The 72,089-nt window shown below is 41.3% G+C and overlaps 1 protein-coding gene and 1 long non-coding RNA gene across 2 annotated transcripts; one reads left to right on the top strand and one right to left on the bottom strand.

Annotated features, from left to right (window-relative positions):
* Positions 1 to 34,643: 34,643 nt before the first annotated feature.
* On the bottom strand, positions 34,644 to 40,471 carry IRX1 (iroquois homeobox 1). Its single transcript, XM_068936287.1, has 4 exons — positions 39,766 to 40,471; positions 36,034 to 37,042; positions 35,402 to 35,474; positions 34,644 to 35,038 (listed from the first exon to the last, which is right to left on the bottom strand). Exons 1-4 carry the CDS (start codon positions 40,027 to 40,029, stop codon positions 34,981 to 34,983), a joined length of 1,404 nt encoding a protein of 467 aa, XP_068792388.1. The 5' UTR covers positions 40,030 to 40,471; the 3' UTR covers positions 34,644 to 34,980.
* A 1,878-nt stretch (positions 40,472 to 42,349) lies between these two features.
* On the top strand, positions 42,350 to 62,629 carry LOC138066184 (uncharacterized). Its single transcript, XR_011139426.1, has 3 exons — positions 42,350 to 42,517; positions 47,019 to 47,109; positions 61,733 to 62,629. It is a non-coding gene; the product is annotated as an uncharacterized lncRNA (long non-coding RNA).
* Positions 62,630 to 72,089: the final 9,460 nt, after the last annotated feature.

The raw sequence follows: 72,089 nt of genomic DNA, 5'->3' as shown, positions 1-72,089 counted from the left end.
GTGTTTAGTGTTTTCTGCAATAAGCATTTTAAAAGTTGAAGTGTTCGCAGAACATTTTAAATAAGTCACGCTTTCAGTGTTTGGAGGGTTTGGATTTTTTAATTTTTTTCTGTATGTTAAAAAATGTTTGCTCTTGGAAAAAGATTCTATCAATTTCTGTTACTAGTACTTCAAAACAGAACTAAGTACAACAACTATATCACACTAGAAATTTTTTTTTGAATTATATAACCTGTATCTTTCCAATCTGAATTTTTAAGCCAATATGGCTTTAATTTGCTTTAAATGTCATTCATCTCTGTTGTCAAACGTGCCATATCTTTAATTTGAGCTAAAGAAAACGGTCAATCACATGAAGAGCATATTTCATCAAATGTCTCTATAGGCTTTGGCTTTCTCAAATTTAAATTTAAATTCTCAAATTTAATCATTTTATCTTGATGTTTTACAAAAATGTCCAAAAACTTTCAAATATTGGACTGGTTTCGATTCACTGCTACTTAAATTGTCAATATTTTAAAGTTTGTTCTTTGAACATAGCTTTGCAGGAGCATGGAGGAAATTAAGTAACATTACAACATTAGAAAAATGAGGCTCGTGTGATGGGATATGTTAGCAAAGTGAATAAAGGTTCAAGAGCTACATGTTGTGTGTTCTTTTCTTGAGTATCCATCACAAAATAATATTATGTACAGGACTTTCAGTTAGTAATATACGAGAAAATGTAGCATTTTTTTAAAGTAACTATTGCTAAATATGAGATTTCTGTTATGTATGCCATTGTATTAATACAAAATGGTTTATTCTGCCTGTGTATGCCTCCTGTTTGAGTAGCTGTGTGATATGATTTTGCTTTTACTGTTTCTTAAAAGAAGTGATGATTGCTGACATCCAAAAGTCATTGTTGATCTAACCTCCAAATTACCTAGGTTGCTTTAAGTAGGGCTGCCTCAGCAGGCAACCTTCAGCAGTTTACTCCCATCCATAACCAGAACATGGTATTCGCCAACAACCCCAAGCCAGGACAGCCTTGCTGCCAAGCCCATGACATGGCAAAGGCATGTCAGCAATACTCAGAATGCTAGTGAACCAACAAGAGTTAAAGTTGATTACTCTGATCAAGTGGTACTTCAAAGTTTCAGAGAAGTTATATTACCTTTCTTCTTAGAACTTTCTTCTGTGAGTAATACAGTGCCAGTTCAGGAGTTCTTGAAAAATGTGAATTTTCAAGCACAAGGAAGGAACCCTGTGAAAAAATCGTGACTGATCTCACAGTTCATTTCCACAGGGAAGGTGAGTGCTTCCTACAGATAAGCATCCTTTAATGTATCCTAAAAAAAATTTTTACTCTTTTAGAAGAAGACAAAGATAAGAACAGGTAATGTTAGGCACAGCTGCTTTTAACATTACTCCCCCTTTTGTAGAATCTAAGTAGCAGTACACAACTGCACCGACAGTACTAGAAGTATGTGCTACAATGCCTGCTCTACAGAAGCTGCTACTGGAGGCAGTAAAAGGCTGTTGTCCCTGTAAATGGACAAGGGAAGAAAGGAGCGCCACAACTGTAGACAGAAGGAAGAAGAAATTATAAAAAGGGATGGGGCATTGAGGCGTCACCCATCTTATTACTAAGTAGAAAACAAATGAAAAGGGGAGAAAATGGGGAAAACAAAATTTTGGAAAATGTGAGTGTTTTTGAAAAAATGTTTCAAGTAAAATTTCAAATGAAAATATTTCAATTATTTTTATTTCCATGTTCAACGCTGAAAAAAACCCAAAATATTTCAAAACTTTTCACTGAATTCTGTTAACAGCTTGATTTTAAGACCTATAACTTAATGGGTTACCATTCATTTACATAGCTGAAAAATCTGACCAAGGCTTGGTCTTATAAAAAGGATTTTTACTTCATTTGCTGTAAATAATTATATGCATATACCTGCATATATGAAAATATATACGCATATATAAATATATATAATTATATGTATATTATATGCATATATATAAACTTTTGTAGTATGCAATAGCTTCTGATTTAAATGGATGTTTTATTTATTTGCAATATTTATGTTATATTTTAATATTAGGCAAATATATATTTATGAACTATTTCCCCTCAGTTTAGATATTCTTAAAAGAAACTTTAGTGAAGTAACAGGGCACAAAATATGTTTGCACATTATGGCAATTAGAAATGATAAAATGTTGTTGCTTCCTTTATGCAAATAGCAATTGTAGACTCGAGATGATTTAGATATAACCATAAATCAGACAAAACAAACAAAGTAAGTTTTGCTTTGCACAGATGTGACAGCCAGATGTGGCTCTGCTTTTTATTTCACAGCTGTAATCTGTACTGGTTTTTAGTTATTTCCTGAAAAATAAGACATGCACTCAAACCTGAAGCATCACTAGCAGTTTCAGATTAGTACTTGTTTTTAGCAGGGATCATTTCTGTATGTCTGGCCTTTTACTTCTCTGAGGGAGCAATGAAATAGAAATTGTTGGTTTAGGTTTTTTTCTTAAGAATTCTTAAGGTAGGCCAGCACATTTCATAGGATTCAGAAATGCATTCAGACAGTGGGATCATTCTTTTAATTTACGTTTGCTTAAACAGTTCATTGGAATTACCAAATAATTTTTGGCAAGGAGCAAATGTTTTCATTTTTAAAAATGTGTTTCTATATCAGGTTAACTTATAGCTCTTTTAAGGCATAATTAATGCATATTCTAGGATGATTATGTTTTAGTATAGAGAAAATGTGCTATTAACAGGCTCCTTTGATTAGAGGGAGCTTTTATGGGGCGTAGTTTTCATGTTTTCACCCTACGTTGTTGGTAATGCCTTCTTAGAATTAAGATATCAAACTGTCCTTGGCATGCACACGGTTCCAATTAAAGGTAATGGGTGAAATATTGTCCTCAATTATGTGAGCATTTCCTCCAATAACTTTGTATCAGTTTTTATACAAGTGATGCACAAGCACAAAATCTAAAAAAGCATCTGCTATTTCCTATATGAAATGCAGAAAAAGTGCTATCACAGCTCTGTGAACTATACAATCCTTATTCCTGTTCCCTTTTTAATGAATACTCTATATATAATCCCTTCTTAATGGAGAATCTAAATCTAACATCTGCCTGCTTCAGATGAGTAAAAAATCACCTAAATGTTTGAAAGTGGGTACCAAAGACACTGATGCCTTCACATTCAAAGCAGTAGGCAAACATCTTTTATTTGTAGACTGGTAGACTTTGCTGTGTAATCCATGTGAACATTCATGTTGATGAGTTATAACATTATCCAAAGCATTTCTCAGGAATCTTTGCAGCTGGCCTGTGATTAAATGTGCTACTTTTGACCATCTGAAATGACAAAATATGATATTAAAATATTCAGTACTTCAACTTTGCTTAGACTTTAATATTCAGCTGCTTTCTATTGGCTTCCCCTGTCCAGATACTGTTTTTCTTGAATTGCCTGGCACTTACTAGACAGATCTCACCTCTGAACATCCCTGCTCTGTCTTCTGTAAAACTATATTCTCTGAGATGATGGGTAAACAATTGTATAAAACTAGATTCTATTTCTCAGAGGTTAGGCACTCTGGAAATTCTTTGTCTTTTGATAGCACACAACCAACATTATGGAGCTGAGCATGAAAAATATTTGTTCTAGTACTTTTTTCATACATGGCACATTCTAAATGAAAGGTCTGCTTGGTGCTATATTTGTAGATTTTCAAGGCTTATTTTAACTGTAGTTAATACAAGTTATATAGACTAAACCTTCTTGGGGTGGGGGGGAGGGAATTCTGTCTATTTGGTGGGCTCTGCTTGGCCTCTGTAAATGAAAAAGAGTGCATACACAGTTCAGGGTATCACTGTTTTTCGTCCAAATCTGTTGGACGAAACAGAAGCACACCAGGGATATGGCCACTCCATTCTAAGAGCTGAACATTCACCAGATTACAGAATTTGGATTAGAGTAAGTTAATATGCATGTCTGGATAGAGTAAGAATATCTGACCCTTTAGAAGGACATGTTCTTGGGAGGAAGTATAGTAACACATATTGTTATTAGCCAGGCTGAAGGTACAAATATCTGGTTTGATGTCCTTCCATTAGAAAATAAAGTAAGAGTGAAGTGTGATTGTCCAGGTGTCTTGGAGTCCTCCATATCCAGATTATCTGATAGTGATTTGGGAAATGGCCTTGCACTAGAAACAGATAGCTCTGTTGCAGCTTCTCTAGCTGGACAGCAGTATTCAAAATATTAAGCTTACTTTAAGGATCAAGGTCTTTGTAGGATAGACTTATTTCCTTTTTTTTTTTTTTCATTTCATCATTTGATGAACCTTAAGGTTGATCAACTATTTATGTCAGCTGTATTTCATATTTAGTATTTTTAATGTACTCTGATCGTGTGTCGTGGTACAAACTTCTTGCTAATCTGGAGAAGAGACTAAAAAGAGGGAGATGTAATTCACTTATTCAGGCAGGCAGCAGGTTAGTGAGAAAGCAATGTTTGCATGGGTTAGTGCTCTGGTGTGATAACTCAATGTTAATTTAAAAGCAGGCTTGGTGGTCAGATTACAACATATGATAGGTCCAAACAGGTTGGGCTAGAATTCCATATTGCTTTTGCTGTGATCCTCCAAATGGTGATTTACTTTGGAACCTGGTAAAAAAGCAGTCTATGATGGTACCCTGGTAAATAAGTGTCTATTAGGTTGTCATGACAGGGCCTACATGTCATTAGGTTATTACATGTCATTATGTTATTACATTTATGATCTTCAGTTCAGTTTGAAAAGTCTGTTTAGTTCTCACATAAAGAAGTTAGCAGAAATGCAACTGGAGACTTCCTCTTACAATAGCTCTACTTGTACTGCTTTTCACTTCAATCCATTGCGCTTGCATTCATTTCCAATATGCTGACCATTCCTCTTAGTCTGTCATCTCAAAATTCAAACATCAAAACTTTTTATATACTTCAACACCACAAGATTCCAACTTTTTTTTTTTTTTAACAAATGGCAATCCTGGATGCCACTGAATATTTTGTCCTGCTTTTATGCTCAAAATACAGAGTTTCAAAACATTGACTAACAAGAAAGGATCTGACTGTCTAGAAAAAGGTGTACTTTAAATACAAAATGTGGTTGTTTTAAGTCACAGTATTTTTGAGAACAACTACATGAGTCTTCTGTAGACATCTTTATAACGAGCTTCCACATTAATTTTAAGAAATCAGTATGATGTGCTGCTTGCAGATTATAATGTAATTCTGTAATACAAATTAGATCAGCTTTGAATGTCTTTGAAATGTAGTGTGTTAAAAATGGTATGTACAGGTTAAAAGATACAGATTCAGAACACCGGGATTTACATGAAATTATCACACATGCTTTGATAGAGTCCTAGACTGATTCAAAAGAGCAAGTTTCATATGAAGCTGTCTCATTTTCTTTGATAGCCACCTTGATCTTTATGCAGTCATCTATTAATTATATTACAGATAAGGTAAATAAAAGTGTTGAAATATTGAGATCACAGTCTCCTTTTTTCTTGTGAAGACTAAAGGTAAGCTTCTATGAAGTCAGTGAGCAACGGGGGATGATAAAGGTATTCTTTAGCTGTCAGACAGTATTTATTTTGACACGTGACTGAAAGATCTAGAGTTCAATAGCTAAGAGCGTAACTAAAAGGGTAAAACTTATATGTGATCTAGAGTAGAGGCGCTTTAAAACAGTCTATGGATTTTCCAAGGCCAATGCATTGGATCACATTGTGAAGGTTTTCCTTATGGAATTATATTTCATTTAGTTCTCAGCTGACTGTGCTGGGAGCCCAGTCCTGCAATGTGCTGATCACACCATACAACTGCCATTAACATCACTGTGAATTCAAGCTTGTTTCTTCTTAGCATCAGCCTCTCTGATTTCCTCACATGTGTAGCTTTTAGGCTTTAACCCTCTTAGTTCCAGAGGAGCCCATTATGGTTATTACAGACTAAACATAGGAAATTTGCTTATTTTATCAGCATTCAGGATTTAGGAGTGTGGGTTTTGAATGTAGTAATTTTTCAACTTTTTTTTTTAATGCAACAACACCGAACTAATAAGCTGCAGTGTCACAGCTACCCTGTCATAGTTGCAGAGTACTCTCTCAAGAAATTGGCTTACTGGGTTATTCTTTAATTCAGAACTTTCCGAAAGCAAAGTCCTTTGCCTTCAGTAAGCCTAAATAGAAATGTCTAAACTATAAAAGGTATTTATCTCTATAGCGATGGAATTTTCAGCTGAACTAAATGCATTTACTTGCTTTAATATTTAATTTAAGTGTTATTCCCTCTGTTCAGACAGATAACAGAATCTGCCACCAAAAAACAATCCACTCATAGGTATATCTGCTAGAACAATAGCCTTATATAAACAAGCATACAAGTCCCTACATGAAACACCTTTCAGTGCAATAGGTTTAATTCAAATCCTTGCCTACATAGACATTGACCTTGTGAGAAGATAACATCTTCTAACGTCTTTTTTTTTTCTTGAGATGTATTTGTGAGATGTAATTAAATATATCTGATATGTTTAAAATTGAGTCTAACATCAACATTGCTTTATACAGCTCACTGCGAGATCATTAAAAGTTAAACATATATGTCTCCACTGACCTATGTTAAAAATGTGAACCAACAGTCTATTAATAAAACGACCTACATCCTGAAAACAGTGCCCCCAACCATCTTGTTACTGTTAGCTTTAAATGTTCGTTATTTCATCATCAGTGTTCATTAACAGTGTATTTCTCCTTTAAGGGATCCTATTTCTAGTTTCTGTATATTTCAGTCATAGTCTTTAAAGGGTTTATTTTCCAAACATGCATATCATTCCTGCCACCATTGATGATATTTATGCTACAAATGTATGAAGAGGGAAAACAGTCCTTATGCTTTTAAAAGTAGTTTATATAAATATTGTAATAATAAAACTATTCATAACCCTGCCCAGTATTTTTTTTCTGTACTAAAGTTCTTTTGTAAACTCACTTTGTAGTCAAGACAGATGAGTTTTTTCTAAGTTTATTTTTCTCAAACCAAGGAATGCAATTAGGTGACTTTCATCTAAAACATAAATCTGCTGACTTGCTGTTAAAGTATTGGAAAATGAGGAAGTGGACAATAGTTACAGCAGGAATTGCCTAGACCACAGTCATATAGATGCTTATTCCTGATTGTGTCTTTTGCCCTATAGAGTCATTATATTGGAAAACTGTGTAAAATGTACAGTGGCAAAGAGAAGAGAACATGGAGAATGGAACGGAAGAAAGACAGAACTGAATTCCCTGCAGGAAAATATACAGAAAGTTATAAAAACAGTCATCTTATTATAGGACTAGGAAGTAGTACCCTCTGCTATAAAGGTTCTCACTGAAAGCAGTGCAATGATTTGTATGTTAAGATCATCTTTGATGCTTGATAAGGAGTCGTAGCATGTGTGCTTGAAAAAAAGTGTTATAATGCAGGAAAGAAGTATTAATTATAGAAAAGGGAGATTATTGGACACATGCGTATGCATCCATATAACTGGACTGGAGGATTGCCAAATAATGATGGGCAGTTTGCCCTGTGAGATAGTAGAGTCAACATGTTTCCTTTCATAAGGCTGGTTTACTGTAAAATATATCTTCTAGTTAGTATGAGTGTCTATTGCTGTTCTGGACTTTGTGTGATTTCTGTAAAATTGTCAAAACTGCAAAGCGATGTGGGCTTATAAGTCGCGTGGCATGCTTGACATTTCTGAAAACTATACCCTCTACTACTTATCAAATCACACAAGATATGCTTACATGGACAGATAAAAATATCCAGGACCTTGCTACACAGAAATACCCTTTTAGGTTTTTTTTTTAATCTTTCACTGAAAAAAAAAAAGATTGCCATAAATCCTAGAGTATGTCCGCAGAAACACTTTCATGTTCAAACACTCAGATGTAATAGGAAAGTAGCAAACACATCCTGCCTTTCTATTGAGTGTATACATTGAACAATTCCATTAATTGTGAATTTCTTTTCCCTTTTTCCCCATGGATTAATTCATACATATGCTATTTTCCAGAGGTTATTGGAAATAACCCAGTTATTTTTAGTTTTGTTTGGATCTTTGGGTTTTTTTTTTAATGGCAAGAAAAAGTATCGGAAAGTCATCAGCTGAGGTACCAAGCTCAGGTGCAAAAACCTTCCAGATTATCTCCAAATAGATCTGGATTGTGGTCTGAGATAGACCAACAACTCATACTACAACAGCCATGATCCCATCTAGGGAAAACATAATCCACAAACTAGCTAAGGACTGCAGAGTTTACCCATTTCTTTTGATGTTCTAAATTGGTCTTTGACTTCTCTGTGGCTGTGAGGGAGCTGTCACAGGTATGCAACTTGTTGATGTGCACAGATACAAAACTTGTGATACTACTGTAAGAACCATTACAGACAGGCTGACATCAGCATCATTAGAGGATTTCTCATCTCATCCTACCACCAACTTCACGGAAAAAAACAGCAGCAGTCCACAGAGTACAACTGAGTGATAACTCACCTGCAAATCGACAAAGATTTTTAAAATCTGCCAAGGTGTGATAGTTAGTCTAAAATCTCTTATGATGACTGAAGATCTCAAAATCCCCCATTGTCAGCAAATGTAAAACAAACTAAACAGCAGAAATAAGTATTGGGACTTATGGATCCTTCCACTGAAGAAACTCACCATGCCACATAAAATGTGCATTATAGAAAGCTGATTTTGAACTCCACATAACCTCCACCATCACCAACTTTACAATTGAAGGAGAAAATGCAGACTGTAAGCAGCTGTGAGGAAGATACATGTGCTATGTAACACCTCGTGTTCCCTAAAAATGATGTTCTGGAAGAACAGACTTGACTTTCTCAGTAACAAAAGAACTACAAAGTGGGTGAAAAACTTGGATTCAGCTTGTTTTGCTTTTTAAGTTGCCTATGAACAAAGATCTAGAAAAAGAGTTGTTAATATACCTAAACCCAGGCACAACATGTCTCCAGCTGGCAGAAAATTTTTTAAAATTACTTTTGCAATTCAGTGTAGATATGCATGAGATAATTCATATAGGGAACATAGTTTCATGTTCACATGAGAACTGTCCACATGAATGGTTGAACTGACCATTACTACTTGGGAACAAGATGATGAGAGTTCCATAAAACCTCAATTCAGTGCTCCATAGCAATTGAAAAAACAAATTCGATGTTATACATTAGGAAAAAAAGGAGAAATAGAATGAAGAATGTTTTTATGCCATGATATAAATCTATCAATTGCCTGCATTTTGAGTACTGTGTGCAGTCCTCATTCTCCTTTGCAGAAGCAATATAGAGACACTAGAGAAGTGTCAGAAAAGAAAAACAAAAGAAAAACAAGAATGATCAAAGGTATGGAGGGGTTTTCTTCCAGGAGGAATAACTAAGTGACTGGGACTCTTCAGCTAGAAAAGGGATGGTTGAAAAGTGATGTATTAGATGTCTTATAAAACCATATGTGGCAGCTATGGAATTGATTGCTCATTGTTGTGAACAGTTCATGTTGTAAACTCTGTTGTTGATAATAAAAGTTTACAAAGATGCAAGAGAAGACTGGACAAATTCAGGAAAATAAACCCACTGAGGATTACTAAATACATAGGAAGCGCTTTAAGCTCAGGAAATTCCTCTGCTACAGCTGTTGAAAGCTGAGAATGTGTTCATGGGAAGCATCAGTGTATGCTTTCTCTGCTTCTAAATCTCTACCTTGCGTTTCACTTTTCACCACTTTACCATACAAGATGGAATTTTGGTTAGGTTCAGGGCAGCTTATGCTCTTGTTATGATGTGTTCCTACTCACCTAAATTTTATGAAACTCTCATTCAATTTTTTGACAAAGCTGCAGTGTTATTAACAAGGACCGGATAGTATCCTAATGGAACTAGAATGTGTACATATATTTAAATTGTCTATTGCTTAAAATTATTTTATATTGGCAGAATATGTGTCCAGGTTGAAAGCGCCCATAAAACTGTAAAAAAACTATAGAAAATGCCTTATCAAAATACAAGATTTCATCATTTTTCAAAGTCAGTAGGGCAACAGTTAGTCCAAATTGGAACCAATTTTTATGATATGCAATGGTTCATTTTATTCAGAGTTGATAATATCAATACTCAGCAGAGGATGAATCAAATTTCTGTGAGAAACCACAAATGTGGTTCATAAACTAAAGTATGGCAACATTGGAAAAGAACGAACTTTATGGAAAAGAATTAAAAGATAAATACCATTTGGTTTAAAATGTGTTACACTTCTACCCTCATTATAGTTACAATAACATCTCCAAACAATTGATTGAATAATAACTCCCACCAATTTTGGAGTGCATTACTCTGGAAAACTTTGAGGAAGAATTTAACAGTATCTTCCAGGGGTCAGGAAAGATCTCCTTGTAGAACGGGACAGAGCTGAAAGGACCCAATAATTCACAGACACAGGTAAGTTACTTTTGCTGTATGGCAGAAAGCTAAAAAGGTAAGTCTTGTTGCTCTGGGGATTGCAGAACAAGGATAAGGGCCAACAGAACTGATGAATTTATTTGTTATTGTAGAAAAACATGACAGAACCCTTCATCTTTGTAAAAGTGTATATGAAAAAATACATTAAAAAGCCAGCTTCCCCAGAATTTCTGCTGACGTTTTACACTTGCCTTAATCTCTCAGCTGAGCAAACTGAAGCACGCATTTTTGCAAGTGTTCTTCTTTGGGAGATACCATTTCCTTAAACTGCATTTAGATAATGATTTGAACCTGAAGCTTTTCATGGGAAAATATTTGATGCTTTGGATAGAAGGCATTCTGTTTTTCAGAAATAATGTTTGTGAATACCATGCATGAAATTTTGAATAAGTTTGGAAACAGACAGAGATGCCAAATGAGAGTTAAAGAAGCAAAAATTCCATGTATAGAAAAAAAAGAGTATTCCTAAGGAAAAGTTATTATTGCAAGATGTATAAGCAGATCAAAGTAATGATAAGGCTTATGTTGCATTGCATTTTTAATGCGAAGAAAAAGAGGTTCAAAGATTGAATGATATGTGGAGAATCTTATTTCTAATCTAGCTGCTTGAATTTTAATCCAAAAGTGCTACTTTGCAAAGATGTCAAAAGACTCCGGAATGTCAACCTGAATAACATTTTGAGAAACAGAAAGAATTAAACAGTTTCTAGCCCTTAGCCTCTGGCACAGTAAACACAAAGCTAAATTGTCCATTGGTACCTCAAAAGAGGGTACTCATTGGTCTTACTTTACAAAATCAGAAGCTAGATTATCAGCTACAGCTGAATATCAAAATTTTCAGTAACAGAAGAGGCTTTAGTTTTTTGAGCACAAAAATTACATGTCCTTACTTATAGGAGTACAGTCCATAAATCTTTTTCTGGCATTACCAAAAACAGCATGGTCTCCAGAGGTAAAGATTTTATTTTCTCTTTAAAATGTATGATTTTCAAAGGGAATATAAATCTGAGAGACAACTGATGGACGTTTACATATTTTTCACAAGTCCGTATGACAAAAGTGTTACAGAGCACTCTCCAGAGTTAGTTGATGAACATGGAAAAGATTTTAGAAAATATGTAATTTAGTATTAAATGTGAACTGTGATTACCAGAGCTGTTACTAAGTATCGAACGCTGTAGAAAGTAGTGAAGATTAGTAGTGAAGATTACAGAATTCCTCCAAGGTCCTATTATCAACTTGAGGCAAGGGTCTTGGTACTGAAAAGGCTTTTCTTTAAGAGCTTAAAACCAGTGTTTTGTAAAATGTTATACAAAATCATACTGGAGAAGATACATGGGAGTCATTTGGAGACGAAAATTCTAAAAGATTGACCAGAGATGTTTTTATACAGAACTGAATGAAGGGGGATGCTGAAGACACTTTTAAACCATCATATATGATAAAAATGCATGGTCAAAAGGTAAAGTTTAGCAAATGTGACTCACTGCCACAAAAAGAATATGATCTTCTGGAAAATAGTGGGCATATACATGTCTTTATGTCAGTTGAGAAAATGAACAAACTGTAACTGCACTGACTGAGAGACCGGACTCTGGCCGGACTCACTGGGTATGCTCACAGTATGCCTACCAGTTACCCCAGAGGTGTTAAGGTAAAAGAACTCACCTGGAATTCAGGCCTCCAGCCAGGCATGACACACTTTGCTTAAATCAGAATATTTCTGGATCTACTCTGAAGCAGAGGTCTAGATGGGAAAAATGTCTTCAAGAAGGTAGGAGTGATACATAGAAGCATCCACCACAATTATTCCATTTTTACAGTACTTCATTCTTGTCCTAATTTTCCCGCAAGCTAGTCATGGGATGCCCATGCAACTTCCATTGATATATTAACATAAGACCTTTTGAAAGTGTGTCTTTCTCTACAAATATGCTTGAACTAGTTGAACTTCCTGATCTACTTCTTTCCCCAAAACAAACAATGAGTAAGATGTGTTTATATTTGAGAAGCAGCTTGTGAATACATTTTAAGTTCTTTTGTAGAAGGACATTTAACTGCTCAAATTGTTCTAAGTTTCCTAATATGCAATATCCCCAATAAGAAAACTCAAAAGGATTTAACTGCAATATAAAAAGAGCAATATCCTTAATCTGATGTGTTAAGATTTAGTAACCGTATTTAATATTTTAAAATTTATGAAAATCATGAATTACGATAGATTATTTTGGAAAAGGTCCCATGTTATTTGTTCCCTAATAGTCCCAGGGACAGTATATTTTGTCCAAAAGAAATACAAATCTCATAAAAAACTTGAGAAGGTTGGTGTGTATATGTCTAGAGAGAGAGGTTACTTTCCTTTTCATCTTTTTTCATCCAAATTCTGATTTCTTTGCCTCTGTCAACTTAAATTAGGCTTTTAGTGTTATTTTTACGTTTTGTATTTAATATGTACTGAAAACGGTCTGGCCCTAATATTAGTACAGCTGTGAAATTTGATTTTTATCCTCTTTGCTAAAAGACTTGCGGGAGTATAAAGATTTTTATAGCAGTGCTTCCTAAGGAGGTAAAAATAATCAATATAATACCACTTTAAAAAGGTAGATGATTTGCACTGTACTCTTGACCATGGTAGTGATTAAATAAACACTAGGCAGGGTCACCTGCTGTTTGTAAGCTGGTAAGTATGGCTTTGGCATTACCATCCACCTCTGCTTTTTAAGTATCACATTATGGCACTGTGACAAGAGCTCAAATGCATTTCACAGAATGATAGAATAATTCAGCAGAAGGGACCTCTGGAGGTCACTTGGTCCAGCAAGGCCAACTTACATCAGATTGCTCAGGGACTTGTCCAGCTTAGTTTTGAATATCTCCATGAACACAGATTTCCAAAAATCTCTGGACATCTGTTCCATCAGTGTTTGACGACCTTTGTGGAGAAAAAAAAAAAAAACTTAATATCTAAATGTTTCATCTTCTGTCCATCACCTCTTGTCCTGTCACTGTATATCTCTGAGAAAAGCCTGCGTCTGGCTTTCAATGTTCACCAAGGTAGGTGGAGACAGCAGTATCTCCCTTTCACTTTCTCTTCTTACAGCTGAATAAACCCAGTTCTCAGCCTCCGTACCTGTGTCCTGTGCTCCAACCTCCTACTCATCCCAGTGGCCCTCTGATGGGCTCACTCCAACATGTTGCTGCCTGACTTGTACTGACTGGAGGAGCCCAAAATGGATACAGTGCTGCAGGAGCATCTCTTCAATGCCAAGCAGAAGGGAACAATTGCTTCCCTTGACGTGCGCCTCCTCTGGTTGACTCATTGATCCCCTCTGTCTTGAAATTGTCTTCAGTTTTCTTTAGAAATGCTTTCTTTGCAGCATGCAGAGTTGTTCATAGCTGAAAGTATGCTGCCTGCTCCCAAGTAAGCCAGAAATGACTGTGCAGATGCATGCTGGGGCTGCGTTACTGTGATTAGGTTAATTTTTGTTGAGTTTTTTCCCTCTCCTGTGCTGCAGGCTGCAAAAATGGCCCTGTTTGGCCTAGCCAAGACAAGCACTCTGAGCTTTCTGCTTCTCCAAGATGATGGCTACCTTGGGTTAGCCCCTTTTGGAAACAGAAGTCTTCGGCTCAGAAATTAGGTAACTGCCATTGCATGCCAGAGACAAAGGAAAACCTAGGAGTGCTAGCCCATGGCTAAGCTGCTCCTGGATGACCTGCACCCTTTGCACCTTTCTATGGTCCACTTGGTACACAATCTTCTTTCAAGGCACTCTCCTCCATTGTCTTCTGCCTCCCTGCTCTCCAGAGGTTTACATCAAAGTGGACTCTCTCTCTCGCTGCTTTTTCTAACAGTCTGGTCACAGTCTAGTCCCCTGAGAACCAGCCTCAGGGCAGCCTGGAGAGCCTCCTGATCACAGTGTGTTACAATACTTTCATCCTCAGGTCAGGCTTGACTGATACAACCTTACTTGGGTCAAAAGCTCCCTTGACTCTGTCACCCAGATACCCACAGGCAAATGGGCACTAAGCAGGCAGGAGTCCCGCACTTGCTGAAGCCAGAGAAATTTTGCAGTATTGCAAGGAAAGCCAGATCCTCTCCATGCATCTTCTTGCTTGATCAATATAGAAAAAATCCCTCTTCTTCACTCTAAAGAGGTGATCAGAAGCACTGCAGGTCAGCAAAGGGGTTACATGAGGTTTGAATCACCAAATTTTTTGTCACAGGGAGACAATGCCCAGCCTGGAGAGACTGGTGTCTCTGTTTCTTGCCTCCAGGACAGCTCTATCTCCTCTATCCCAGCCACCTGCTGGAAAGTGCTTAAGTCACCTTGGACTTATTCAAGCAGCTGGGCCCAGCCCAGGCTGAGTGGGGTCATGGGCTTCAGATGCTTTCAGTGTCTGCAGGGGACTGGGAGCAAAGTTTCTGGCCCTTCTGGAGGGAGTTTGCTGCCTCTTTCTGGGGGGAATCTCAACCAAGGCCACTACGAGAGCTGCATCTCATGCTTGTCCTTCTCCATCTCTTCTTCTGATGTCACCTCAACCGCCAGCAGGTCCAGGCCCCAGTGACCTTGCAGAGGAAAGCTGTTTTGTTCCATATGCTCTCTACACATGCTCCTTTCTTGCTCCTCCTCTCCATCTCCTTTCTCTTTCTCCAGGCTTTTTCCCTTCAGTTCATCTCAGCTTGACAGGCAGTGGAGCTGGAACCATCTCTCTGGGAAGGAGCAGACGTCTACACCTGCAGCCCAGTGGTGTCTCTCCCACTGATGATGATGTTGGTACGGCCTCTGTTGGAAAGACTTGGTTGTTGGCGTAGACCTGTGCCAATCTTCCTTGAGCTGGGGTGGATGCTGGAGCAGTGCTCTTTCCTGGCCTAGGGGACAACTAGTTACTCGGTGTGGGCCACCAGGTGGCTGATGACAGCAGGAGGCCATTGGGAGATGGTACGCCTCTATTTCCTTCCCCCAGGATTTTTTTTGGTCCTCCATCCCAGCCGCCCACTTACAAATGCATAATGTGCCTTGGACATCTTCAAGCAGAAAGGAGGTGGCTTGTTTTCAATCCACTCCAGAAATGTTTTGAAAATGTTCAGTATGCCAAAATAACTTTCACTGAAGTTCAATGGGAAAGCTTATAAATACATTTCTTGTTTCTCATTCTCTTACACTTGATGAGTGTTTATAAAGAGAAAATAGGAAATAAAGTCAGTAAAGTTAGTAAAGATAAGCTTCTTATTAACATTTAAAATTAATCAGTTACTTGTGCTACATGTATTCCAAGAAACTCAAATCTCTGATTTAGGATGAAAAAGTGACATTTAAGAAAAACATGTTTTACAGCTCTATTGTCAATTAATCTCCTTTTAATTCATCTCACCTTCATTGTAAAAGTGTTAGTGTCTATTTAGCTTGCTTTTTTTTTTTTCAGTAAGACAAAGATTGATCACTTATGATTTCTTTTGTCTTCTTAACTTTCATTTTGAACAGGTCATTTATAAACTTTTTAACAAAACAAAAATACCAAATTTATAAGTCATTTTTCTTATATTACAATGTACTCTAAGCAATATTATTTAAATCACTGAACTGTAATCTGGCACCTAAAAGATTTTGTAACCAATGGCAAAAAAATTCTTGAATGTAAACCTGGATAATATTAGTGTGTTTATCACACATTTAGAGGCAATAATAATCCCAATTAAATTAAAAGAATTTACTTTCTAGATTGGAACACCATCCTGTTTATTTAATTGCTCAAAAGCAGTTTCCCACCAAGGGCTGGACTTCAAAAAAAGATAACTTCATAGAGGTGTATTCTAAATGATGTATAGGAGTGCAACCATGTAATTTCTGTCATTATTAAAAAGCAGAATCTTGAGAAATCAGTTTCATGTAAACCCACAATGAAACTTTGATAATGTATTTGTCATAATAGCAATATAAGAAATATACTGATGCCTTAATTATGGTTGTACACTTGTTTATTGTCATATAATTTAAATAAGATGTTTTTAAGAGAGTTTAAATAAGAGTAATACTACAACTTTCGGCAAATGAAACTGTCATGCTACTATCTGACCTTCTAGTTACTGTAAGCAGGTGGTTGTCAGTAGCATAGCAGCTTTTTTTGACAGAATTAAGATATATTTTTCCTAGAACCACCCTGGGTAAGCTTATACTAAGAAGTACCTCTCTGTTACTGGAAAACCAATGTTTTACCTGTCTATTTCAGTTAGTGGCACATCAGGTATTTGACTAGTAACACTATCAAATGTGTTGCACTGAGCAACCAGTGTTTAAATAGGATGTTTATATTCCTTGTGTTTCATTCTACAGAAAAAGAGATCTCTGCATGTGCATAAACTATTCACTGGTATGTAAAGCAGGTGAAAGAAAGAAATCCTTTTAACCCTTTGTAAGTTATGAATTTTCTCTACTTGGCAAAACCAAAAAAGAAAAAAACCATTCAAAATATTTTAGTCAGTTGTTTTTATGTAATTTAACTGAGGGAGGAAAAACAGCCATCGTTGCAAGTGTTCATCTTCTATGAACTATGGATTTTTATGACTGTGCAGATGCATGGAAAATGAAATTAAAGGAAGAAAGAACAGGAGAGACAACATAAAAAGAAAAAGGATTTGCTGAAAAGGACTTGGTGGAGACCTGAAAAGAAGAACAAATTTAATTCAAGAGGCAACAGGGACTCAGTGGAAGTGTAACAATGCATTTTTACAGTCAAAGAATTCCCAAAGCTCTTCACAAGTACTTCAGCTGATATCATTGTGATTATGGAGGTAAACATATCAGTGTATAATTAACAAAACCAAAATATGCATGGCATTTATTTATCACAGCCAATTTTTACTCTAAGAAAATGCTGACCAATATGCTGGACTTCTTCCTTCTCTGCTTTGAAAAATCGCAGTGTTGTTAGATTCCATCTAAAGAACCACTATAAAAGGACAAAAGAGACACATACTTAACACCCCATTGGGATAACTGGAAGGATTTATTTACTGTATAAAGAAATTCAGTACTCTTTATTATACCACTTCACTATTAGCACTGAACTGTTTCAACTTTGACATTAGAATTTATTACTTTTCAACCTAAAGATGAATGCTATGTTGATATGTAAAGGAAAGACCTGTGCCTTTGTTTCATGTTCTGAGAAATTTCTGATTAGACCACCATAATTTTAAAACCAGGGAATGCCCTTCCTCCTTAGTTGCTGTAATGCCTCATTTTTAACAGCATTGAAAATACAGCAGCTCTTGAGAGTGATACTGAAGTATATGTGTAGAAACAATTTTTTCCTCCATTTAAACAACTTGAAAGTAAGGGGAGAGAAGAGTTCTGGGGCTTACCATCTCAACAAAAGTAAGAAATCTTTAACATTAGGGGCATACCTGAAAAGTGATGGTTACAAATTATGAAATATGTTTATATGATATTGCCATGAACATATATTTTGTCAGATATATGTTGTCGAGATAAAACTTCAGGGAAGGTAAAAACTTCAGGGTATCACAGACTTGTGAAACAATGCTTGAAGCCTTCTAGATTAAAAATGTATGGAGTGTAAGTGCACTGCTCCAGTTTTACATAGATGAAATTTCATTGATTTCTGGCATTAAAATAGAGTATTGTAGTGATAAATCAGACCTGTTCATTTCCTATAGATCTAGAACAATTTCTAAGGCAACTTAGAGGAAAAAAGCAAAAAAGTAAAAAAAAAAAAAACTAAAACCAGAAAAGGCTTCACAAACAAAAAGTATTTATTTCATACTACATACTGATTTTAAAAATACACTCTTGAACACATCATGAACATGGAAAATAAAAGTTGTACTTATTTTGTAGTGACCTGAATTTAGCATCAGATGTTAAAATCAAGACATGAAATTTTGGTAGAGAGATAAAAGTCAGAACAGAGACCTGACCACATGCCGGATGATATTAGTGGCAGATGTGATCGTCAGAAGTGTGATGGCATTTCCTCTGAATAGGCGAATGTACTCTTCAAACTTTGATGTTAACATGATTAGCAATGAAAGTATGCTTTGTTCCTTAGCCTTCACATGGTCTCAATATTGGCAGTTATCGTTTACTTGTATTTTTAAATCAAATATTATCCTGCCCTGTATTCATGTGCAGATGCTTTGCACAATGCTGCTTTTTCTCCTGGACCTAGAAGAAAACTATGAACCAGTTTACTGAGTAGGGGCTAAATATATATTTTATTTTCTTTTTTACTTGATCCAAGATTTTATATTTTCTAGTTTTATACTGGAAGTCCCAATATCATGCTTTCCACCTAGCACAAACATCCCCACTACTTTGTCCATTGCCCCCAGACATTCATTAATTGACTGCAAATACAACTTTATTGCAAAATGACTGAAGCTTTATTAAGCAACAAGATTTACAGGCAATAACATAATCAATATAACATTAATATATCACATAATTAAATAAGATTCTTACAAGACCTGCTGTAGCCTGAAATATATACAAGATCATTGTGACCAGTGATAGCAGTTCCCAAAAAAATACTAATCAGGCTTTCTGAAGTGGGAAAATACATGTCTTCTCTGAATTAAAGGAATGATCCCATACGCACCCCCTTCAGTGGCATATAGAATCTGATTCATCCATTTTAAAATATAACAATTTTGTAAGAATGTATGTTACAATAGCAAGATATGCTCTTGAGTACATAGCAGAATTGATTCTTCTATTCACATTCCTGCGAATACTCCTAGAAGTCAGTGACACTTCCGGTATTTGAAAGGTTACTTGCATGAGTAAAGATGACATGCTTGAACTCAAAGTGACGGTGAGAGACTAGTGAAATATGGAAAGGAATGCCAAATGATTCACTAGACTGCACCAAGAAAACAGACAAAATGCTGTAGCCTTGCACATTAGAACACCACTGAATGTCTTTCAGCTGCTGCAATAAATCTGGGTGTACTTACAAAGTTCTGTGAACCTAAAATAGAGTTTACTATTTCCATGAATTCTATCTGTACTGTAATGAATGACATTTGAGAGGGCAGAATCTGTTCAAATGATATCAATGTTGAAATGCCCTTGAACACATAATTTCCTGAAAAACTTGCACAAATAGGCTCTGATGTTCTTACATGCCTTTTTTTTTAGCCAAAATATTAATTTTTTCTTATTACAGTGGAGGCGTGCCAGCCTGGAAAGTTATGTCCGCGCTGTCCTGTTCGAATTCTGCTCTGTTGGCAGCTTTAAGGCCAAATTTCCTAACCAAATTCTCTGACAGTTTCCATCTAGTTTGGAAATGTTCTCTAGGGCGTAACAGGCATGCTAAAGCTGGAACAGGGAGATATGTTGGGGAGAACCATGGAGGTGTCCAGCAATTCCATCTTATCCCTTCATACAGCCTCTATACCTGCGCTGTGTAGTACCCCCCACAAAGGAGCCTAAGTCTACCCATACCTCTCTCACAAGACTTTGTATTATGATCTGCATTATGAGATCTTCATGACATGTCCCCATTCCTTCTTTCTCCATACAGAGTATATCTCTTCAAAAAAGTCATGGCATACATAGATCTCTTATTTCTAAGTGCTTACACACAAGCAAATAATAGCATGTTACCTGTGGGAAAGCATCAGATCAGGAGAAGATCTGGACAGAGTTAGTCTGAGTATAATCTGGGAAAGTCAGTTGCAACAGTTGTTGCAGTTTTGCAGTTGCAAACTTTGCAAATGCAAAAAGCATTGACAGTTTGGACCAAGCTAACTTAATATAGGGAGGAGAGCAGTGCCACAGGAAGGAACAAAAGGTCAACAAACCAAAGAGGAAGACAGACCTCAAAACTAAAAACTCAAAGCTTAAAGGAGTTAAATGAGACTGAAGATGATTACATCTCCAGAAGAAGGATACTTAGAGAGAAGCAGACAGTATAACATATACCATGCACATAATTTTATGAGCCTCCTCTTGTCATGGCTTCCTACCTTTCACTGATTACCTACTCCACAAACTCCATTTCAGAACTTTCCCAGGAAAGTCCCTCAACAACACTGGGAAGCAAGATCATGAAATCTTTGAGGAAGGGAGAGAGTTACTGTAGAAAATCCTAAGACAATGTTTGCTCCATAGATGAGAAGGCAGAGGCAAGGATGGAGCTCACTTTGAGACTGGGCTTCATACAACTTATTCACCCCTCACAGGGATTCTTGATTTACACACAGCACACTTCCATAACTAGTTCTATCCCTGCTGCCTGAACGTGAAGACGAACATGGATGTAAGCCCAGAATTCCCTCTGGCAGAGCACTGTGCATTATCAAACTCAACAAGAAATAATTAGATCAAGAGCCGTGTCCCAGGAGAATCTCACAATCTAATCCACTCTGGACACTTTCTTATGAACAACTGGGCAAACAGCCCAAAGCCTGATCTGCTTAGAATTGCACATCAGGTTTATACATTTGACAACAATAAAATATTTTTATACTTTCTAACATATGTTTGTTCTCTGGGCTTGAGGTCCTTTAGGACTACCCTTAGCTCTATCACTGTTTTCCCTGTCTTCTCTGTGAGATATGCGTACATATGCCCTGATCCTAGGAGAAGAACTTCTGCACGTTCAGGTATGGACAAATGGTCTCTTACAGAAAACCTGGTAGCCTCAAGTCTCATTCTAAGGAGAGGTCAGAAAGAGACAACAGTCAACTGCAAAAGAAGTTCTTTCTTGGATCAGGGGTATGAGAGAAGATATGCTGCTTCTGACTAGGAGATGCACAGAGAGCATCTTTCTGCCAGGCTTTGGAAATGATGTAAAGAGCAGCTTCTGTCAGCTAAAACAATGGTATTCTTGTATTCCTCTGGCTGGATCAAGAGTAGCAGAAGATTGTCCACGATGACAGGCTGTGATGTTTGTAGTGATGACTTGGGAGCAATATTTCATCCCATTGCTCCCTCTCTCCCAAAAGTTCAGTCAAGTGATACCTATATATCATGAATGGTGAGTTGAGGAGCACGTTTTCTGACGTGAAGGGAAGATAGAGGCTGGCACCCAGTGTGGAAAGAATTTTTTCTTTCTCTTAGTATCACAAGAAGTGTAAAAGCAGCATTTTTTCAAGTAAGGAGGGGGAAAATGTTTTCAGTTTGGAGCAGAGTAGAGGCACGCAGACATGGAGGTCTGGTGTAGCGAACAGCATGCTCAGGGTGTATAACGACAGCAACCTGTTCTTAGAGCAACAAAGGGACCTCCTATTTGCTGAGAGGATGCAGGGGAAGTAAAGAGGACAATATTGTTTGAAAGGATGAAAAGAGAGAACTGTGTTAAAAATCCAGAAGCCAAGGAGAGGCACAGTCACAGATGAGGAAAAGTAATGAAGATGATCAAGGACATTTACACAAACGGTCTTCAACCACAGCTCTTCCTTTCCAGGAGCAATCTGGACTGAGGCCACATCCAAGGTCATCAATGAGCCCAGTATTATGGGTGCTTATTGTCAGAAAAGATCTGAGCAGATTATGTTCCAAAGACACGAGTCAGTGCCAATGATGAAAGTGAGAATCCTTGCACTTGCCGGTGACTGTGCCAGAGACCAAAAGGACCTGCAGTGTGGGTACAGATATCAGGTACTAGCAAAGGGTGCCTTCAGCAGAGAAGAGACCAAACTGAGCCAGTTTCTCAAAGCTGGTAAGAGCTTATCAAATAAATGTAGATAGACTCAAGTACTGTAAACCAAATATGCAGAAAAAATAAAAACATAAAAAGAAGGAAAAGATAATAGCCTCCTAAGGGAGACACACTTAGTGTGATAGATCCATTGAAACACAATTGACATGCATAGGTTTGTTAGGGAGAACACCCTTCCTCTTATGCTTCTCTGATTCTCCATGTAGCTTGCATAGATTTGTAAGAGATGGGCCTGGGCAGATTGTAGTTCCTGTCCTGCCCAAGTGTGGCATGTGTTTGGGCATTCCAAGGTGCTTAACAAGTTCTTTCATACTACTTCGGAGACCACCTCCATACCCAGATAGCAGCCACAAAAAAGGCAAAACAAGATCAGGCTTCGTTAACTTTGTGGTGGATTTACCACAGCTTACAAGAAGTATACAAATTTCCTGTCCTCAGATCATCTCCTCTTACCACTTGACCACATGAAATCGCTTGGTTTCACAGAGTAGCCCTTGTGAGCAGGGCCTGAGAGAATAATTTCTTTGCTCTCTAATGTACACATACACCCACATATGCAATAGTAGAAGGCCATATAAATTTTTAAAAAGTAGTTGGTGACGAGAATTTACATCCGCTTCCTCCTCTGTTCTACTGTTTTCATTTCAGTTAGTAAGATCACTATAGCGAAAGTGTAACCTGAGAAGGGGCTTGTATGTTCCCTTAAGTTATTCCTCTCCAAAAGGAGATGCTGAATTAAAAGCATTACTGTCCGTTAAGGTTCTGGAAAGTAAGGCACAAGAGATGATATACAGAAATGTTAACAGTTTGTACACCTCCACATTTGATTCTCCTCAAAAGATAATAACCTCTCCCATTATCACTGTGGTATATTTTTTAATTCTGCCAGAAGCATCGTCACCACTACTTTCGAAAGAGGGTATACCACTCTTTTTTTCCAGAATGGCATCCTAGTTTGTTCTCTTTCTTCCTAAACTCTCTTTCTGGTGGAAACTTCAGATTTTGTGCTCTATGACATTTATCAATGTTACTTGATTCAATTTTCTCAAGCAGCTTCCAAATTGTTGAAGTTTGGAGAAGTAGTGAAGTATATTCACCACATCCATTCTCATAAGTCTCCTATTCTCTCACGCAACCTAAAACACGTCTGGCTCAAATGAAGAAATCGTCCATTTTGTCTTTTCCTCTGTGTGCATAGGAGAACCACATGTATGGACATATTTACTGTAATCTTACCTTTTAAAATGGTGTTTTTCAAGGTTTAATAACTCTTTCAAAACAAATATTTCATATTTTATTATTTTATTTTACACACTACTGTTTTGCATGTAAAGTTGTAGAGCATATTATTTATATTTTTGTACAGAAACTTGAAGGACTTGTTTGGCGTTTTTTCAAAATGTATTCCTAAAAAGCTGTTTGTAAAGTAATTTTTCTAAATATTACATCATTTTGTGGATTAGATAGTTTCACTAAAGATACATCATGATTGTCAAAAACAAAGATACCAAAATTGGGTTCCTAAATCCATTTTTAACCACTGAAATATATGGAGAAATATTTAAAAGCATCTTTGAAGTTCAAAAAGGAGAAAAACCACCACCAAGCCTAAAAGATATTCCTTACACTTGCAACCCTTTCTGGTACAAGTACTCCTGGTGTCTTCAGTGAGAATAAGCATAATTTCGAAATATCAGATTGCCTTTGCTCACATAACTTTCAGATTTCAGTGTTTAAGTTCAGATATCAAAGTTAAAATGTTTCCAGCCATATCATGGGAGGTGATGACACTGTGGTGAATACATGATGAGGTTGTGGATTCAATTTCAAGGGTACCTGTTCTGCCTCTATCACCAAGCTAAAGTCACTGTATCTTTGAAACATCCTTTATACCTGACTCTCTGTGAACTAAAATCCGTAACTCTTAGGTTTGGTTCTCATTTCTGCCACAAACAAAGTGAGCAACTTGGGGAAATCACTTCTCTACCTCTGCACCTCAGCTCTCTGTCTGTAGAACAGAGACAGCATTTCTTTGTTATATGCTGCGTGGATCTCATCTAGTAGAATTTCACTTGTTCTAGGACACGGACTATCTTTTCTGCTATACAAAGACATCTTTATAAGGAACCCAGGTATTACTATTGCAAAACACAGAAATACTAATCACATTCTCTTGGGCTGTGAGTCTGAGCTGCTCGCTCTTTGATAGCCTAAGAAAAGTAGCATGCAAGTAGTTTGAGCAAAGTATTATCATCATTGTAGATTCCCAGTGGATGCGAATGAAAAAAGCCTTTATTTTAAAAGCAAGTCTTTGTGTGGTTGTCTACAGTTTACCTTGCCCTTTGTTCTGAAATAGATGGTACAGCATCCTAGAAACTGCAGTACAGTAAAACAGAACACTGACCTGCTCTCCTTATGTAACTTACATGTTCCCGCTAGTGCTTGCAGCTAATGCACGGATTTTCTTGAAGCCATGTTTATCCAATACATTTATTAAGACTTGAGAAGTGCTTCCTGCATACAGGTTCAGTGGCCCTGAATATACAAGATTCACTTCCCCTTGAATTCTCCATGTTGCATATACTTAGACAATCCAAGCTGAGATGATCATTAGTGGAACAGCTTTATTACTTCTGCTCTCGCATCATCCTGGCAACAGCCAACATCCCGAATTTGACCAGAGGAGATGCTTACATTTTTTATTTTGTAGCCCCCCTAGAATTAAAAGATACAGTATTTCCCCCTCAGAGTCACATATGAAGAATGTAAATAGTTATTTCCAGCCAAATGCCACAGCTCCCACATTATATTATTCTAAATGTGTGTTTCGTTCTTGTAACTGTTGTGAAGTGTTAAGATTTGATTATTAATAGTGACATCGCTAGGCAAATGCCTAGTATCAGAGGGATGAGCCCAAAGTCAAAACTGAAGTTTACAAGGATTGAGATGAAAGAAATCGATATAAACAGAGGGCAGTGCTACAAGGCTCTGCAGCAGTGGACTTGCTAACCCTAAACCCTTCCACCTGAATTCTAACAAGTAAATCAAAGTGCTCGCATCTGGATCAAGGCACTTTCCAGCTTTGCTTTAGTGACAGGGGAATGGGCATTACCCAGAAGCTGCAGGGTGATATTCAGACGTGGCTAACAAACCACCAGCTCAGCTTTTCTTTTCCACAGGGCAAGCACTCTAAATGCTCCTCCTCCCCTTAACTTGCTGAAACTTGCAGCTGTGATTCACAACCTGACCAACAGTGATAGATAACAAACCACTGACCTTGAGGGCGGCTTTGTGTGTCAGCCTTCTTATTGCGTTGAGTCACCACACTCCTCGTGTGTGTTATTTTAAGTAGCACATTTATCAGCCGCTACCAAACAGAATATGTGGCCATGTGCATTTTATTAGTGGGTTTCACGTATTTTTTTAAAAAAGCAGGAAAAAACACTTTATTTTGAAAAAGGCTTGAAGGCTCTGACACACTTTAAAAATCTCCTTGTTTTCAGCTACACCATAAGGAATCTATATGGATGCTAATGTTTGCATCTGTAGCTTTTCCAGATTCTTTTTTTTCTCTCAGCACACTGCAGTATAGCAATGTCAGAAATATACCATTCCCCATAACAGGACACATCTGTGGTGAATCTGCACAGAAGCAATTAATTTCCTTGTGGTATTTTTACACTGGGGGCTTAATGCAAGTCCCCATTATACAAACAAAAAGCTCTAGACAGCTCCTGCTGCCTGATAAAAAATAAAATAAAATAAATCAGATTGAGAAGGGCTGTTTGGCCTAGGACTGCTACAGGCAACGACTTGTAATGAGGCATCCCAACGCTAATTATGAAGCTTATTAAAGAGAATTGTCTAAGTTGTACTAAAGTGCATGCTATTATCACGTTAAGGAAGACATGCATACTGAATCGGGGTCCTCCAGCTTCTTCTCTTAGACAAGTGGACCCACGACTTAATGAAGCCAATTTGGGTCTCTGTTCATAGCAGCAATATTATTGTGCTTGGCAGACTGGTCAAGATGAATTTGACGAAGAGGCAGGTGAGAATCTCAGCAGCTTGGTGATAATTCACACATCAGAGCCCTCTCAACTAACTAATATCTATGGGTGAGTGGGCCAAGAAATTGTTAAAAACAAATATTTCCAATATAGGATTTTATTATTAAACTTTTCCCAAATCTTCACTAAGGTGAAAAAAGCAATATTTCAGTGTACTGTTGCAGGAAAGGAAAAAAAAAAAAAGATTAATAAAGATGTTAGGAGGCTGAACTGCTGTGAGATTTGTTTAATTATTCCCCACAGTACTGCCCCAGCAATCTGCTGACATTTAGCCCCGACCTTGCAAATCCTCAGTAAATATTAATATATCAACTCAAACAGGGGCCGTTGTTTTATTGGTTCACGGAGCTCAGAGAGATTCGCCACAGCAGTGAAAAATAATGTGCAGAACTGAGGAAGAACGGCTCCTTTGATATCACCTTCTGCTGCACACATGTGCTGGGAGCATCAACAAAATGGAAATTCTGTTACTTTGCCACAGCTGTAGAGTGACACTTCAGATGCCTTTGCTTCCCTTTGTACAGCCTGCTGGAATAATCCCAAAACCACAGTGGCAAGAGATTAGAAAACACACACACACGCACACACACGCACACACACACACGCGCGCACACACACACGCGCGCACACACACACGCGCACACACACACACACACACACACACACACACACACACACAGAGGGAGAAGGTGAGCGAGAGAGAGGGGGAAATCACATTTTATTATCTGTCACAGTGGAAATTTTAGTAAGGGGTAAGCCCCCATCTTAAAACCTAGCAATCTTTGCCCAGGACAATGAGCACGCTAATAAGAGCCAAGGAGAGCAGAGCACCATTCTCAGGAATCTGTTTACTATGGCGACTTTGCTGTTTGCCTCTCCACGTGCCACATAAACTTGTTTTTCTCCTAACAGTTGCCCCTACTGACTGTTTCTTAATATACTTTATGTGCCTACCAGTCCTCACAAATCCTGACAAAGTACCCCTGATTTATTTTTCCCCTTTTATTTGCTTGCCTCAAATGTAAATGTATATTATTAAAATATCTTCTCATAACTACACTACCATTACTAATAGGCAAGTGTTTGATGTGGGTCAATACCGCATCCAAAATTCTTGGGTTTAGGGGAAAGGGCTGCTGTGCAACATTTGGCATTCAGATGTATTGAGCTGCAGAGTTAATGCGTGATTAATTTTATTCATAAAAATGTTAATCACTTCATTGTGAGATCTTTTTAACATTCTGCGCACCGAACACCTTTTAACTTCTTTTTCGCACAAGCTCACAAATGTATTTAATATTTTCAAACATTCTGTTATTACCAGTAACAGCGGTAATTAAACATACATTTAAAACGTAATAAAAAGCTGGCAAATAACGGAAGAGCTCTGAACACAAATGGAAGGAAGCCCGTTGCCCGCTGCCTCTCCCGCCCCCTCCCCCTCGGCTGCAACTGCCCAGTTTCTTTAATGTGCACTTGTTTGCAGGGTCCCCGAGGCATTTTTTTCCTCGAGCATGCTTCAGCCCTCATTGACACAGCCGAATATCATGAAAATAATACAGCCCTCCAGCATGTTACAGACGGTGCTGAAAATACTTCTGTTCTAAGGGCCGGGAAGATCTCAGCGTTATGCGCATCACGGGAGGCTGGGGGGCTTGTTTTCGATTTTGTTTTGGGGCTGGGGTGGGCTTTTTTGAGACAAGTACTCGAGGCTCATCTGAGAGCGGTGTCAGGCAGTGGTGGGTGTGCCGGCTGCACTCACTGACTTCTTGTTTCCAGCTGGGCAAGGCTATTGTGAACGTATTCAGCCAATGCACTCATGAAACTGGATAAATGGATTAGTGGATCAGAGACACCATCGGCATCTTCAAAAGGAAAACAGCAGCCTGCAAAAAGACTGACATTTGTGTACTGGGGCAGAGGGTGTGTGAATGCTCTGCCTCCTCCAAAGGGACAAGACAGTGATAAACTTTCCACACTGACCACCTCACTTTGTGCTACAATTGACCAACAAAATAAATGGATTGCTTCATTGTTTTTGAACCGTAGGCAGCGCAGGGAAGGGGCTACTTGTGCTGCAACAAAGGACAACGTATTGTGTGGGGCCAACAGCTCAAACCTTCAGTTTTCTGTGGGTCAGCCATAAATCTGGCATAAAAATAAATACTATTTTTTAAACTCACCTCTAATTCTGCATGGAGTTTACTCTAGCATTTTCTGTTCTCTCGTGAAAAGCACCGCCAGGACTCAGTTTGTGCCTTGAATTTTCATTGTCTGATTCCACATAAACGTGTTGGGAAACAAGTTTCAGTATCAGACATGAAGGATGCTTGCAATGCAAGTAAAAACAGATAAAAGGTGTTCCACTTTGTACAAACACCATGCATGCATTCTCTTCATGCACACAAAAGAGAAGCCAAAACTAATATTAATAATGGTGAAGGGACTCGAGTAAATTAATTCCTCACAGAAGTACATTGTTTAGTTTTAAGAGCTCATATTTTCTAAGTCTTAAAATTTGAATACCTATTTCTATGGGGTTTTCAGTCTCCTGGTACTTGCAGTGATTCCTGTCCACATGGCTGGTTTTATAGGCAAGCTATGAACGAAACTGCATGGGGGCACCGCACAATTGGGAACACCAACCTAGCCAGGAGTCATTTATGTAACTTTTCGCTGGAAAACATGTCACGCGGGCCACGTTTACTACATGTTCCTATGGTTTACGTGATTTGTTAGTCCCAGGTAAAATTTACTGCAGAAACGTAAAAATTTTGCAGCTTGGCAACCTGAAATCACGCAGCGTCCCTTCGTGCAGCAGAGGCCGAGGGGCCGGCAGCGGGCTCCGGCAGCGTCAAACCCTTCCTGTCAGAGGCGGCGACTCCTGCCCGACACCAGTCCACATCCAGGTTGTGTTTCCTTCAGGCTGTCCAGGACCTGCCCTGGCTAATTTAAGCCTCGCTCGCTTTATTCGCGCTGGGAAGTTCGGGTCTGGGGTCTGTGGTTACCTGTGGGCCCCTGAGAGGGGCGTGTTGTGCTCGGGCCTGCGGGCAGGCCGTCAGTGCAAAATGCAGGATTTCAGCCTGAGGTGGTCATCGGATTAAAGGATCCTTGTCCCTGAATTCAAGCTGGGGCGGGGGGGGGAAGGGGGGAATGTACTTGGAAGCTCAAGTTTTGACAAATCCTTTCACAAACCACTTACTAGCGCTTTCTCTGCGCTGTTTGTACTGTGTGTGCCGAGGGTCTATCCAACATGCCTCTGCCAGCTCCAGCCATTCTTTACACCTCGCCTTTTAAGGACATTCGGCAATTAAAAAATAAAAATATCGAAAAATAATAACATTGGAACTAGTGACGTGACCGCGCCTGGACGCCTTTCTTTAACACCTTCCCTGCCGAGCAGTAACCCTGGAGCCAGGGCAAGGAAGGGTGGGATGGTGGTGCCCACGGCCTACCAGCGGGGATTCTCGACTTTGGAGGCCAGCCCAGGCAACCCCCAGGGGGAGCCCCCCCGCCATGGCGGCGCGGAGCCTCCCGCCTGGCCTGAGGCGCCGAAGGGGCCCCTAACGGGCAGGGGCGGGGCGCCAGCCCGGCCCAGCACGTGCGCGAGGGGCTGGCGGCGGCGCGGCCGGCCTTTCCCGCCTCTGGCGCGCGGGGCCAGGGGGAGGGCGGCGTGTGTGGGCGGTGGAGGGGGGCGGGGCGCGGGCAACCGCCGCCAACCGCCGCGGCGGAGCCGGCGGGGAGGCCACGCTGTGGCGTTGGGCTGCGGGGCTCGGGGGTGCGCGGGGCGGCGCGCCGCTGCCTCCCGCCGGGGCGCGGGGAATCCCCGCCGGGGGCAGCTAATGAAGGGCCCGTATTGTTGCCGGTCAGCCGCCGGGTTATTTAAGTAAGAGCCTGTTTAACCCGGGAACGGCGGCCCGGAGCGGCGGAGAGCCATTTTCTGCCTGCCGCCGCCTCCCCCGCCCCCTCGGCCCTGAGCTCTTTGTAATAGTCTCATCTACAAGGACGATTGAAACTTTATAGCGCATGATTCATAGAGTGGAGCCGTACTCGGAGCCGCGGTGCATATTGCATTAATCAGTGTCAGGCCACTAAAACAGAGATATGAATATGAATTCTCCATATTGCAGGGGAGATAAATGTGCTGGTGAATAATTGATCGGCGCCCGTGAAAAGGCGGCGGGCGGGGGGAGGAAAACATGATCACCCAGTGAAAGTTACCGGGCGATCTAACGAGATCCATGAAGCGGGTCGGAGCCGGCCCCCCGCCCGCCGCGGCGCTGCCCCCAGCCCGGCCCGTCGGGGCGGCCCGGAGCGCGCCCCCGCCACAGCTCCCTGCCACTGTCAGCAGCACCTTCACCTCGGCGGGCTTGCTCCAGGTTTTTTACCAAAAAAAAAAAAAAAAAAGAATCAACCGAAGCACTAAAAAGGGATGACACGAGCTGAAAACAAGAATCATAAGGACGAGCCCGTTGAAGCAAATGCACCCTACTAATTTTCTCCTTTTCATCGGGCTTTTTTTTTTCCTTCCTAGTTAAAAATAGACGCCCTTCCAGAAGAAAATAGAAAAAGAATAAAAAATGAGGCACGCATACCAATGAGCACGTTTCATAACTGTGTCTCTGTGACAAAGCTAAACCCCCGTAAAGCTTCCGTTTGCTCTTAGTGGGTTCTTGCCGTTGCTGATTTCGGAGTTGGCTGAACTCAGGATTGTATCAACTTTTCAGCGTGCTTTCGTTCCTTTTCTACATTTCTGGCCTTCTGGTTAATGCTAAGTAAATAATAATAGACACAAGAAAGGGAGCCGATTTTACCGGAGGATTGTGCAAATGTGTATGAAAAATGTTTTCTGGCCCCCTTTTAAATAACAACAAAATATATCTTGTTCTAAAAGACAGAAAGATGACTCGAGGTATCTCCCATTCAGTTCAATGCAAATTTTCCTATTGACTTTATTTATCAGGTTCGGGTCCCGCCATCGCTGAGAAAAGACAAGAGAAGTAGGAAATTAGGACTTTCTAATTTATTCTTATCAGCTCGAAGCATTCCCAATTAAGGCAAATCGTTTAGCTTAAGCCTTTCCTTCATTATTCTCCCTGCCCTGCGGTATTTGCTCATGTACATCTGCCAGCAGGATCTCAATGAAAATGGAAAATATGACAGAAAGCTACAAAATATTTTCCTGCCAAGGTGACGTAAACGATCGTGCCTAGCGTTGCTCACGTGACAGCTGAAACCTAGGGCAATATGGATACCCTGCTAGTTTCTAAAAGTGCAGTCAGGCGCGTTGAAGTCCTTTGCTAAACTTGCTGTGGCCGGGGAGCCGGAGGAGGCTGTGCCTGCGGAGCCGGAATGCCGCCGTGCTCACGCTCCGCGCGGCGGAGAGAAACGCTAACGTTGGTCTCCTGCAAGTGGCAGCGAACCGGGGACCCGTCAAACATATGATCTTGAGGGACTCAGTCGATAATGAAATGAACACACGCATCCGCTCCCACTGAAACTTCCTCGAAGAAGAAGAAACATTTCCATGGTTAACGTGGGAAACAAACGGAATCCCCCCTCTCCTTCGAGTAACAGCTAGCCTAACTCTCCAGTTCTGTGGGATAGCCGTGTTTTAGGCATACATCCACGCTAGAGCTTTTTGCATTTAAATAATACAGCATATTTCAGCTCGGCTCCGCAGTTGGCTGGGGAGGCGGGGGTGCGCGGGGGGGGGTGATATTTCCAAAATCGAAAGGGAAGCCGCTTGCTCTCCTGCTCAGAAACTTTATTATAAACGGCGGAGTTGTGCAGCTCGGGGCAGCGGCAGCGCGGAGCGCGCAGCCCGCTGCCACCGGCGCCGCACAGCGCGGGCGCGTCCCTCGCGCGGTCTCGCCGCGGGTGGGACAAGGCGGCGTCGGAGTGCCTCACCCCCTCGGCCCAGCCCTAGCAAACGCAAAGATTTGTCCGGAGAGGTGGTGCTCTGTGCTGGCTCGGCACTCACCCCTCGGGGCTTCATCCCCAGCCACAAACCTGACCCATATAGACCTCACCTGGTTTGGGAGGTAAACATGACCATCACGATTGTTGAGGTTATGGGGCGGGAGGGGGAAACAAACAAACAAACAAACGAAAACAACAGCTAAATCAAAAGAAGTCCTGCAGCAGAATCTGCTTCTTAAGGTAACGAGATTCCCGAAGGCGGAGAACTGCCAAACAGATACCTAGTGGGAATTATAACTATTCGCAGGATAACAGAAATTGGAAACACGCTATGGAGCATGTTTTCTGATACCAATAACGGCGGCCAGCCTTCCCGAAAGCCTGGCGGAGGCGAAGCCCCAGGATCGCCGTCCGGCAACCGCTGCGGGGAAGGTGCCGGCGCCATCCGCAACCCACAGAGGGCGCTGCGAGCCTGCCCAAAGCGGCCCCGCGCCGCTCGGCTCGGCTCGGCTCGGCTCGGCTCGGCTCGGCTCGGCTCGGCTCGGCCGCAGCGGCCGGCGCGGGGACCGCCGCCGCCGCTCGCCGCGCCGCGCTCCCCGCTCCGCAGCGGCAGGCGGCCACGCACACGCACGCTCCCTCGCTCTCCGCTGTTAAACCCCCTTCTTACGTTAGCACGCCGCAAAGTAATCCCCGCTCCTCTCCTCTCAAGCCAATTTGGCACCAACTTGTTTGCTTAGCCTCACAGAGCAGCATTGTGTGCTTTTTAAATGTAATCTCTCCTTTTAAAGGGAAGGTGCCAATTTATGAAAGCCGAGTGGACTGCGGAGCGCGGCCCGATCCGGCACGCCAGCGGCACCCTGGATTGCCGGGTTACTCCGTGCCAGATGTACCAACAGCAAGGAATTTAGGGATCGGGCCTGAAGGAGGCAAAGGGGTTTGGGGCTGCAGCTATTTCTTTCAAATTCATATGAAAGAGAAAGCAAATCGGTCAAGTTTACGCTAGTACTGATCTGACGCTCTGTGCCTATTTACAGCTTGAAGTCATTTTTCTTAAGGTTTCTTCCCTCTCTCTTTTTCTCACTGAAAGCCAGGTTATTATGGTTTCTTTAAAACTGTAACATGCCCTTTTGTTGGAACAGTTACCAATGCAGGACTATCTACGATTTAGGAAAAAAAAAAACGACTAAAAACCTTGAAGCAAACTAATTGATGTTATGCTAGAAGCCCGCAGGACGTCAAAATGAGACTCTTATCCGAAAGACAGCACGCCGTTCATTTCAGCCCTTCAGATATCCCGCGCAATTCTATTTCATCAGATCCATTTGGGTAAACGCGAAAATAGACGTCTACCACCTCCATTGCTTTGTCAGCAGATCTCTAAGCGATAGTTTTACCTAGACCCGTCTTTACTCGCAATGATTTTGCAGCTAAATCAAGATCGATATTCTGATCTCTGACAAAAATTTTATTAATATTTTATTTGAAAATCTCATCTTGTTTCCGACAAGTCTTGGTTTGAGGTTGCTTCAGTTTGGATAGGGCGTCACCACATTATTTCTTAATGACTTTCCCAGCTGCTTCTTTCCATTTTCTACCATCAACAACCATCTGGTATCTTATTAGCACCTCAATGCTCATTTAGTGTTCTCATTTAGGAGAAAAAAGAAGTAAACATTCAAAATATTACACATTATAACGGACTGTCTTTGGAAGGTTAATGCTTTTATAAACCGATACATTCTCTCTGCCAGTCTCTTTTCAACCAACAGATCGTAATCTTAGAACTTTCTTCTGGGAAGTGCAATAGCTGCCATTTTTCTGCTAAGATTTTACTTATTCTCATAGGAAAGATGTTTCACAGTCATATTTCCTCAGTATTTATTTTAAAAGTAAATGCTTACAAATAATCCCAGTCTATTATTTTTTTCGACTTTGATCAGAATGGAAGATGGAAGACAAAAGATCTTGATTCAATTTAGGAACTGGTTTAGAAAGTAAGGTTATACTCTAGGGAGCTGAGAGAAATCTTCTCTTTTTTTTTCTCTAAGAAACTATTGTATAACATATGGAAGTCTGTTCCCTTTATATTCGAAAAAAGGTTGTTACAGAACAGGTCTTATCTATCAGAATTTAAAAACTAACTTTAATTTTGCTAACCATAATCAGCTTCAATCAGTTATTTAAGTCTACATGTATGAAAAGGGAAATCGTAGTTTGGTTTCGGGAAAATAGCTCATTAAAAGCCTGGATTTAGTATTTTAAGGTTAGTTACCCAAAGACAAAAAAACCCTTGACTTTTAGGAAACAAATAATGTTTGAATAGATTTGTAATATGTTTAAGATCTGCAACAACAGAATACATATCTGAAGAGATCTCATAGTTTCATTTAGTTTATTAGACAAAAATATATGATTTAGACAAGTTTTGCTGACGCGCTATTTACATTCTGAAATCACTCTATATACAGAAAAAAACACAAACACATGGGAAACATTTACCAAACAAATAATCCAAGAATGGTTAGAATAACACGATCTGAAATGGTACAATGAAGAAGGGGATCCATCTACAGATTTGTGTAATCGCTTTTATGGATTTGCACCACCTTATTGCAAAAAGAGATTGATGGGAGTCGTTTATATCGTTTCCGTTTTTTTTTTCCTGTCCTTAATACCAGTCTTTGCAATTTTTTTTTTCACCAAACCATCTAATCAAGCAGAAGGGAGAGCTGTTAAAATTCGCGGTGTTCCCTCTTGCTGAGCCAAAGAGCTGCAGGGGGAAAGGGGGAAAAAAAGACGTAACAATCTTTCAGTAAAAAAAAGAATTTTTCCTATAATCGCCTGTCTATTGCTATAGCACCCTACTTTTAGTTAAATGCACAGAAATCATTTTCGCTAGTGTAATTCGCACAATATCTTTGGGGTTTGTTAAGTTTCAGAAAAGTTACAGGCTGGCTATGTACAACTGTAATTTAGCCTAACTTTGAAAAGATTATAGCAACTTTTATGTTACTCTTGTTGTTTGTATGTATTATTATGGTGATGATTAGGTGTTATAATTAGTTTTCATTATTCAAACACTGCGTTTCGCATAAGTAACATTCCTGCAGTGAAAACAAACAAACAAACTCACTTGTCACGGACAGCCTGGAAAGGCGATTTTAGCGGCTGAGGTGGGGATTCAGTTCTTGGTACATTTTCTCTTTCTAGAAGGAGAAAGAAAACAAAAAAAAAGCAGGAGAATCTTTTTAGATTAACAATAAAAAAAATCTGTACAAAGTGCAGAGGACGCACCTCCCTCTCCTCCTCTTGTTCAGACAGTGTATGTACATGTGTATGTATGTATGTATAGCACTGTTACACGGTTGTACCCTTACTCCCAATACTTAAGCAGAACGCAAGTTTTCCTTGCCACAGTTTGGATTGTCTTTGAAATGGCTTGAAGATGAGGGCCAGGAAGGAAAGAAAGCAAAGCTCAGAGAACAAGTTGCACAGCGTTATTCTTGTGTTCTTAACTTATTTGACGGGCATACAGAGTGAGAATGTAATAGTCCACATGAAATGGACTTAAAGCATGCGATCAACACGCCGGAGGAGAAACTGAACACTAGGGTAAACTCTCTAACTCCATTAAGAGCAATCGGTTACACCAGGGCTGAATTTGACACCGTCCCTCAAGGAGAAGTTTGTGTGTTCATGTGTGTGTGTGGTTATTTTTTCTTAGGGGTGGGGGGGGGGCGGGGCGATCTCTGCAGGGTGCATTACCTATGTGTTTGGGACTGGTCCTCTCTGAAGGTTTTTCGCCACTTAGGGCTCCCAGGGTTGCTGTTAAAACAGAAGGCTGTTGCTGGGCCTGGAGGTGGTGGTTGTGATGAGCAGCGTGGTGATGGTTTACTCCCAGAAAGGACCTCACATTTAGCAGGGAACTCTGAGTGAGGAAAGCCCCATTTGTCCAGTTGTGAAATTTGCCGATCTGGCATGTGTAGAGTCCATGGCTAGGGAGAAAAGCAGGATGCTGGATCTGTGGGGAAGTGTGGTTAACCTGGGGAGGAGGGGGCGGAGGGGGAGAAGACTTCAGGGCGCCATCAGGACTGGTTGCAGTCTCTGCCAAAGACCAAATCTTGGGTTTGCTGAGAGATGGCATCTGTAAATTGTTCTGTCCACTGGGACTTATGATTCGCGTGTCGGAGGCCTCCTTCACCATGGCCATCGTGTCTTTGGGTTTCAGCCCTTCAGCTCCTGACAGTGCCAAATCTTTCTCTTTTTCCAAGTGCTCCTCTTCACTGCTTTGTCTCAGGAGCTCTGGTTTCTCCTCCTCCTCCTCATTGCTCTGCTCCCCGTCGTTCTCGTCGATTTTATCTATGTCTATGCTCTCCAGGTCGATTTCCTCATCGTCTTCATTCTTCTCGGGGTCTCCCTCATTGTCACTCCCGAAAAGGTTGGCATCTTCTTGATCTTTACTCCTGGAGCCCCAGGTCACTTTGTTCTCCTTCTTGAGGCGCCGGCGGGCGTTGGCGAACCAGGTGGAGACCTGGGTGAGGGTCATCTTGGTGATGATGGCCAGCATGATCTTCTCGCCCTTCGTGGGGTAGGGGTTCTTGCGGTGCTCGTTGAGCCAGGCCTTGAGGGTGCTGGTGCTCTCCCGGGTAGCGTTTTTGGGCCGCCCGGGATCTCCGTACTGGAACTGTCCGTAGGGGTAATAGCCAGGGGCAGTGTGGGCAGCAAAGGTAGCAGGGTGGACACCCGGATTATCTTTCAGCTCGTACTGGGAGCCCTGCAACACATTCAGACAAGTGGAGAGGAAAAAGCACATCAATTATCTCGTTAGCGTCTCTAACAGACCTGAATAGGCTACTCCGGGAGCCGGAATGCGCCTGTGAACAGTGCAAAGGGTCTTCACAGTCAAATTCGGCCCTCCCCGCTCCAGGCGCTTCACGTTTAGATCGGATAGAGGTATTCCCAAACGATCCCCCCTTCTCGCAGAGAAAGGAAAAGAGATGGACTAAACTGGGGGCTGCCAAACGCTATGCGCATTTTCTCTGCAAACCAAAGCAAATCAAAAGATGGAAACGCAGTAAGTTCACATTCGCCTCGACGAGACAATTTATTGTGTGGTCGAAATAATCGGGCAGGAAAAAACAAGTATTACGCCAGGTACAAACTAATGCCTGCACACAGCACTGTAATTATCTGCAAAATATCCGGGAGGATACTACCAGTAAATCCAGAGCATTCTTATTTGGCCCCAGATCTGCCTTTAAAAATAAGTTGACGTGAAACGAGACTAGGGATATGAACGCAGTTTCGTATGGTTCGGTACGAACACACTTCTTCTGGAAAATATGTTGCATACACCCCCCAAATACTGTAAGATTATGATGTAAAATGTTAACTTCTGCTAGGAGAGCCTTTGAACTCTGTAATGAAAACTGATCCATGCACTGTAGAATACGTATATGCAGATACTTTATCTCATAAGTTTTACTTTGATCTGAGCAGAGCAAACACAAACTGTTTACAAGCGTTTAGAGACGGTGATTTATTTGCAATCAATATTCTTTTTATCATCAGTAGTAAAACACAGCAAGTCAAATTATCCCGTCAGGTGTTTTGTTAAATAACATTTTATCTTTCTAATAACCTCATTAGGCTTCATTATTGCCGCAAATTGTCCAGATATTAACTTAGTATTTTAACTCATGATTTCAAAATTGTAAGAAATCTAGAATTTATTTCAAAATATCACTGTCATGGCAAATAATTATCACTGTAGTAAATCAAGAGGACACCTTTGCCAGCAGGAAATGGAACTGTTCCTGGATATGTAACATTTAAAGCCGTTTTCGTTTTTTCTTGTTTCTGTTACAATGTTACTTTTTCTAGTCCAGAAAAATATTCACAACACTAATCTCGTGAAATTTTATGTGAGCCTAAAAAATGAACGTCTTTAAAAATGTCCGCAAAGAAACTGATCTAACTTTGTCAAACAGTTTAAAAGGAACGTATATTTTAATTTCAGAGGTAAAGCTTATACACAAAGAGAAGAATGCCATCGTTAAGGAGCCTGATGTAATTTTTATAATGTGTTACAGAGTAGGCTTTCTGCACTCCCTTTATTCCGTTGTATTTTGTTATTGTTGCTGAAATGATATTTCTCTGTAATCTCTGTTGGGAATTCTTTTGAAGAAGCCACTTGTAAATCACTCATTGCTTCTGTGTCAACTTTTACTGCATTACCAAAATCAAGGTTAAAAAAAGTAGGAAATGCGGTTTACTGAAAATGCTTTCGGGAGAAATGTTTGCAACACAAAAAAAATGACCTGATTTCAGATGTTGACCTTTGTTCAAAAACATACCTACCTACCTACCTACATATGTTTTATATATATGCACACATATACATTTAAAACCCTCACAAGTTCTGCCTTACGTGCACCCAGTTATAAATCTTCACACATTATGTTTAGGGGGAGAGGGGTAGAAAAGAGAGGCATTTAGAAATAAAGTGGAACCTATGCTTACCGCCGCTGCGAAATTTGCAGTTTTTAGCAAGGAAAACGTTTGAATGACATCAGAGATAAAAATAGCTGGTTACAAACCCAAACTGTTTCACTTTTTACTCAATGCATTCTCAAGGAAAAAAAAAATCGCGGACAATCAGGGTAACGGTAATTTGTTTTAGAGTTAGTGCGAATACGCCTTTCTGCTTCGATGCCTATAATGGGATGTAGGCGCACTCCTTCGCCTAGATGCAAATTCAATCTATGATACTCGCCATAATCAGAGTATGAAAAGTTCAGGGAACTGAAGGGACCATTTTCAAGGCTCAAAGAAAATGTCTTAAAATAAGAGGACGTGCCAGCTACCTAAGCTGCACTTTGGCCTTTCAAACGGAACCTGCTTACAGGTCCATGGAAAAGAAAATGATCAGATGGAAAGAGGAGCGCATTGAGAAGCCAGTTTAAACAACAGCACCAACAATATCACCCGTCAACAACAACAACAACACCAACAACAAAAGCCGAGTTGCTAGGGAAAGTCAACAGCAAGGACAGGAGTCCTGCACAGCTCTTCCTCTGCCAAGAAGAAAAACTCGGTGGAGTTTTGCCCGGCTGGAGCAACCGGGCCGGTTCGTACTGTGTCTAGAGAGGGAGCGCGGCGTGCGCCGTGCCCCCAGCCCTCCGCCCCTTACACACACACACACACACACACACACACCGCGCAGCCCTCTCCGCCGCGGGTCCCGCCGGCCGCCGCCAGCGCGCCCGCTCCGGGCAGCCGCGCGGCGGGAGCGCCGAGCCCCGCGGAGCGCCGCGGAGCAGAGCCGCGCCGAGCCCAGCGCGGTGCAGAGCGGCCTCCGCGAAGCCCAGGCTGCTCCCTCCCTGTCCCCAGCCCTCCCTCTCCGCGGAGCCCCTCTCCCTCCGCGCCTTCCGGCCGCTTTCCGCCCCGCGGGGCCGGGGGCAGGAGGGGAAGGGGCCCGGCGCCGCCCGTACTCACCATCTGGGAGAAGAGGCTGAGGTCGGCGGTGTAGGGCAGGAAAGCGCTGTAGTTGGGGGCGCTGTAGGGACTCGCGTACATGCCCAGCACCGAGGTGACAGCGGCCGAGCCGCTGCCCAGCTCGGCGCCCGCGGGCCGGCCCGAGGCGGCGGCGGCGGCGGCGGCAGCGGCGGCGGCGGCGGCCAGCACCCCGGGCCGGTCGCTCCCGTACACCGCCTGGCTGGCGCTGAGATACTGCGGGTAGCCCAGCTGGGGGAAGGACATCTCCAGGGCGCGGGCACGGCGGTGGCGGCGGCGGCGGCAGTGGCGGCAGCAGCAGAAGCGGCAGAAATATAAAAAAAAAAAAAGGGGGGGAGGAATTATACCAAAAAAAAAAAAAAGTGGGAGGAGGGAGCCTGAACAGCCGGGGAGGGGAGCGGAGCAAACCCGGGCTTCTTTGGATCTCTCTCTTTCTTTCTCTGTCTCTCTTTTTTTCCTTCCCCCCTGCCCCTCCTTACTGGAGGCAGGCAGGGCGAGAGAACAGAAATCGAGCCGATAATTTTCTTTTTTCGTTCTGATTTCTTTCTGTCAGAGAAATATTGCAACCTAGATATGGAGGAGGAGGAGTGTGGAAGGATTCAGTGGGGTGTCTTTCCTCAAATCTCGGCTCTTCTGTGCTCCTAAATCCCTTAGATGTGATCTGATCAACAATTGAGCTCCAACTGATGTGTCTGCCCTTAGGTCCTAGGCTGATCTTTCAGATACAATTTGAAGTTGATGTTTTGATTGGCATCCACTTGAGCTGCAAGCGCCGCCCCGCGCCCCCCCCCCTCGGTGCAGCACGTGGTGCGCAGCGCAGCCTGGGCCGCTCTCCTCGGGGTGGGGGGGGGTGTGTGCGTGCGCGTCCGCGCAGCTGCTGGGCTGGGCTGTGTGTGTATTTAATGTTTAGCAATGGGCTCCTTTCAGAAAAGCCCCCACTGCTGTATGACAACCTGTCTACACGATTTTACAGCTGTCCAACATTGGGGTTTTGCTGTTTCGCAGCCTTAGTGTGTCCCCTTTTAACAAAAACAACTGTGTTGCTGTTTTTTTCCACCTTTAACATTGAGTCCCCCTTGTCGTCGTTGGACTCAGGAACAAATGAGAGTGGCCGCGGGAGGAAAAGGGGGCTTTGCAGCCAGGCGACTGGTAACAATTTACCACTAAAAAAGCACCCAAATAAATAAATAAATGTGGTCTATCTATAGCAACCCGCAAACGCCACACTCACACACACACTCACGCTCACACACACACACACACACACACACACACACAACTTTGCTGAGAGGCAAAGGGCTCGTAGCAGTTCTTTCCAGAAACCCTTAGTTAAAAAAAAAAAAAAAAGCCCTGCAGAGATTCCCCCCCTCCCCCCGTGCCCTGCCGACCGATTGACACTCGGGGACAATTATCAGAGGCATTGCGACAGCCCGCGGAATATTAGCCATAAATAATCCCGCAAATCAACAGTGGAGACGTGTGCCAACGGGCACAGAAGCCCCCCAGCCCTCGCCCCCGAGCGGGGGGGCCTGTCCGGCTTGTGGGTTGTCAAAACTTCCAAACTGCCCATTTCAGCAGGGAAACGCGGGGTGGAGGGGAGGGCGAAAGGACCAACGCGTGTTGTTGACGTTATCGTGATTAACAATGATCAGAGGTAGGGAGGTTTCTTTCTTCTTCTTCTTCTTCTTCTTCCCCCTTTCACTTAGAGCTGGCTCGAAGGGGCAGCGGGAGACAAAGGACCCTTCTCCGAGGGACTCGGCCGCCTCGAAGGAAATTAGTTGTCACTCTGACCTGCCCGTTATGTTGCGAGCTTCCTCGACGTGGCCCGTCCGCCGCCGGGGCCGGCAGAGCCTCGCACTGCCCCGGCGGCCCCGCAAACTTTCCTCTTCCCAGCGCCGGCCGGGCCCTCCCAGGGCCCCCGGGGGAACCGGGGAGCGAGGGGGTGGCGGGCGACGGCAGGCCGAGGGCGGGCCGGTTTTCGCCCCGACCCTCCGGACTTTGGCCCGGAGTCCTCGGCGAGGCTGGCGCTGGCTGTCCCCAGGGAAGCCTCGTCGCAAGGCGCTGCCCCCTCGGCCGGCCTCCGTCGGAGCGGCCCCGGCGAGGGGCACGGAGCAGCCGCCCCCGTCCGAGCCGCCCTCCCGGGAGCGCTGTCTTTGTGCTGAAGGGGCGGACGGGGCCCCCGGGAGGGGGGCCGTAAAGGGGAAGGCCCACTGCTTTTCGGGATGCAACTGCTTGGCTGGGGCGGGGGGAGAAAGCGGGGCGGGGGGGGGGGAGCGCGGCCGTCTCTCTCCTTTCCCCGAGCGCGGGGCGAGAGCCGGCTACCGAGCTCCGCTCCCGCGGTGCCTCCCTGGGAGCGGCGGGGCGCACCCGCCTCCGCGTCTGCAGCCGCAAAGGTCCCGCCGGGCACTGACCGCCCCTGGGGAGGCGAGAGAGCCCTTCCCTCCTGCAAACGCCCCCGTAGGGTGTCGCTAACCCCGGCCAACCCTGCCCTCCCCTGCCTCTCCGTCTGAGAGAGTTGCTTAAACTTCCTTCCCCCCTCAGTTGGAAATCAGCGAGCTTTCCTCTTCTTGTGTCTAACAGGCAGAGAAGAAACCTTTCCCCCACCCCAAAATCTCACCCTCAAACCGGGAGAGCGACCCTCAGACAAAAGTGCACCGCTGCGACAAAGCTGAGCGGGGCTTGAGAACTGCCGCGGTGTTTTGCGAATGGAAGTGTCACATTACAAGAGCTGCAGGTAAATAAAGGTGGGATAAGGCACCGACGCTGCCGAAATCTTCTTAGCGCTTTAGAGCTGGGTGGAATGTGTATCCAGAAAAGGTTTCCACTTGGAGGCTTAAGAAATGTGAGTCATCCCCTCCCCCACCCGCCCCCGTCCTACTCAGATCGGTTCAAAAAAAAAAAAAAAGTCTCGCTTGCTTTTCTATCAGCCTAGCATCTTTTGGGGGTGAACTTTGCTATTCTTCACCTTGCGTGGGAGTAAAGCAAACAATTCAAAAAGTGAGCGTTACCTGTAACGGTGATTTGGAAAAAGGAAACAGGGCAAAAAGCAGGGAGGGAAAATAAGGAAAAACTAAAGGAGGGGGAAAATCGCAAGCTGGGAGGAGAGCTTTGTTTCTCATGTGCAAAGTTCTCAGCGCAAGGATGAGTAGGGTCCTGCGAACGCTATTAATTATGCGCAATTCTGATCAGCAAACGTGATTCCCTTCCTGCTCCTGCACTGGGCATTGCCCGTTTCTCTGACAGTTTATTCCTTCAGTAGGCAACCTTTCAAAAAGCCCTTTTTAATTTTTTCCCCCTTGTGCAAGTACGCTGGGACCAGAGCTGCTATACTAAGCTACTTAGCTTGAAAATCAGTTTAGTGAAGGTCTGGGAGATTCTGGGTTTATTTCCCCATACAAGACCTATAGCAGGAGCTTAATCACAGAAGTGAGAAAAGAACGAAACTGTACGGAAAATTACAAACATCACCATCAGCTGGCAGAAGCGCCAGGAAAATCTTTCACTAAACCCAAGACCTAGAATGTCAGAAAGGTTGATGTGATCAATCCCTCCACCCCCACCCGTAAATTAGCTTGAAATTGTTAAGCGGTGAAATAAAATACTGCTTTCCAAACAAAAAATCATTTTAAACATAATCCGGGTAAAAAAAATTCTCTCTTCCTTTTTTTTTTTTTCCCTTAACTTTCGGAAAAATCTAACAAAAAAGGAGTGCGGTGCCACCTCAATAGCCGAAGAGCATTTTTAAAGACGATAAACAGTTACGTAGCAAAAAAGGAATTGGGATCAGAGTGAAAAAAAAGAGTCACCTTTCCATTAGAGAGTGGATGCATACATGAAAACAAGCGGGAGAGAAATATATAGCAACGCTGGGTATAATGTGATTATACCTAAGGTAATCGCTTAAAATAAATTGTATACTGTTTAAAGTAAATCGACCTAAATGACCACGCTCATATAATTCAAAGATCTTTGAGCAGATTATCTTCTCCTTAAAAAGCCCTTCTTGAGAAGGAGTTTGCTAAGACAGTGTGATCCTTGCAGTTTCTTAAGGCGATGCGTCCACTGCCAAGAGATTTTCTTTTTATTATTAACAAATCAGTTCAGATAGGGGTCCGATAAGAAATGCAAATCCAGACATAGGGGTCGCTGCTTGGCCGAATTTTAGCTAAAGGCTGGTTCTGCAAGAATTGACTAAAGGGTATGTTTGCAAAGAGGATATGTGAAGCTTTAACACTGACTCTAAAAAATGAAGTCAGTGATTTTGATCTGCTCCAGATGTCCTAAGAGTGGATATTGCAGTGCTGGGAATCCGCACCAAATATCTGAGGGCACTGATGGTAATCAGCACAACACATCAGCCAGGGGGGACTGGCAATTGTGATAACCTGCTGCAAATGTGCAGGGCTGGAGATGGCAGTGATAAACCGCTGAAAATGTCTTCAAATGGAGATGACAGAGATGTTGAAAGGAGACACCAAACTACGGGGAGAATAAGATACTAAGCAGAGCACAATTTGAGTATGAAGTTCAGAAATTTCTTAGTCTACGGTTCACCAATATGATTTCTAGAGAGATACCTGTATTATATGCACTGTATCTGCATACAGATACACATGCATATAGACCTGGTATTAAAATTCAGGGTTTCTGCGGCGCTGATAGTAAGAGCCACCAAAAGAAGGGGAGGCTTAATCGCCTTGTTTGTGGCTTGATGAAAAAAAAAAAGTTTTCATTTAATTCTGAGGTTGCTTTAAAACATTCGGTAACGATTTCTTTTGCAAATCCTCTCTTGATTTTTAGCTCGCACCGGTAATAGATGAAGAAATTTAAGGTGATCTCTTTCGTTAATAGTCCGTTTCAATTTTCTTTCCTGTGGAAAGAACGCACAGGAAAAAAAAAGTGCCAAAAAAGAGATTATCCGTATGTTGCTAATTTTCTGAATGTCCTTCTGAATGTAGTTTCACTATCTTTCTTATATGTAACTTTACAATAACTTTATCATGTTAAGTATCAATCCTATACATTTTAATTATTCATCTGTGCAGGACTGAATCCATTAATTTAATATATCTTGCCTCGATTATAATTATGCACCGACTGCCGACTATTTGGATCAGTTGACTGAGTTTTCATTAAGTGCATTCTATTTGATTTAGCAGGGGACCGTGTTTCATTTGACAACACGTACTTTTTTTGGGTATCGGCAGCATTAATACCACTCCGGACGACCTTCGTATTCTTTCTCTCCCGCTGGTCACCCGTTTCCAGGCCCTGTCTCCTCACTGCGTCCATCCTGAGCACTTCTCATCAGCCCTGATTTATGAGCCTTGTTAAACACTCATTATTACTTTGCACCTTTTTCCAGCAGGGTCTGGGAAACAAACCCACTTTGTGACAACAGGGCATGTGTCAAACAATTAGAGGCGGAGAGGCGATGCATCTCTAGAGCTCCAGACCCCCTCCCCTCCCCCTCCCGCCCAATCCAAAGAATATTTCTATTAAAAAGGGGGGGGGGGAGCAGGGGGAGAGAAAAACTCTAATTCTCTTTTAATAAATTTCATTCATAGCAACAGCAGCCCTCAGACCTCTGACCGTGGAAACGAATATTTGGTTCGTCCAACTAAACACAAAGTTGCAGTCAGAAGTACCTGCCTGATTCCCTAAATGCCAGTACTCAAGCTAATAGTTAATAAGGCGTTTAACAAGATCATGCTATTCAGAAAGTGAGGGCATTTTAAAAAAGAAATAATGGTCTTTCTCTCTCTCTCTCTCTCTCTCTCTCTCTCTCTCTCTCTCTCTCTCTCCCTCTCTCCCTCTCCCTCTCCCCCCCCCCCTTCTTCTTCTTCTTTTTTTTTTTCCTTCCCTTTTTGGTAAATAAAGAGAAATAGGATTTTTTTCCCATCAGCACCCTAGTGGTGACTTTTTAAGTCAATTGCAGCCCGCATTTATTTCTAATAGCAATGCGAACTCTCGTGTGCAGCGTTTTTGTAAATGAATTATAAAAGCTATGCACACAGGCCTGTATAAACAAGCACACAAATCTATAGAATGAATCATCTGCGTCTTTCTATATCTATTCGTCTGTCCGTCTGTCTACCTATCTATGAATATTTTATAGATCTGAACTTAATTAACAAAATCATTTCCATTTTGACTCCAAAATGATCAACAGCAATTATGTGCGATTTTTAAGGTTTATAATTTTATGTCACCAGACTGTTGCTTGGGGGCACAGGCACAATTGCCGTGCCAGCTGCAGTTGTATTTATTTGTTTTCCTGTCTTGTTCCTGTAGGGCTGCATTATGCAGTTTTTAATTAGTTTGTGTTTGTATTTCACCCGTCCCAAATCAATGCCATCCTGGAGCAATGCGATGTAAATTCCTGCAGTACAGGTGTAGCTGCTAGCTCTGGAACACTAGGAAACTCATGTCTTACAAATGAAAGCAGTGAATGCCATTCAGCCAAACTGTCAGCTTTAAACAGCCAAGAGGAAGGAGATCAAAGCAGAGAGCAGGAACTTCTACTCTCCAGATTAGTCTTTATGGTTTGAATGCCTAATGCTATTAAAGGGAACCAGGACATATAGCACATCGTTGGCTACAAAGTTACTTCCAATTTTGCTAAAGTCCTTCCTTATTTTGGCCAGTGTAAGCCTTCAGAGCATTTCAAGATGCACTGTTTCCTTTGAGGCCTAGTAGCTACTCATCTGAAATTATGCAGAACTAATACCTTCAGAGACACATTTCTGTTTGTGCACATATTTATATAACTTATCGCCTTTTGAAAGATAATTTTGATTTCCTCCTAGGTTCCACAAAGTCTTTTAATAGAACTCGCAGCAATAAAACCTGAAATTCTAGTATCTCCAGACATGAAAAGTCCCTTTATGTTGTGTTTGGTGTCTCTTCTTTCTTGAAATGACCTCTGTACGGTGCTGTATAAATCTATTATTCCAGTCACTGGGGAATTCTTTTAAAGCTTTCTTTTTTGTCAGGAATAAGAGATCGTTCATCTTTAACTAGGCCACATAGAAATTATGATTCAACAGCAGTGTATATTTAATTAGAGTAATCTCACTTGAATTTAATTACCTAATGAATTATTTGTTTAAAAGGTAAAAAGGCTTGTTTGCCAAGTACAGTGCAACCCACTGATAAGAACTTCCGTTATAAGAACATTAATATTAAAAAAATATATTTTATGGTTTTATATTTTAACTCTTTGGTTCTGCCAGCCGTCGATGGGCACGCCGAGGCCACTACCATTAGGGCTCCGGTCCCGTCCCTTTGACTCCCGCCCCGCGCAGGCTGCTGGCACCGACTCGCGTAAGTAACGCGCACGACGGCGTCGCCCCTGCCGCGGCAGGAGGGGGGAGGGGAGCGGACACGGCCGGCTTTCGAGGCGAAACGCCGGCGCCGAAGCGGCTCGAAAAGCGGCGGCGAGGCCGCCTCAGTGGGAGCGCCGCGTGGGAGCGGGAGGCTGCGCGCCCCTCCGCCCGCTGCGCGCCGCCAGCGCGGGGCTGCTGCCCACGGCAGCTGTCGGCCTCCGCGCAGCGCTGTGCGCGCAGGACCCGCTGAGCAGAGGCTGCGGCCGGGAATGCGTTGGAGCGCTGAGCTTCAGGCTGCAAAGCAATCATGTGGGTTTCTTTGCCGCCTTCTTTCTTCTTTTCTTCCTTTTTTCCCCCGGTCTTACGGACAGTGCAGCTAATGACAGTCCTTTGATTATTTATGATGCTTCGGCCAAGAAAACAAAAACCGACCAGCTTCTACCCTTGACCTTTCTGCTCGGTTCCCAAGTTTTGCAGCTCCTGCATTGTTTGTTTCCAAGATACAACCCGTACAGTGCTAAACTGCAACACTTGTCAGAAGACTCGCTTGAGAGCACCACCGCTCAGGGATTATCTGCCTTAAAAAAAAAAAAAAGCAATATATATATTTTTTCTTATGCAATAGTACGAGAAGCTCTCCTTGATGATTTCTACTGGCATGCTGCTGCAAAAGTAGGTCCAGAAAAAAAATATCTGCTGGAAGCAACTCTTCCCTAGCATTTCGGCAGTGGAACCTCGCGAAGGGAGCAGCGTGTGGCTACATTTCGCACGGACGGGGAGCTTTTGGGTTCCTCTCCCCCTTTTCCGACGGCGCATGCCGCGAGCCCATTGGCTGGGCCTGCACCTCAGGGCAGAGAGCAGCGAGGGTCGCACTGACCTCGCCTCTGCCCGCAGTGATGTGCTGGCGGCGTGCAGACAGCCCGATCGCTTTCAGAACAGGGCACAGACGTTAAACCAGATCTTTGCAGGTGGCGAAGGTAATCAGAGGCTGCCCTACAAGACGGGATAATTTTCCCTCTTGCCTGCCAAACATTTCTGTGTGGGAAGCACCAACAGGAGGGAAAGGAGCATGTGTGTGTATACTTAAGCGGTGGCCAAGGATGGTGAAAGCAGCAGCTAGTTTAAGCTTCAACAGCGCTGAGGTATCGGTTCGCGCTAGGTCACAAAGCCGTATCTGGGGTTTCCGAATAGGTGGCACTGAAGTTGCCGCTCGGGCAGCCCTACAGCGGGGACTGAAAGGCTAATTAGCTTTTGAGATGCAAAGCTGCAGGTACCGGTCTAGACGTAGTATACATGCAGAGGCAAAGCCGGCGATTTAGCCACACAGTTCAACGTATCAAAGCTGCGTGCTCCGCAGCAAAGTCTCCTTCCCGAGGGAAGCAAAGGGAAGGGAAGGGAAAGACGGAGGGGCGTGTGGCTCTGCCTGGCGAAGCCGCGCACCCCCGTGCCCTGCGGGCGACTGACGGGAGCGGGCGCCCGTGCGGGGGCGGGCTCAGCACCGGCCGCTCCAGGCTTCTCCCAGCTCCCTGCGAGCTTCCCCAGGCCCTGCTAGCCCCGCCGCCCGCCCGCATGAGACCCTCGCGGCGGGGGAAGCGAGCAGCCGTTTCGGGCGGAGGCTCGGACGCCGGGAGCCGCCGGTGCCCCCGGGCGGCGAGGGGTGAATTCGGCACAGGATTTGCCCCGGAGCCGAGCCCCGCTTGCCGCGACCCCCAGCGCGGGGCCTGGGGAAGAGCAACCTGCCCGCCAGGAGCTGCCCTTGTCCAGGGAGCGCGCTGGCAGCACAACCCCGGAGCTCCCGGCAGCGATTTCCACTCGGCGGCCCTTCGTAACGCCCTCGCCGAGTTCCTGCGCCTCTTTCCATTCTGGCGTTTTCGATAGATAGGGGATCGCTACAGTTTCCACAACAGTTGGCTAGTTTGTTGCAGACATGCCTGTTCAAGTCCTCAGTCAATTGCAGAGCAGCTTGCACAGCGCTTAATTACACCGCCGTGCAGCTGCGCTCTGCCCCAGCCAGCGCAATCGCGGGGAAACCGGCAGAGCCCCTCTCGGGCTGGGAAGTCAGTGCCTGGTGATCTGGGGATGTGCTAGACATTAGGCAGGAAAGGAGTCGGGAGGTGAGACTCTGCCTTCCCCGTTTTGGGCTGTGTGCATGCATGTGCCTCGTTCTCCTCACGATTTTTGGAGTTCCGCTGAAGCGTTATGCATAGGATGAGCAAGCTGATGGTACATGCATCTCCACTTTTATTTCGCGATGCTGGAAGAGGTTGGGTCTAATCACGCTACCGGGTAAATATGCCAGGTGCTATGTCGGGTCCTGAACCCCAAAGCAGCTTTGGTTCTGTGACAATGAGCACGGCAAATTGACTTCAGAAGGACCCCAGGTCTCATAATTAAATTAAAAATGTGTAAGTCACAATCAGAGCTGAGACTGAAGCATCATTTTCAAGTCTTAAAGTGCCATTTCTCACTGGTTAGGTGCACATTAAACTATTGCTCTTCTCTACTATGCGTTTTTTGGCGCACAGTATTATCAGAATCAACTGGCAATTCCACTTAAATGTTTGCATCAGTTTTAAGACATTATGGCTGTTACAGATCTGTAGGCCTGGCATTTTAATTCTTGAGGGCCTATGCTTTTCTTAAAGCTATGAGCGCAGTAGTCACAACACATTTACCTAATTTAGTTGATTCCTATTTATTTTGATAACTAAATACATATATTAATAGGGCATATTTGACTTTGTGTATTTATTCTTGCCCCTTTTGGAAGATGTATGCATTTCCAGTGTGTTATTACTGATAAAATACAGCAGTATAATTTAAACCGTGTAGTTACAGTGGACAATCCATTAAATAAATCTTAAATTAGAACTTATTGAATAAAAATTCTGCACAAAAGCTCCTCAGATTATTTTTAATATTCTGTAAGCAAAATAATTTGCAATGTCTTTCCATCTCTTCTACAGCTTTCTTTTAACATTTCAGCATTAGTAGCTATTGGTGTATTTTCTTTCTTTGCTTTCTTTTTTTTCCTAGAGGTATACTCTTTTTGCTAATATAATTGACTTATGTATCTATTGATGTGTACTGCATTTTAATGATGACTTTTTGTTTCATCCAGTTACACTTTTAAATAAGATTGCCTGGACTGTATTTTAAGGACAAGTGTAAGCTGTTGTTTTGTTTTTTAATGATCAGTGCAAACCTGGGCGAAATAATTGTACTTCTTTACCTGAGAACAGAATGACATTCAAATCAGGCTGTGCGTTTTTATGCATGTATATATACATTTCTGTACAGATTTGCTCGATTGTAATTAGCTTTCTCCTTCCTCTTCTTTCCTCTATATCAATGTTTTAAAAAGTCCTTTACGTCCATACCTTTTTTATATTTGTTCTTTCTAATAGCACAAGAATATATCTGAATGGCAACACATTTTGAGCCTAGCCTGCTTAGAATAGCATTATCCCATGGAAAATATTGCATCAGGATGACAGTGGGACTAGAAATATAGTGGATTAAAAAGGAGAGAGATTGAATAAAAATACCTTTAGTGAAATACAATATTATGATAAAATCCTTCATATTTGGTGCTTAGAACAAATATTTGCTGGTGGGACTAAGCATATACTTTTTCTTATCAGGAAGGTTATTCATGTCCTCCACTGAATTATTGGTCTAGATGCTGTAAGAAACAGGAAGCTAGACTGTTTACGTTTTTTTTAGGACAACCTTTCGGTGGTAGTTAAATCATCGTGGCATTGAGTAGAACTTTGTAGTTGTGGGTTGCACCATTGTAGCATACAAAGTAGCACTAAGTTTATTTTACTGATTCATTGCAATTTCTTTCCAGAATTACGTTCCCCATCCCATATGTTTCACTTTATGTGAGTGTGGTACGTCCCTGCCAGAGATGCAATTTTTATGATTTTGCCTGAGGTTGAGAATGCTGGGTATAATAATGATAGCATCACACCCAGTGTTAATTTTTCATGCATAACTAGATTGCTTCAATTTACAAGACATTTTGTACAGCACAGATAAATATATGACAGTTGTTATTTTTCTTTTTTTCATATGTATTCCACTGTTTCTCATATGTTTTGCATTGTTCACAGACAAGATATATTTTAGAAGCCTAAGTCATGATGTTCAGAGGCTTACAGACATTATTAAGAACAGTAAGGAATTATGAGCATTTATAAACACAACAGGCCCAAATTAAGACTCTCAGTTCAGCAGCTGTAAGCTCTTTGAGGTTAATTACGACATGCAAAGAGAAAACATGCAAGAAACTATATGCTCCATATATTCCGCACTGCTATGTTAAAGAGGTTATCAGTGGAGTAAGGTATTGGTCAGTATGAGTATAGATAGTGGAACTTGGACTCAAGTTTTTATTGTGTTCCTCTCTATCCATAAATTCAAACACTTAACACCTGGATGCCTTTAGAGCACCTTGGGACACTTTAATAGTCAGATAGAAAATAAATCTAAGTACATTAGATTTTTTGAAGGCAAGGCAAGTAAAAGGCCGTATTCTGCAGAACTAGACTGATAATGGACAGGAAAATATTTATTTTTTTGTTTCAACTTTTATTTCTTTCCAGGATTTTCCATGGGATCAGAACAGCAATGTGATCATTCAGTCATGTAGAGATGTTTCTTCTATCTCTCTCACCTTGTCTCAGGCCAACACATGCGTGCGTTTGTAATAGTTCACAGTGTGTTGGCATCACTGCTGTAATTGCACTAACCTAGAACATTGTTACCATAAACATTTCTGTACTAATGTTAATAATTCTAATGCTTCATGGAAGCAATGCTGGTGCAGTTGCATTGATGTAGTAGATACTGCCAACGTAACTCACAGTAATCTTGCAATCCTTACAAAGCCCGCTCTATGCAATTTCCTTCTACTTCACATTATTTACTTGTTCTAAACTACTCCTTGCTGTTTCATAGAGTGATGAATACAAGTTCATTTGGTTCAAATTAAATAATCTCACCAGATATTGACTGGTGCACTGACTAATTCCCACTTCCTGAGTCCATCTTGGGACCTGTTAGGAAACTTACCCACAATGCAGTGCCTACTGCATGGCTGGACAAACTTCTGTGCTAATAGAACAAATGATTTCCACCTACACAGAAGTTTACTGCAGATTTCTTCCATAGCTACACTTTTATATAACCCTTTTAAACCATGCTAAGCTGTATAGGTAGAAAAATAAATTATCTAGCAAAAATAGGAGCAGTCAACGAGGAATGTGGTCAGGATTGTTCGTCATCTCAGTTCCACTGCAGTTTTGTTTGCTTGTTTGTTTTTGTTATGAATTGTCATGACTGCAGTGGTCCCTCGAAGTCCTGGGAGCAAGGCATTTGAAAGACCCTGCTTGATAGGGCACTGAAGCAGTGTAATACCCCTTCTGTGGGACGGGGCAGCTCAGTGATGGGAGGTCTTTTTTGTTTCCATCGACTACCGGAGCTGCTAATATTGCAGTCACTGCTGTAATATATATAGTTTAGATACTAGAGTTTAGTTTCTTTTGGTTGACAACCTTTCTATCCTGACTCGGGAGAGACTTCATTGTCCATCATTCCTCTTTAGGTCTTCTTATCCTTTTCTTACCCTTCACCCATTTATCTCACTCTTTCTTTCATCTCCACCTCCCATCTTCCATGTTCCTCTTTATCCATCTCCCCTTGCTCATTCTTCTCAGCTCCATGTTTGATCCTCCATTAAAACCATTTTTGCTCTTTGTGAAATTTTCATTAAAAGTGGCATCCCTGTATTCTACATGTTTATCTATACTTGGTAGTTTGCAAAGATTTCAGAGAAGGGACTCTGTCTTTCTGCACGTTTACGTAATGCCTGCTCCATCTAAGACCTAAGTCTGAGCAATAATAATTATTAAAAAAAAAAAGTTTTAACTGACATGCCTACCTTCCTATTCTACTTTAAAATGGTAAGTTCAAGCAATCAGGGCCTCAGGTGACCTTGATGTAACTACCATTGTGTGACTAGCTATGCTACCTTTCTCACTTCACTAAAACTTACCCTAAAAGCACGTAAATATATGCAGGAGAGAAAAACTTTTCTGTGTTTATTTACTTTTATGTTCTTAATAGTTGTTTGTTAATATGAACACATTTTGCAGAAAAATCATGGCCTGTGGATGCATTCTGACCTTCATCGAGGGCTGATAAGTAACTTAACAGTTTGGTATCTGATAATTCATAGCGCTAGAAATGAATATTACTGTGTGTGCATTTAACTCCATGCTTCCATGACATAAATACTAAGGGAATTATTTCGCGCACATAAAGTTTTGAACATTTCTTTATATAGTACTTCCAGTTTAGCTTTATCTGAAATTTATCTGTGGGTAAGAGTAGAAATGAAGGAATAAAAGAAGTGAAATAAAAAGCATTTAACACTAGCCAAAGGACAACTTCAGTCAAAAGAACAGCTTCACAAATCCATAGAATGAGAAGGGCTGCCACCAAAGGTGTGGAGAGAGCTAACTGAAGCCACTGTAAGTGCCGCTTTCATCTTTGAAGATTCTTGATGTTTGGGAAAGGTTCCTGAGGAATGGGAAGAAGCAAGCATCATACCCATCTTCAAGATGGGTGAGAAGGGGATCTGGGGAACTACCTAACAGCTAGTCTCTCCTCAGTTCCTGGAACAAACATCATGCACCATAACAAAATTTATGGCACAAATCCTCCTGGAAATCACACCCAGACACATGAAGAAAGGGGATGAAGGTGACCAGGAAAAGTCAGAACAGATTCACCGATGACAATGTGCCTTACAAACCAGAGAGCTTGCTGTAAGGAGATGACTGGTTTGGATGGGCATGGAAAGAACAATGGATGTTGTTCAACTTGGCTTTGCAAGGTTTGCAACATAGTCTTCCACGGCATCCTGACAGCACATGGGTGAGACCTGGACTGGAGAAGTGAGCTTCAAGATGGAACTGTCAAGCTCCAAGGCTGTCATTGTGGTACAAAGTCCCGCTGGGAGGCAGTTATTAGATGGATGTCTCAACTGATCATATGGAAACTCATGCTGTTTAATATATTTTATAACAACCTGGGAGATATGATAGAACGTACCCTCAGTAAGTCTGCAGACAAACCAAACTGGCTGGGAGTAGTCCATTCACTGGAGGGTGGGCTGTTTTCAGAAAGATATTGACAGGTTGGAGAAAGGGTCCGATGGGAATCTCGTAAAGTTCAGCACAGCGAATGCAGAGTCCTGCTCCTGGTCTGTGATGATGTCCTTCTACCCAGGCTGGATGCCAGCTGTTTAGAAAGTAGCTTTGCAGAAAAGCCCTTGGGGTTCCTAGTGGGCAACAGATGGAACATGAGCCAGCAGCGAACAGCGGTTGCCACGAAGAAGGCCACCTGCATATGGGGCTGTATTAGCATGAGTGTAGCCAGCAAGCTGAGGAAAGTGATTCTTCTTCTCTATTTAGCACCTGTGAGACCTCATATGGAGAAAACTGTCCATTTTTGAGCTTCTCACTGCAAAAGGGATATTGATATACTGCAGTGGAGGGCTACCAAGAGGGTTAGAGGCCTAGTGCCCACGATGATGAGAGGCTGAGAGGATTGCATTTGTTCAGGCAAGAAGAAAAGGTTAATGGGAGACTCTCTTGCTGCCTTCAGCTATTTGGTGGGAAGGTACAAAAAAGATGGAAGTAAACTCTTCTTGGAGATGCAGGATTAGGATGAGAAGGAACAGACATAGGTTGTTACATGGAAAATTATGATCAGGTATGAGAAAAAAAAAAGCCCTAATGCTGGTTAAGCACTGGAACAGGGGCCCTGAGAGACTGTGGTGTCATCGTCCTTCAAGATGTTTACAACGCAACTGGACAAGGCCCAGAAGGTCTTTACCTAGTTGGATTCACTTTGAGAGGAGGGTAGACCTAAATGACTTCCAGAGGTCTTTTCCAACCAAAATTATTCTAAGATTCTGTAGTGGTTTAACTAATTGCACTAAAAAAGTGGAGTTTACATTCTTGCTCTGGTTACAGGGTCATTTGGGGCAGCCTACCAAATATACAGCAGTAATGCACGTGCCTGTATTGCCTCATCTATCTTAACTGCAGATGCATTTATTTCACAACTTTGGAGTCACATCAGAATACACTGGATAACAGCACTGCTACTTCGTTTATCAAGCCATGATAGTTAATAAGATACTGTATGGTTGGGTGAACAAGCCATATTAACAAAAGTAGGTACCTGGCAAGCACTCCGGTATCTTTATCAGAAAGCCATTTCCATATCCGGGAGACAGTAGAGAAGAGGGATAAAAGAAATAGGCAAGACCTGAGGAATAGTCATCATTTAGTTCAGTAACTGGCTTTCCTATCCAAATAGCTTTTTAATGGCCTGCTCTGGGGGACATACAAGGAGTTTGCGTGTAGACGTGCAGGATACTGCTGTGAGAAAGTACAGTTGCCAGGTATTATCATGTACTATACTTTGTGTCAATATTTTCAGTAACTGTGAGGTTAAACAGACTGGAAGAGAGAGAGACAGAGAGACAGAGAGTTGTCCATATGTGGTAGGCTTCCACTCCAGTGGTATTTGTCTAGTATATTTTGATTTTATTTTGTAGACAAGCATGTAAATTGAAAAGAAAATAAAACTATAACCCTACCAAAATGGCACAGAATGATTCTCTGACTATGCAAGCAAGTGTAGGATATGAGAAAAGGGCTCTTTCTAGTGGAAGAGCTTTTGTTTATGGCCAGGCTAGAGCCAAGTCTGGCTCTCTTGACTTGCAACATCATAGGACAGCCTCTTGGCCCATTCCAAGATTAAGATTCTTTGTTATTTATTACAAAATAAAAAACAGTAAAGTCATTGAATGTAAAGGGCATGGGAGGAAAGTAAGCATGGTTTTCAATATGTTTTTGTAGTGTTGAAATGGGAGTGCTCTCTGACCTTTTTTAATCCTAATGACTGTTTATGAATGAACAAGTGAAGCTAAATAAAAGACATACTCTTAATTGTGGTATTAACCATAATTAAATGCCATTCTGAAATATTTTGTAATTTTATAATTGTTTAAAGTGTTGGTATTTAGTGAACATCATTTACAGTAATTCCTTTATTCTTTCTTTGTCTAACCAATAATAATCTTTGTAATAGGTAATAGAATCCTGAACTGAACAAAACTGTATGCGTAAGTGTTCAAAACATTTCTATTTGTTTTTTGTTTCAGTAGGAATCCAAAACAAAGTTAATCTGATCTACAGAGATCAACAGAAAAGTGAGTGAAGATTCTTAGTTCTTTGAAGCCAGAGAAGGCAATGAAATAATCCTCCTAAACAATGAAGGCCTTTAATTCAGAGCCTTGAACACTGAAAGGCATTGTGAAGTGGGATTTGCAGTGTTTCTGGTTTTAATTTAAACTGTACAAGCAGGTACAGTAATGGGAGGTGAATTGCTCTTCTTACACTGTTGCAGTAGCATAAGACAAAATCTACAGAAACATCCTAGACTCAATTTATTAGTGACTGGAATAGTAACAACTACCTTAAAAAGAAGCTAGTGCTTCCTTCAGTCCTTCCCCCCCAGAGCAGTTTTAATATATCTGTCTCCTTCTATCCTTTGGGGTTTCCTTAGATCTGTAAACTGAAGGACAACTACGTGTTTGGAACTATGTGTCTATATGAGTTGGCCATCTATAAGCAAAGTCAACCAATTCTTCAGCATTCTGTAACTTGGTGCATTCACTTGAAGTGCTGATAGTGGTCGAGACTGCAAAGGGACTTCTTGTGAATTTTCAGGGGCTGAGGAATGCACAAGAGGTGAGTTTTGCTGCTATGAGCCACTAGAAGTTCATCAGATGGGAAACAGAAGACCAGGTGCTTCTAAGTTATGCTGCTTTGCGTAGCCTGAGCTGCCTTTGGGTCTCCACTGGGTCACGGAGTGGAGCACATCCTTGGAAAGCACTGTCAGGGAGCACTGAGGGCTGACTGCTTCCTAAGGGATGGGGAGCTGAGCACGCTGACACAGCTAGTCAAGGCCTACTCCCTCAGTAACCCAAGGAGGGGAGCAAGGCAGGCCCACGGGTGGCGACGGAGGGTCAATCAATAGTCCAGATCATCAGGCACATCCATGGTGTTGAAGCAGGTCCAAGGCCAAGCAGGAATGCAAGCTGGCAAATTGGATCATGTCTGGTGGCAGTAAAGAGAGTCAAACACAGCCCAGTAACCACCAAGCAGGTCCATAGCAATGAGGTGGGTCGGAAGTCAAGCTCAAAAGTCAGTCCGTGGGTCAGAGCCCAGATGAGCAGAGTATATGGCCAGGCATAGCTATGAGAGAGCTGGAGGCAGGCGCACCTATAGCAGAATTCAGGGAGGGGCTGAAGGCTCAGTGCTGAGCTGAGATGGGGCTTCTGTGCCCATGGACACGATAGGCGAGGTACGCCCCAAGGGAGGCTGGTCAGGGCCATTAAGGCCTACTAGTATCCTCAGGGCCCTGACGGCGGGACAGTGGGTCATCAGTAATCTGAGAACAGGAGTAACAGGTGGATATTTTGTTGGAAGGTGCAGTATTAGACAGCAGAAGACAAGAATGCAGAGGGGCCCTTGAGCTCATGTTAAGGGAGCAAAACAAGCTGGCCAAAAGAAAGCATGAAGGATTCATGCATTCTGAATGAAATTCTGATTCTGTCAAGCCAAAGGCAATCCTTTTATGGACAGCAGCAAGATAACTATTTCACTTTCTGTGGTTTTTCTACTAAATAGGCCAGCTAAAATGTAACATGGAGTAGGACCACTGTTGTCAGTCATTTTTAACTTGTTAGGGTGAAAAGCATGATTTTTTAGTAATCTTCTCCTGACTTTTTCCATCTCTTCATTTTACTCCCTTACTCTATGTTCAATCACTGAGTCTAGTCAGTAAAGAAAATGTTAATACCTAAATATTTGTATTCAATTTTTCTTGTTTGCTCAGGGTTCCGTATCTCTTACAGAGGGAATTGAGGATTTGTTATTTGATTGAGTGATTGTTCTCTGGGTCTTGGTCTGTCTTTTTTTTTTTTATCTGTCTCTGTCCTTCTGTTGTAATATGAAATGAAGCTCAATTTTTGAACCTCTGGGTAAAATGTTTGTCTTGGCCCCAGCCTTGACTTGCTGATTTTTTGATACATCATACTATTGTCTGTAGATTTTAGAATGATACAGATGGGCAAAATCAGGCTTACTGCGGTGTTAATCATAGATGGCTGCAACTATTGTGAGTATCATTTCAATTGCATTTAGTTCACGTGTTGTCTCTGGGGTTTTCTGTCCACCTGGAAGAAAATTTACTGTGCTCCAGCCCGCCTACCTCCAGCAGCTCAGGGATCCACAGCCATCAAAGCTGTCACAGAGGACTCTTTTCATGGCATCGTGGGGAGAGGCGTGAGGCCATAGCGCTGTCCTTATCTACAGATAGTATCTCCCTGAATAAGATCCTCTTTGTTTCAGGAGACATGGGTGTGTTCCAGATGCACTGTTCATTTATTTTTTCAGTTGCATGTTCAGAGATAAGAAGAGTTGCACTAATTGCCTAAATAAGTTTTGGAATTTAACGAATTATGATGTTCAATAGCATCTTTTTTTTTTGACAAAAATAACACAGGTAGTGCTTTTCCAGTCTGACAGCACTGCGAGCTCGAGTTGATTCAGAAATGTAAGAATGAGATTATAATAGCATAAGAAAATAAAAGTGCTATTTATCACCGTTTCAGTGTCACCAACCTGTTATTTTTATTGTTCTTCAGAATAATGGGATTTATTGAAGCAGTTTATCCTCAAGTCATGTGATACGTATTATGTGTGAGGAATGAAGAGGATTATAAATAGCAAAACATAAAAAAAGCACCTTAAATTTAATAGAAATCAACATAAAGCAGAGCTACAATTTCAAAACTCTCCTATTACTATCTGGAAGAAGCAGAAAACAAATGCATACAGAAAAGAAAAAGTTCAGTTGTGAAAACCATACAAATCCAGATGTTTACACAGTACTGGGCTCAAAATAAAGGGAGATAACTGTGGATATGAAATGTTTTCAAGAGCTCACCTATCTCTGAGAATCAAATAAAGAACTAGATAAACACATTGGCCACTATGTTTTTGGGATATATACACCAACACTCAATATTCACAAATCACTAAATGGTTGTTGGACACCTGAAGTTCTATTGATTTCTAAAGCTCAATAATGTCTGAAAGACTGGTTCAAAAGAACAGGCAAGCAAACAAGCAGTTACATAATACAGAGACTTTGAACATATACAAAATTCACTACAAATGCAGCAAACATTCTGACCAAATAAATAACCTTAGTTCATTATATGGTAGCTGCCATAACAGGAAATCTTTCGAATGATGATCATATTAAAATTAAGGATCACACAATGAAAAAGAGTGCTGTAAATCAGGCAGCAGGGAATTTCAAGGATCACAAATCCTTGCCTAATATAAATTACAGCAATAAATTCTAGCATGGATTGTTTCTGTTATAAAAATGGTTACCAAGAAAATAGGAACTGTAAGCTAAAATTCCAAGACGTTTAAATCATCGTAGTGCCTAGAAGTTTGTCTTATTTGCTTTCTGGCTTGTGTGCTAGCAATAAGTATGAACCTATTTAATTGTATAAATGAGTATCTATTTGCTTAGATTCTAAGTTAAGCCCGGAAATAACTCATCGCTCCTACTGCAGTTATTAAGGTAAATGGAAATAAATAGTTAACTTTACTCCTTCTTTTATAGATTTTTAGCATGACCTCAGTGACCTATATTTATGCATCAAGAATTCCATTCAAAAATGTGGAAAGATACCAGTATAAAACTGGTGCGTGCATAAAGTCAGTGTCAGCACTTGGGAGAGGTTATTGTTTTCTGGATCTTTTCATTATTCCCCAAAACTCTAAAAACAACTGTCTGAAAGATGAGAATAGCACTTTGAAAAATTTTCTTTTAAGATTAATTCCAAGAATGCTGCGCTTTGCTTTTCACTTCACTGTAGTTATTAGTCATATCTTGGATGGCTTAACAGGGACAGCCATTGTACTGTAACCCAGGGCTCCAATTGCAGGGAGGTCCTTACATCCTAATTATAAAAAAAGATATTGCCTCAGAGAAAATTGTAAAATAAATATGAACTGTTCTGGTAAGCATAAATCTATTTTGATATGAAGTGATCCGGCATCGTGGGAAGCCAAAGAAGATTTTCTTCATGTGGTTTGCAAACTAAAGAAGAGCACCCCAAGACTGCAAGAAAACACTACTTCAACAATGCTTGTAATTTGGCCTGGGGTAGAGTCTGCAGTACCTGCAGGCAATCACATGCAATGCAAAATACCATTTGTGAAGGCAGCTTATACTGAATGCTGGCTAGTCATTGTGCTCCTATGACTAGTCAGATGCCAAAGCAATGTTTTGCATAAATAAAACTAGTTTCCCATATATCTCAGCTCAAATATTACCATTAAAAAAAATCAGTGTTCAGCACGTTCTTCTCCTTTGAGAAGAGTCCCCCGCCTCCCCCAAACAAAAAGAAGATAGAGAATAGAAAAACTTCATATCTGCTGGGGTTAAAATTTCACTGCCCTCAAAGTCTTTAACAGTTGTTCATGAAAAACAGAACTTCAACTCTGTATCTTATTAGGAATACGTAGTGTTGACTGGCAAAACAGTTTCTGCATTTTCTCCATAGTATGATAATTTTTATAGATAGTTTGTGACTGCCATGCTCAAAGAGGAAGGAAAATGATATAGGCAAAATTGACAGTATCATCTGATGCCATTGACTGTTATATTGCTGATTACCTGTGAACATGGACTGTACATAAATGATACCCTTTAACAGTATCATTTATCATTTAACAGTTTTGCAGTTCTTCAGAAGACTGTAAGTGACTGTTTGGGCCAATTATTTACTTGGCACTTGTGTACGTCCATGCAATATTTTATTATCTATCCTACTCAACATACTTCAGCTAAAGTGGAGCCATTCCTGGAACCTTAATAGTAGTTCTGTTGCCTTTGCAGTGACCGAGAGAAGTATAATCTCTGTGACTCATGGGATTGCTTCATACAGGACTGGTTGCACCAGGGCACATTGCTCAGTGGTGGTATATGAGATAGTCTCCTGGAAGACCCATAGTTATGGCTTTCAATATATCCTCTGTTCAGAAGATAGCAACGTTGTTAGATATTAAAGGTATATCAAAAAATCAGCTCTTTTATTTTCCTTTTATTATATGATTGGAGCTGATGAAAGTGTTAAGAGGTGATGGAGAGACTTCTTTACAGAGGGTTCGTTGCTTAGTTCTGTTACATCTTTAAAAAATGAGGTATTAAAATATATTAAAAGATAAATACATAATTTTTTTCCCCCTGTGTGCCTTGCCTTCACTGTCTGTCATTTAGGCAGCAAACACTTTAAGGTATAGAATAGGTTTACCTCTACTATCAGTGTCTAAAAAATAGTAAGGTATGAGCATAAACACTAAAATAATATGAATGTTTAAATATCATATTTAGGATGGTGGAACTAATTCTATGTTAAATTAATTATTTATATTCCGTTTTTCCAGGAATGCACTTATTTCACAGATACTTGCATTTCTCTACCGTACACTTCAAGTCAGGGCCTGGAAAGAAGATGATGAAGTAGTGCCGTGCTGGATAGTTTCTTCTTTCCACAAACCAAAGGATTGTATTTATAGCCAGTCCTCGAGTGAACTTGCAACACTGAATTCTGCTGGCTACCCTTGACTTCTGTGTTTTCACCAAGGAACCGTGGAGAAAAATGGAAACAAGTCCTCCTCAAAGCCTTCCCATGTGACTGAACCCAACGTCTGAGGACTGGGTATTCTTCCCAGTTCTCACTTGCAGGATCTGGTACAGTTCAATCTTCTTCCTATGGGTTTTTGGGAATATAAAACTAATCTACTCTCTACTATAAATAGCTGTAGATGGTGGTAATAGTGCTGGTAAGCAACCAGGCGAATGCCAAACCTTCCTTTAAAAGCCCCAGCCTCTACTGATGCAGAGTATTGCATGCAGCACCATCTGTCATGGGTGTTCATTTATCATTAACCAACTGGGGAGACAACATGAGCTGAAATGCCACCAGAAAAGAGACAGCAACTCTATTTTAAATGCGGTACATTTGGTTTAAGGAAAATTTGGGAACCGAAAGTAGGGCTAAATGTATTAAATAAATAATTTGCTCTGAGTCAGATTCTGCAATGTTTACCAACACAGAAAACTACTTTATTTAGCAACTGACTGAGGATTTCATGTGGAGTGAAATATTATCTGAATCAAGTGAAAAGATCAGAAATTTATATTATGTTGTGGGAGATATCAGAATCTGTCTAACCATTGGAGATTGCAGCTAGACTGCTTCCAGTATGATGGGTAGGTCGTTTAGCCCTAGTGTAGTCCATGCAGAAGGATTGTTTGGAGAGCTTGCTACCCCATTTCTAAGAATCTCTGTTGTTAATATTCAAAAGCTGATTTTTAGAGGCTTAAGTCTCAGCCAAGCTTACCCGAATTTTCCAAGAGACAGCGGGCCCTGCCTGGAGAGGGACTGGTTGCCACATTCCTAATTCCTGCTTCAAAGCAGGTTTAAGGCTCCTGTGAGAGTACCACTGAGCAATCGATAAGAAGAAACACACAGAATTATAGAATCACAGGATAGCACAGGTCAGAAGGGACCTTTGGAGGTCTCCTGTCCAGCCTCCTGCTCAACGCAGGGTCAGCTACGAGCTCAGACAGGTTGCTCAGGGCTTTATGTGGTCAAATATTGAAATCCTCCAAAGACAGAGACTGGCACAACCTCTCTGGGCAACCTGCTCCAACGTTTGACTATTCTTCTGATGAAAAAGTTTTCCTTTTGTCAAGTCCAAGATGGCATTATTTTTGTTGCTTTCATTCTCTTAAATGACTGAATAGCTTTCACTGAAACTATTCTTTCACATAAAAGAGATATTAGTTCCTCTGGCCATATTTTGAGTAGGATCTGATGCAGAAGGCATTTGTCTGGGACTGCCAGATGAATTAAATGGATATTTAGACACATGGAAACTTTGGGTACAGGTTAGCACGCAGGTAGCAGAATTTTTGAGGATCTTAACTTTGGATGAAGTTCTTAAAATCTGTAGCGGGTATACCTTTCCTTTTACAGCTCTATCTTCCTGTCCCTGGGCAAGTAAGACTTATTCTTAGTAAGAAGATCACAAGTTTGGTGGGACTGGCACTCTTAAGAGCTTGTTTGTGATATGAACAAAGAGAGTTTTAGAAGTGTTGATAGCTTGTGTATTTTCAGTTTTGTGATGGGAATCACATTAATGAGAACATCTGACTCAGAATGTTAATGCTTATTCTCATATGAGATAAAACAAGTAGACAAACTGATAACAGCATCATATCCATGTAGCTGATTTTTTCTCTTTTACTTTTAGACAATGCGCTATTTCCAGGGAAAACAACAACAGCTATAAAACCACCTCTGGACAATTAGTTAATACATTTATATTAGTTAACTTTAAACTGTTGTTAAGTACAAAAACAGAAGCTGAAATCAACCATAAATTCAATTGTACTGTGCCCACCAGCCCCATGGCGACAAGCAATTTCTAAGGACTGCTAACAGTAGGTGATACAGAGGGTTGGAGAAGTCAAGTAGAACATGACCTCTCGTTTGCTCTTGCTACTGAACATGACATAAACGATTGAGAGGCTTGTGAAGGTTTAAATGGAAACTTTCTAGATTCTTACTATAGCAGACATCATGTCTCATTGTGCTACCTCTCATTGTCAAATCTCTTCACAGCCAGTCCTATACACATTCTTCAGGCAAAATTGCACTTAGCCTCCTTCGTAGTTTAAAAATGGGGCATGCCAGGTCCTCAGTCTCTTAAATGACAAGTAATAACAAGGCCTTGTGAAAACCTTCCCTTGCGCCTGACACAGTTATTCTTTGTATTTTCATGAGTTCTTCATTATCTCCTGAGTAATTTGACCTCCAGTTTTGAACACTTAATTGTGAACTCATTCATATATGAACTGTAAACTGCCATGATGTTTTTATTTTGTTGTACAGTTGTCTGCTTTTGCTTACAGTAGTAATGGATGCCAATAATCGGGCTTATTAACATTTTTATCTACTACTGCTCCTCACACTCTCTGGTTATCTTTTTTGCAGTGCATACCTCTTTAAAGCATGAGCCTCCTTCAGAATTTTGAGGTAGGAAATTAAAGACCTTAAAGATATTTGTCAGACCTCAGTGTAGGCCTGGAAAATGTAGGGTTTGGAAGCCACACGCAGCTCCCACACTGTTAATTTGACCCATTAGCGGCCGAGAGGCAGCAACTACACGGCCACTCTGGATGAGTCCAAGGTGGCAGTGCAAGCTGGATTAGATAGGGGACCCTAGAAGAGAAGGAAGTATTCCTATGGGGAAGAAATTACCAAAGGCAGCTGAAAGGGAATATAGCACATACAACAAGGTATTATGGTGCAAAGGTATCATACTGCCAATAGAGGATATGGTGATCTGAGGTGTTGCGGTTATGGATAAGGAGGGATTGAAGACACTGTAAGAGAGGAGCCTCTGCTGGGCACTGCTAGATGAAAGCCCTTGCTGACCTACCTGGTTTGGGTAGCACTGGTCTGTCTCTTCTATCCTTCGTCAATGAAGGTTATCTGTAAGCTCCAGCAGTCTAACTTTAACCAGCCCTCTTCACATTGCCTGTTACACCACAAAATAGCTATATACAGTTTTAGCTGAATTTTCCTGAACTTTCCTTCCACTTCACTTATCAACACCGTTTAAAGGATCCACTAAAAAGGATGTTCTGATTGAAGTGATAATGCTGGCTGTGGTTCATGGCATTTCTTTACAAAGGCTCTAGGTTCAGGAATATATAAAGTATGCCTTTTTCCTTTGTCAGCCAGGAAGCAGGTGCTTTCAGACGTGGTTTAATTTAGGCCCAGTCCTGAATTCCCTTATGGTTCAAAATTTGAATAACCATTGGGTGTTTTGGTCATGCAAGCACTGTTAATTTAGCCTCTTGATCTCTTGGCTGGCTTCTTCTAAAATGTTAATTTGGGATATGAGTTCCATAATCAACTTAAATTTAAAGTATTTCTCCCTTATCATATCCATTTAATGACTTTCTCCTGTGGGAAAGAAAAAGCTATCAGGAAATCACAAGAGATTAACTTATTGTTAAAATCTCAGTTCTGAAAGTGGAAATAAACCACGAAAGCTCGCCCCCAGAGCATTAAAACCACCTGTAAATACGTAGACATTTAATTCTTGAAACTTTTATTGTTTTTCGAGTAGGAAGAATATCTCACTTGCTCCAATCATCATAAATTTAAATGCACAGATAGAGCCCCATTCTGACACCTTCCTGATGCCTGATCTTTTCAATTTTCCTTTTCTCTTGCTTGCCCAACTTACAATGTATTTTGAGACAGAAAGGCAGTAACAGACAACTGTCTTTCTGTAAAAATATAGTGAGGTTATTCTGTACAAATGGAATGAACCTCATTTTTTCATTTCAGATCAAAGTAGAAATCTTTTGAAGTTTAGCTATTTGATAAAAAAAGGCTTTATAACAAGCAGATATAGAAGTTAATAGGACATAGAGATATTTTATTAAACTGCAAACCATTATTAATATTGCAGTTTTAACTTGAAAGAAATATGTGAAATGACACCGGAAATTAATTAGATTATTTCATCATTCTTTTACATTATAAACTTTGATACACTTGCATAGATATATAGGTACATTGATAAAAAGACACAAAGACAAACAGAATTTTAATGAGTGGGGAGCTTTTATCTACTATCACTTTGTGACTTAATTTTTTCTGTTTATACTGCCTATTGATTCCAGTTGAAACCTGCTGTTTTAATGTTGTTATTGATATTCTCTCTGGGTTTTCTTCTAATTCTGGCACTGATATTACCTTGATCGGATTTAGTTTATTTGAATTGCCTGTAGGTTTCAGTCTCCGGAGTTTTTCCTTGCTTATAGACATGCAAAGATAAAACCTCTCTTTTTATCTAAAAATCCTTGAGAGACTCTGAAAGATACAGCCGTTTTCTGAGAACATTAAAAAGACAGAGACAACAATCAAAAGGAATATACTTCTCACCCAGCCTATTCAAGACATCATTTCTATATACCCTGCATATTCTCTGACATACCCAGACTTCTAATCTCGTCAGTTCCATTTTACATTTAGAAACTGTGCGTGGGGAAATTGTTTTGTCATAAAGTCGCAAGTGGCTGCAAGCTCCATGTCACAGGCTATACATTTACCAGACACTCAATGGTCCTGACTAATTTGGAAAGTGGGTCCACAGCACATAGGGCGTCTTATTATTTATTTTTGTACCCTGGTGAAAAATTATGTCTTGGCACAGTCTTTAAATCTGAAACAAAATCCCTCTTTTCAGTGAGAGAGGTAAGTGTATGAACATGCACATGGTAAACAAAGGAAAAGGTACCATGCACTTGGGTTAAATGTAATTACTGTAGATTGTTACTGTAAGTTGCTACTTTTGCAGTTTCCCTAAGCTTCTTAGAAAGAAAGAAGAAAAATAATACTTCACTTTCAAATCAGATTCTAAAGTTTCACCTTCGAGATAGACTTATCAACTTTCTTTCCTGCAAAAGTCAAAAAAGCAAAAGAAAAATCCATATCTCACCTTTCTACCTTTTTATCTCTCTATCTCTAATTTGTTTACTTTGTTTTCTTCTTTCATAAGATTTTTTCCTTTTGGATTGAGTTCAGTCTTCATTTCCTTTCCCTTTTCTGTTTTTATTTATTTTCTTTTCTGCTTGTTGTAGGCCTAGAGTTTATTTTCTCCTTTGCCATCTAACAGCATGCTTTTTGGGAAATAATTTTTTTGTGAGAAAAAATGAACATTTTCAAATCTATAATTAAACCCAGATACTGGTTATTAATATATAGGTAAACAAGTGCTCTATTTACACATGATTAATTTTTTCTTTGCAGTTGTTACAGGTCAGTTATAGTAACAGTTAGACATCCTACAGATTTCTTTAAAGTCTAGCAGTCAGATTGTGTAGTATAATAGAGAGTATCAATAGAGATGAAGAAGGGTGGGATTCTTTCTCAAGATTTAGCACTGAATCATTCTGATGTCAAAATGGATTTAACTATTAATAAACTTAATAGCGAATAGTAACAGCAAAGAGCATTGGAGATTGTGGGAAATTACATCAGCATGGCTGAGGATGGAAGGCACCTCTGGAGATCGTCTAGTCCAACCCACTCTGCTCAAGGAGAGCCACCTGGAGCGCTTTGCCCAGGATTATAGCCCTTCTCCTCATCCTGAGGCCCTCTTCCTTCTCCTAATTTCTCTTAGTTTTCTTCCTGCAAAGCCCTCTCCGGTTTGTCCTAGGGAGGTGATACTCATTAACAGTTGCTGGTAACCTGTGGTTTTGCTGCTGTATCCATCCCCCTACCTGGCTCCCCCAGCTTTTATGCCAGCCTGCACTAATGTGTTCCTATTGGTAACTGCAAATGACATTGTTTTTTGGCCATTTTTTTTCCTTGAAAAAGCACACTGCTGGCTCATGTTCTCATCAAAAGGTGAGAACTCCTGACGGCAGCGAAGTAAAACATGTATACCAGCTGCACTAGGCATAGTAGCCTTATGGTTAGTGTGTTTCCTGGAGAGAAACATGTAAAGTTTCTTGCAACCAAACCAAACCAAACCAAAACAACAACCAACCAACCAACCAATCAGCCAACCCAAACGCTGAAGTCTTATAGGAGTACCAGTGAGGTGCAGAAATGTTGTGGCCCTTGGGATCTGTATAGCTTTATTGCAGCTTGTCGCTCTTCATTCTGTGCCAGAGGCTATTCTTTGTAGGAATAGCCTCTTTCCAGCATGTGTTCAGGCAGGCTTTTGTGTATCTTGGCATCCCAGGAACTGGGATTCTGTGTGGTTATTGCAAGGCAATGATCTCCCCACAGCTCCAGCCAGGTATACAAGCCATAGACAAGAGTGACTGGAGTCTGCTGGAAAGGTGCCATGCACATGTTATACAAGTAATTCACAAATGGCCCAAATATATTTGCCAGAACTACTGGAATGACTTTTGGCTGAGGTGACTGAAAAGCACTAGATTACAAAAAAGTGAATTTGTGTGAGCAAAACCTGGGCAGTCAGTTTGCACACTGTGCACACTCACTGAAAATATGGGGCAGGGGGCGAAAGTGCTGCTCTTGCATTCACTTAACTCCTTGTGATGCAGATTTACTTCTGATTGAAGTTAAGGCAAACATGGATGGCCAAAAAATTAATAAGAGGTAAGTTTCAGCACTGGAACTTTTGATCTGGATAAAAACCACATTGTGTAGTCATTGAGAAAGGATAGACTAGGAGGCAAAGAATGTCTGTTTGAAGGACTATGTCTAAAAATTAGATAATAGGAGGAAAATATTCCTCTCTAGGTGCAGGACCCTGCACTTGGCTTTGTTGAACTTCAGGAGGTTCCTCTCTGCCCATCTCTCCAGCCTGTTGTCCCTCTGAACAAGTACAAATCCCTCTAAATGGCAACACATTGCTCTGGTGTAGCAGCTACTCCCCCCAGTTTTGGATCATCAGCAAACTTGCTGGGGAGGCACCCTGTCCCATCATCCAGGACACTGATTAATAAGTTGAACAGGATTGGACCCAATATTGAGACATGGGGGACTCTGATAGCTACAACTCTCCAACTAGATTTTGTGCCACTGATCGCAACTTTCTGAGCTCTGCCATCCAGTTCTCAATCCACTTCACTGTCCACTCATCTAGTCACTTATCTTCCTGAGCTTGCCTATGAGGATGTTATAGGAGACATCATCAAAAGCCTTCCTGAAGTGAAGACAGACAACGCCCACTGCTCTCTCCTCATCTATCCAGCTGGTCATCCATCCCATCATAGAAGGTTATCAGGTCGGTTAAGCATGATTTCTCCTTACTGAATCCACGCTGACTACTTCTGACCACCTTCTTATCCTTCATATGCTTAGAGATGAAGCCCAGGACAAAAAGTCAAGAGAGATGGCATCTCACACTGGAAATGCCGCACCAACACAGATGTAAAAGAGGACAGTGGTTTTTGAAAAGGTTTTTGGAGCAGGCCATAAAAACTGCTTCTCGTATTGACTAAAGTGGAGACAGGTCCAGTTTGAGCCCTGCAATGTAACATTGTATTGGAGACTGGAGTGGCTAAGATCTAGTATTGTCTGAACAAATTTCTATTTCATTTTGAGAACATCCCTACTGAGTCCTGTAAACTATGAGTAGCAGATCACAAGGGATGACAGAGGAAGAGAATATAGAGTAATCTTACTGATCCTCCCAGCTTCCAGAAATCAGCCAGATGTCACATACAAACCATCACTGTCAATGGCCAGTGTACAAACTTATCCTTCATTATACTTTTTGGGCTCATTCACTGTGAGAATGAATACCACAGTACAGCTGTGCATTTTGTAAAAAATAGTTCTTTCTGCTACCTGATAATTTCACTAGACGCCCCCTTGTTTTTCTGTAATAAGAAGTATTGGGTGATCATTTTTATTCACCTTGTCCATACTCTTCATGATTTTGTACACATATCTCCCTTCAGTTATATCTTGTCCAAGCTGAAAAGTCTGCTGTACATTCTTTCCCATATTAGAATCATTTTATTTGGTCACCCTCACTGTTCTTTACCTTTTCTAGTTCACTATTTTGAATAGTGCACGCAGTATTCAGCATGTGGGTTCAGCATGAGTTTACAAAGTGGCATAATGACATTTTTTTTCTTATTTTTCAGTTCCATTTTCAATATTACTCATAATCTTTGAGAATAACATGTACATAACGCATGGTAACTTCATGATCTCTTTTCTGAGATCTTGGCTCTAGGTGTTTCTAGTAATTACCTAAGAGCTAACTCTAACCCTCTCCAAGTGTACAGTTAGATATATCTTCCCTGTGTGCATAACTGCGTTTATTAAGATGTAATTTCATTTGACATTTTATAACTCAGTCAATATCGTGATTTTTTTCTGCTTTAGTTTTTGCTATCCTGTATTTCTTTCTTCAACAAACTTTCTCTTTCCTCCTTTCTTTCGTCATTGTATTACCATCTTTCAGCTCACTCATATATATTATCAGCACAGATCCATGTTCTTCGGTGGTAAAACTCCAACTGACTAACTTGACAAACTTCCAAGATTGAACAATTATTTCTACTCAATTTACTGTCCTATGACTTTTAATCCTGTGATTAGTCCTACAACTAGTAATCAACGAGAGGACCTTATCTTTTAACTCAGATCAGCTTAGTTTCTTAAGCCTTTGGGTAGATACCTTGAAAAACCTTAAAACTCAAGCATGCTCTATCAGTGTGGTTATCTCATTGTCCTACTCATTAACTTCTTCAATAGTTTTGGGAATCATGACTTCTTTTTAAGAAGTGCGACATATTTATCCTTTTGACCACTAATTCTATTTCTTTTTAAAATTTCTACCAGTTTGACTAGCTGGGCAATAAAAGCTACTGCTCTGTAGTTTCCGGAGCCATTTTTAAAAATTGGTGTGATATTTGCTGTCATCCACCCCCTGGGAGCAGAAGCAATTTAAGCAATAGACTACACACTTGACATCTGAACTCTTTTCTAGGTCCTATTAATTCTGTAGCTTATCATAAGTCTTTTCTTTATTTTATTCTAGAAACTTCTCAACTGATATGCCAGTTTGAGGCTTCCTACCAGTTTTACACCAGTGTAAATCCACTGACTTTAAGGGAGCTACTCCTGTTTTGCCAAGGTGTTAGAATTCCAGTAACTTACACCACATGGAGACTCTTATCTCTAACCATTCCCTCTATATCTACGTTATTTACCCGCTGATGTCTGCTTCTGTGTCATTTAAAAAGTTAATTGCTGGCTTCCTAATAGGTAAACAGTTAATCTCAGTTTGGTAGGCTTTGAATCAACTCATCTCAGACTCTGTGGTGCTATAGTCTTTTGCAGACTGATCGGCAGTATTTATTTGCAAACTGAGAGTTAAATATTTAATTGCCGGATTCACTAGCAATTAACTGTATAACACAAAAATGTGGAATAGTTTTTAATTTTCATACCAATTTGCTTTTCACTTTGGTCTATATTCTGGTTCTTCAGAAGAGCTGGAAGCCTCGGATGCGTTGAGTCCAAGCCAGTTGTAGAATTCCGGCACCTCTTCAAGAAGTCGGGTACAGGTTACACTCTGAATGTTCTCAAACTCATAAAAGTCTTCTCTGGTCTTGTCTTCTTTTTTCACACGGTCCGAGATGAAGTTACAGTGTTAAAATCAAAAGGCATTATAAGTGGTGCTAGGAATAGCAGTAACATTGCCAGCTGTTTCAGTTGCCTAGGCCTTTGCTGAGCTTGGCTGTTGGGAGGAACTCCTCCAGGACAGGTTTCTTTCTGCAGCTGTGCTGTGTTGATTTTGCTCTGCTTGCTTTTGCACTCAGCTCTCCCCACTCTGGTTGCCTGAACCTGGCATCACAACCAGTGGTGCTAACCTCTACTTTTCTTGGTGTCATGAACGCGCAGGAAGCTCACTGCTTAAAGTATATACCACGTCCATTCTTTTAGTGGTTGATCTATATATTTAATCTCCTATCTCTAGCATTTTTACTGTGAAGTTAAGTGGCAGAGGTCTATGCTGTGATTCCAAAAGTCCAAATCCTGATGATGGCCTAAGTATTAACACTAATTTAAGGGTAAAGTCCAAACAACAGAACTTTTGTTATTACCTTTTTATATTTATCCTTAAAAAATCTGTGGGAAAAGAGTATAAAGACTGCAAAGTCAAAAATCCAAATACTAGAAAATGCTGAGTATAGATATGTGTTTATAACTTGCTC

Source organism: Struthio camelus, chromosome 2 (genome assembly GCF_040807025.1).
Source record: "Struthio camelus isolate bStrCam1 chromosome 2, bStrCam1.hap1, whole genome shotgun sequence".
Taxonomy (NCBI): Eukaryota; Metazoa; Chordata; class Aves; order Struthioniformes; family Struthionidae; genus Struthio; species Struthio camelus.
The sequence above is the reverse complement of the archived record's forward strand: the minus strand, read 5'-3'. Positions and strand labels throughout refer to the sequence as shown.

What these genes read in the sequence shown, in the direction of transcription:
- IRX1 (XM_068936287.1), bottom strand. Translation starts at nt 40,029, where the DNA reads ATGTCCTTCCCCCAGCTGGGCTACCCGCAGTATCTCAGCGCCAGCCAG. An exon ending in GACCAGTCCCAAACACATAG is followed by an intron (nt 35,475 to 36,033) that starts GTAATGCACCCT and finishes TTCTCCTTCTAG; the next exon opens with AAAGAGAAAATGTACCAAGA. An exon ending in TTCCAGGCTGTCCGTGACAA is followed by an intron (nt 35,039 to 35,401) that starts GTGAGTTTGTTT and finishes TTCCCCCTGCAG; the next exon opens with CTCTTTGGCTCAGCAAGAGG.